Source organism: Vicia villosa, unplaced genomic scaffold (assembly GCF_029867415.1).
Source record: "Vicia villosa cultivar HV-30 ecotype Madison, WI unplaced genomic scaffold, Vvil1.0 ctg.002443F_1_1, whole genome shotgun sequence".
NCBI lineage: Eukaryota > Viridiplantae > Streptophyta > Magnoliopsida > Fabales > Fabaceae > Vicia > Vicia villosa.
In genome coordinates, this window is record NW_026705928.1 from 2,166 (window position 1) to 74,254 (window position 72,089).

Genomic DNA, 72,089 nt, shown 5'->3' on the forward strand with positions numbered 1-72,089 from the left:
ACAGTAGAAATGTAACTTTGATTTTGAAAAGAGTGAAAAGGGATTACCCTAAGAGGTGCAAATGTGATTGTGATTGGATTCAGATATTTATCTTTGAAGTTAGTGATCTAACGGTTCAATTTTATCTTTGACATACACGCAGTTTATATGTGTGCTGGAATTTAAAATGCGGAAATGTAAAGTGCGGAAAGTAAATCTACGCTATTACATCGATTGTGCGGGAAATGTAAACTAGCCTATTTACATGAATTTGACATCCTATACATTTATCTAGGAATTTTAAATTGCAAGAAATAAAAGGCATATTTTTGGATTTTTTTATGATTTATTTTAAATATAATTAATGCATGATTAATTAATTTAAAATGAAGAAAAAGATGAAAATATAATTAAACTTAGAAAATAAGTTTTAGAATATGTACAAAATGTTTGTTAATTGATTTTAGAACAAAACTAATTTTTTTGGAATTTTTGAAATTGTTTTTGGATTTTTTAAGTTAATTAAAACATAATTATATAAATAATTACACAAATAATTAAAACTTAAAGATAAAATTATCCTAAATATGTACAAAATTAGTTTATAATATATAAACAATATTTAACAAAAAGAACAATTTTTTTTTATGATTTTTTGACTAATTAAAATAATTAATAAGCAAATATATAAATACATACTAATTAATTATGTAAAATATTGAAATTTTGAAGAAAAATAAAATATTTTTATTTCAGAAAATAATATATTATTTTAGAAGTCTAAAATATTTTTTTGTGGATTTTTTGGTATTTAAAAACTATTTTTAATTATTTTTGCTAATAAAAATAAAATAAAATAGAAAATTAAAAAGGATACTAATCTGGTGTAGAGGCTAGATGAAGGTGCATGGTGTGGTTGCGTGTGTGAGGCGTTGGATTGAAGATTGACTTGATCCAAGGGTTCAGATCTGAGGTCACATGAGGCACATGGGTAAAGGTGAGCATTGAATCAGTGGGGGACCAAAGTCAGACTGGTCCCACCTTCGCTTGCGTGGACGAATGGAATCTGAGGGAGAGAGAGTTGAAGAGCTGACTGACGAACCACGCTCGGACGTGTGGTCATCTTCAACCTCCGTCCCATGCACTTTTTTCAGTCAGATAGCGGGGGTTTTTAACCCCCTCTATTTTACGATAAAAAAACGTTATTTTTGATAGCTTCCCAAACCTGCAAGAACACACGTTAGCAACATATGAAAACAACCCAGATCCACTAAACATGATGCCCTGAATCCAAATATGTCATTAGTTTCGTGGTTTGATGCTCATAGCTATAGGTTCGAAGATGTTAAAGTATGAACACTCATAAGCTTATGTTAATGGCATATGGCTATTCTCACGTGGGAGTTGGCATGTTAAGGCCCAGATCATTTGCATAGGACCTTATGAGCATGATAGGATGGTTGGTTAGCATTGAAATTAGTTGCATATACAAAAACGAAAATAAAATTCATATGTACATGAAGAGCTTTAAGTGCTTTATACGACTCTCATAGGCCTATATTTAGAGTTCAATCTTACTCTATAATGTTTGAGAAGATGATTAGAAAGCTTGGTTTGTATTAATATTGATTGGAGAATTGAATTTGAATTTTACAAAGTTATGGAAATTTGAGAGAATTTTTGATGTTTCTTGGCTATGCTCTTGCTATCTTTTCGTGTCCTCCTTTTTGCTGAAGTATGATGCTTCTTTTATAGCCCAAAGTTGCTTGGAACTCAAGCTAAGAAGCTTTGTTGTCTTTGTTGAAAGTTTGATTTTTAAAATATTAAAAATCTTTGAATTGTTGACCAAGCTTGACTCCATTCAATGCTCTTGTCTTGCTCTTCAATTCTTGCAGAAAAAATGAAGATTCCTTGAAGTGAGTCATACTTGGAGGCCAAGCAACCATTATCCATGCATTTTCCTTTTAATTTTAATCTTAAAGTAAGATAAAATTATGCAAAAAAATGGCCAATAAAGATGTGGGCTTTGTCTTGGTCGTGGGAGGCCCATAGTAACATGGCAAAGATGTTTGGACCATAAAAACTTGGACTCATTTGGAAAAAAAACATTTTTGAGCAATGTTGATTTCATGCATTTTCCCAAAATTTAGCCAACTTCAACAAGGTGTAAATCCTTCAATTTTTGTCATATGAAGGAGATCTTGCACTTTTTGGAAACCTCAAAGAGTCCTCTAACCAATGTCTTTGGTCTCATATCAAAATGATTTTTGGTTCTCCTTGTGTGTCCATTTGAAAAAAGTGTCTTTTTGTTGACTTTGAAAATGACCTGTAATGTCTTTGGCCATATTTTTCAAATGGTGAATGCTATGACCATGGGATCAATTGCATTTGAAAGATAATTGAATTTCCTTCAAAATGAGCTTTGGTTGACATTTTTTGGATGAAGGATGAGAGAGTTATGATCAGTCAAAGTTGAGTTGACTTTTCAGGCAAAAACCCTAATTTTGAATCTTAGGGTTTTGTTGGTTTTTGATCTTTCCTTGATGAATTGTGATCATCCAATGATCAAATGTTGAATCCTTTGACAAAATATGGACTTTGACAAAAAATTTCATTTTTGACTGTCAGTTGACTTTTTTGGTCAAACGGGTCGTCTGTTGACTGTTTGAGCTGCTGACGGTGCGTCTGAGTGAATTGAAGTTTGAAAATTTGTATGATGGTACTTTGAGATGTATGGATGTATATGAAATCCATTTGAGCTCTCAAAACTTGTTGCTCCTGTTAAAACAAGAAAAACCCTGATTAGGGACTGTCTGTATAGGAGGCAGTTAAGCGTACCTGATTTTTGTGCAGTGTTGAGTTTCTGCTAATCATGTGATATTCAGAAGACTTCTAACACAAAAATCTTGGAAATTTGAATTGTGAATGATTGATTTGATTGATTGTACAAATCACTGTGAATTGTACTGTCCGCAGTTTGTCTGTCAACCGACTGTTCGTGTACTGAAGCAGCAGTTAAAGTGAAAAATCAACCGTCAAAGTTAATTTTCTTTTTTTTTTTTTGTTGTTATTTTTGTTTTTGTTTGGTGTGAAGCATGAAAATTTATTTACATGACTTGTTAGAAAACAGAAACATAATAAATAACTGATATTTACGGTATGCGGGCAAAATTACCGATAATAACCTGAAAATTGTTAAATGCACAGAAATAGAAATATTTGACTGGCAGAAACACACAAAATATTATCTTAGTAATTAAGCAATATTATGACAAATAGTACAACATTTAATACTGACAGTATAAATATTACATACTATTGAACAGTACGATGAATAGACGGTACGTTTAAGAAAATAAGAAACACGGCAAACTTTAAAAATGACGGTTGATGAACCATGCTATGATCAATAACATGTAGAGGATTGGGAATGCAACCATTGCAGGTCCACACTTCTCAGGACTGTGTAGGCAGAAGAAAGTCATGATCACCGTAGCAATGGTGATGACTGTAAGAAACAGTGTCTCTATCCATTTTGCCATTCTTGCTAGGAAAGAAGAAAGAAAATGGATGATGAAGTAGAAATTTGAAAGATGATTTAGAATTTGATGTGAGATTTGTGGGAAGAATGAGAGGTATTTATAGAATGGAAAGATGATAGAGACGTTGGGGAATGATGTGATTCCGTACAAAAGGAAATTTGAGTGGTAGTGAGATTTGAAAGAAAGTGTAAGGTATTGTTGGGAAAAGAGAGATGGATAGAATAAAGTTGAGATTTGAATTTGAAAGGATAGATTTGAAAAGATTTTGAAAATAATGGAATATAGCACAAAAGTTAGTGGGAAAACAAAAACAATTGTTACCAGTACAGTGTGAGTTTCCTGCTTTTGCGCCTGCAAAAAGATTTAACCCTGCATGAACTGTGTTAGTACTATTTATCTGTAAAATAAATAAATAGTATTTGTGAAGTAAAGAACAGTATTTGGCGTTTGCGTAAGAATAAATTCCACTGTAAGCCAAGTTACTGTGTAAGAAAAATTCTGAAAACCAAGTTCTTCATATGTCAGGATATTTTGAAAAAATCCATGTTTATATGAGACTCTTAATTTTCATATTGAAACTTTCCTGAAAAAAGAAGTGGGCAAATTTTGGGGTATAACAATGTGATTCTTGGGAAGAAAGATGATCCTATCAGAACCAGATCATTTCTTAAGAATGACAATCAGAAGGAGTGATTAGAATCAAAAGGCGTAAAGTCTATTCATATTTTACAGCTGTCATCCATTATCTGATGGTGAACACGTGTCTACGCGGTTAGTACAAAGCGTGCAGTTGAAAAGACGCCGACCTAGGTAACTGTGTTAAATCATTTCACTTACCACGTTCTCTCACCTAATGTCACTTATCAATAAATGGAAATTGATTTCTCTTGATTCTGTAACTGTTTATTTTTTTTTAAAATCCGTCTCTATATATTCTTTTCAAATCATCTCATATATCTTTTTCGCTCCGAGTCTCTCTTTCTTCTTGCATACTTTCTTTTGAAATCTTCTTAGTCGCTTCTAAAACCCTAACCGAAAACCCAGAATTTGTTCTTTCTTGCTGTTCATTCTGTTTCAATGGCTGCTCCTTCATCTCAAAATGTTGGTTCATCTACTCTTCTCCATATTCAAGACGAAGTTAATCAGGAACTCACTCCAGTTGTTGCGTGCTCCATTCCTAAGGATAAACTAGAAGTTCTATGTGAACTTATGGTTGATTTTGATAACATTGAAGAACACGATTTTCATCTCAAAGAAGATATAATTTTTCAAGGATGGACTTCTTTGTTTGCTGAGTTCTGTGGACCAGTCTACCCAGATCTTGTCAAGGAATTCTGGGTACATGCAGTTGTTGCTCCAAAATCCATATTGTCTTTTGTCCATGGAAAGTTTGTGGTAGTAACTGAGAACATCTTAAGGGTGATGTTTGATCTGAAAAACCCTGAAGGAGGTTTTGAAATCGATAAAAGGGCAAACTGGGAAGATGTTTTATCTACTCTCTACCCAGACATAAATGAAACAAAGAATGTCAAGGACTTGAGAGATCTCTACAAAATCTGGACCAAGATTCTTCTTGGGTGTTTCTATCACAGGAAAGGGACACATGCCTCTGATTTCATCAACAATGAGCAGAGATACATTCTGTATTGCATTGCCACCAAGAAGAAGGTTGATGCCATTTACATTATCTTCAACCACATGTGGAAGACTGTGAAGGAGTCCAGAAATGCCTTCAGAGAGAAAAATTGTACCACCATTCCGTTTGGCAGAATTATCACCAATCTTCAGGTTCATTTCAAGATTGTTGAGCAACTGGAAACTGAAGGCACTATCAAGAACCTTGCTGTCACAACTGGGGCCTGTCTGAATGCCTTCACCTTAAAGAAGATGAAAGTGATTAAGGCTATCAGTAAGACTCCCCAACCTCTTGCGGGAACAAGAATCAGAAGAGCACCAGTTCTAGCTGAATTTGAAACCTTCTTCAACAGTGAGGTACCTGAAGTCAGAACTAGGTATCTGAAGTCTCAAGAAGAAAATAAAAGTCTCAAAGATCAAGAGAAGGGTGCTCCAATCATAGTAAATCGCAAGAAGGAGGAAAGGACTAAAAGAAAGTTTGATCATCCTTCTGAAGAGGTCATTGCAAAGGTTGCTAAGGCTGTGTCTGTTGATTTTGAGAAGAAAAGGAAGGAAGCTGAGAAAAAGAAGAAGAAGTCAATCAACAACGCTGAGATTGTTGAAACTGTTGAGAAGAAGAAAACCAGAAAAAGGAAGATGATTCTTCAAGAGTCTGATGAAGAAAATGCTGCTCAAGAGGCTGTGAATCAACAAGAAAGTCTGGCAAATGTCAGAAGGAAAGAGATATCTAAAGGCAAAGCAAAGATTGTTGAAGAGCCTAAGAATAAGAAACAAAAGAGGACTGAGGCTGTGGTCGAAGCTTTTCAGAAAGCATCCAAAGGAATATGCATTTCTGAACCTGATTCTGCTCCTGCTGATTTTTCAGAAGTTACACCAATAGCGGTTGCCCCTACCCCTGAACCAGAAAAAGCCACATCAGAATCACCTGTATCTGTCCGTGTTCTTACACCTCCATCTTCTCCCACAACCAAACCAAATTCTCCTCCTCTTTCACCAATTCCAGATGCCTCCATCCCTTCTCCTTCACCCTCAACTAACTTTGTTTCTGACCAATCTGCTGTTGATCATATTCTAGATATACCACCAATTCAAACTCTCTTTCCACCACACACAAATATCTCCATCTCTCAACCTCCTCCCCATGCCACCCTTGAACCTATTCCTTCTACCTCTCTAAATAACCATAGTGACTCTATTTCTCCAACCTCTGCATCACATGAACAGCTGCTCCGTGATTGCAACTACACTCCCAAGCCTCGTCCTGAAGCTGAAGTAGTAGTGTTAGATTCTGATACTGAAGCAGAATCCTCTTATAGGTTGAATAGAGAACCTCAACCGTACTTCATCCCCAATCCTGCCTTTTCAAAAACCCAATTAAAATCCCACCCCATCTACCCTATTGGTGAATCTTTTGAAAAAGTAAAGAGGAATCTCAGAAGTATCTTTGATACTCTCAGAATTGCTGAAAGTTCTGGCTTGAATGATGTTGCTATGCGGAACTTCTGGAGGATCCTACGCAGAGAATCAGATGCTCTGTTTTTAGAATTCCACGGCCTCGTGGAATTCTGAGAAGCTATGAAGACTTCTGGTTTGTTCGTCTCAGAGGAAGACATCTTTTGGAAGAGAAGCCCTTTCTGGATGAACTGGAACAAGCAAGGCTGGCTGCTGCATTAGAAGCGAATCCATGCAGGGATATTGTTATCTGGATTCCTGATTATCCTGTTCTTCTTGGGGATTTCAAGACCCTCTTTGACTTTCTGAGGGAAAACCCTTCTGAGAAAGACCCAAGCTTGGTCATTCCAGAAGTTGTTGACCCACCAGAAGTTGAAGGACCTTCTGCCCCCAGGAATCTAGCTGCCATTCTTCAGGCACTTGAGAATGGAGATTCGGAAATTCCTGCTGCAGAATATGGAGATGCTTCTATGCAAGAAGCAGATGTAGAAGATCATGTTGCTGAATCAGTTCCTGTTGAGGAAATCCCTGCAAATGATCTATCTATGGAAGCTACAGATCACAATGCTATTCCTGTGGTTAGAAGCGGTGAAGCTTCTTCTGATGAATCTTCTCGTCTCGCAACGACTCTGGAAGATATTCAGAAGAAACAGGATGAGTTTAGAGCTTTCATAGAGAAGCAAAATGAGCACAACAATGGGGTTCAAGAGATGCTGGCCAAGATCTTGTCAAGGCTAGGGTCGTCTTAGATTGAGTCTGTGTTGTTTTGTTTTTGCTTTTGCTGCATCTGTTTTTGTGCATCTTGTCTTCCTTCTCTTTGTGTACTTCTGAAAGTGTCTGTTTGAATTTCAATGAAATCATCCTTTTTCCTCCGTGTATTTCTTTTTGTTTGTATCTGAATCTTTTCTGTTTTTTTTTATGGTATGACAAAAAGGGGGAGAAAATATGTGATAAATGATTTGATTTAATCAGTTGCTTTGCTAACAGAAGCTGCAAGCTTCATATGTTTCTAAGTTGTGTTGTTGCAGGAATCGAAGATTCAAGATCAATATAAGGAAGCAACGAGATAAGCAACGAGATGATGAAGCAACTCTTTAGAGAATCAAGCTCTTGGATTCTTGAAGCAAGCTGAGTGCTATGAAGCTTCAGAATCAGAAGCAAGAAGAAAGAATGATCAGAAATAGCTCTTGGATTCTTGAAGCAAGCTGAGTGCTAGGAAGCTTCAGAATCAGAAGCAAGAAGCAAGAATGATCAGAAATTGTGATAATAGAATATGATCCAAATCATTGGCTATTTGCTCTGATACATTGTCTATTGGATCTGATATATTCTATATGGCTTATATGGCTCTGATACATATTTTGTGTTCTGATACACATTTTCTATTCTAACTCATTCATGCTGACTTTTGTCGTTTAGTTTTAATCTGTAACATTTCAGGATGTAGAGATGCTCTGATGATGCTCTGGTACATTCAACAATGTTCTGATACAATCTAGCATGAAGTGATGTAAAAAGAAATTCAAAGCTCTGAAGCTATCCGAGGGAAGCAGAAATCAGAAGCTGTGAATGTTCTAAAGATCCAGAAAACTCAAGTTCTGAAGCTGTCCTAAATGGAAGCATGAATCAGAAGCTGTGAATGTTCTGAAGATCAAAGAAATTCAAGTTCTGAAGCTGTCCTAAATGGAATTGAAGCAGGAATCAGAAGCTGTGAATGTTCTGAAGATCAAAGAAATTCAAGTTCTGAAGCTGTCCTAAATGGAAGCAGGAATCAGAAGCTGTGAGTGTTCTAGGGATCTAAAGAAATTCAAGTTCTGAAGCTGTCCAATGGAAGCAGAAGTCAGAAGCTATGAATTATCAGAAGCAGGAAGCTTATGTGATCGTCTCTACCGAAATAATCAGGGAAGTCTTTTATTATTAAAATTCTTCGAGTATTTATTTCAGGGGGAGATTATTCATCTCAGGGGGAGATTGTTAATCTCAGGGGGAGACATATTCACATGCTTATGCTATAGTTGTGTAATTTGTCTTTAGCCGTCTGCTCTTTCTGATCGCAAATTCATATCATTTATATATGTTTTTGTCATCATCAAAAAGGGGGAGATTGTTAGAACAAGATTTGTTCTGATCCATATTCTTAGTTTTGATGATAACAAGGATATGAATTTTGTGTGAGATAATGTGGTAATCTAATACATTGCAATTTCCATTTCAGGAAATATATAAAGAGTATGCACAAATCAGCGCTCAGAAGCTTTGTCTCAGAAGGTTCAGCATGCAACATCAGAACATGGTCTGGCAAGACATCAGAAGATGGTCAAGGCAGAATCAGAACATGGGTCTATGGAAGCATCAGAAGAACTTGAGATCAGAAGCAGAAGCACTGAAGTTCTCATGGTATCATGCTCAGAAGCACTTCAAGGTCAGAAGACAAGAAGATGCTATGCACCAAGCTGTTTGACTCTGATGATATTCAAATATTATATTCACAAACATCAGATCAGAAGAAAGTACAGGTGGCAGGCTACGCTGACTGACAAAAGGAACGTTGGAAGCTATTAAAGGCAACGTCAGTAGACACAGCGTGAACAAGGCTCGAGGTAGTTGACAAAAGCGTGAAACATTAAATGCAAAGCTGTACGGAACACGCAAAGCATTAAATGCGCTCAACGGTCATCTTCTCAAACGCCTATAAATATGAAGTTCTGATGAGAAGCAAGGTTAACCAATTCTGAACGAAATTATTCTGAAAGACTTGCTGAAACGCTGTTCAATTCAAAGCTCAGAAACTTCATTTTCATCAAAGCTCACTACATTGCTGTTGTAATATATTAGTTAGATTAAGCTTAAACGTTAAGAGAAATATCACTGTTGTGATTATAGCTTTTAAGAAGCATTGTAAAACTCTTATTTGATTACATTAATTTGTAATTAACTAGAGTGATCAAGTGTTGATCAGGATACTCTAGGAAGTCTTAGATTGTGTCTAAGCAGTTGTAATTAGAGTGATCACGTGGTGGTCAGGATACTCTAAGAAAGTCTTAGCTTGTGTCTAAGCAGTTGTTCTTGGAGTGATCAGGTTGTGATCAGGATACACTAGAAGACTTAGTCGCGGACTAAGTGGAAAACCATTGTAATCTGTTGCGATTAGTGGATTAAATCCTCAGGTGAGGTAAATCACTCCGTGGGGGTGGACTGGAGTAGTTTAGTTAACAACGAACCAGGATAAAAATACCTGTGCATATTGTTTTTATCGTTCAAGTTTTTAGACTACACTTATTCAAACCCCCCCTTTCTAAGTGTTTTTCTATCCTTCAAAAATATCTCACACAATTGTAAAATTATGGAAAGTCTTAGGTCTGCAGTTTTGAGAGTCTCTCGTGTGTGCGCAAGTCCCCCATGTATCTTTTGATACTTGTGGTAGACGTTATGTTCTCACTAAGAAGCCTTTAGGTATTGAGTTGAGTGTTTTCCTCGCTCTTTAAGCTTTTAAGCATAGAGTCGAGTGTTGCTCTTAATCAAAGATTTTTAGCAAGATCAAGTTTTGTTCTTAATTAAAACTGTGAAGCAAGACTAAGTATATTTTACTGGAAGTGTAGTCTTCCTTTGTCACTAGTTTGTGACAAGTTTTATCACTAAGGTTGTGACTTGTTCAGATCCTTGTTACTGTTATTGTAACAAGTTGTTTATAGAGTTGTTGAATTGTAACTTTCTTTTATCACTTTGGTGATTGGAAGTGGGATATCAACTTCCCAGGTCTAGATCTCGACTTCTAGGAAAAAGTAGCAATGTATAGTGATTAGGCGAGAAGTTGTAAACTGGGACTGTTTAAGCTTTGAACTAATATTGTTGATAGTAGATTTCCTTCCTAGCTTGGTAGCCCCTAGATTAGGTGTTGTTGAACTAAACTGGGTTAATAACTCTTTTGTGTTATCTATCATTCTGCAATAGTTTTCTGCATATCTTTCAATATGATAAATATGAGTTTTGTCAGCAGATGATGTTAAGATATTTGTCCTGACATTGTTGTTTGAGTTGAGTCATTAATCCCAACCTTTGATTTTTGATGGCTTCCATTCTGTGATTTATCTGTGTGCAAAACTTTCAAGTGGATGCTATTATTCTGTATCAAGATCACATGTCATACCATCTGTCTTGATGTCATATTCTGATGTTGGAACATCAGTATTAACATGTTTTGCTTGTACCAGAAATTTCAACTTCAAATCATTTCTATACCCTGTTTGATTTTAACAACCATAACTCTACCTTTAGCTCCCATTTTAAATTTCTAAAGATGTGGGCTTTACAGCCTGACTGCATCACTATTTCCAAATGCTAGAAACTTTAAATTGTTGGTTGCCACACTCTTGTGCTATCCAAAAAGATTCACACCTAAAAGAGCAACTCAAGATGTGGAATAAAACTAGCTTTGACAACATAAAGTTATTGGCATAAAAAATCTAGAACTAAATTGCATAGAGAGGGAGATAGAAACCTAAATTTCTTTCATAAATAAGGTTAGGTATGCCGCTAAAAAAATAAACTGTATCAGACATGGTGATCACATCATGATTGATCAAGAGGAATTTCATGAATTCCTGGTTAATCATTTCAAGAATAGTTTCAACAATAGCATTTGTTTCCAAGACAATGGTTAAATTGATGAAGTTATTCCTTCTTTGATTAGTGATCAAGTTAGTAGCTTGCTTACTATAATGCCTAACTTTGAGGAAGTCAAAAGTACAATCTTCAACATGAACAAAGAAAGTGCTCCAGGTCCATATGGATTTGGTTCATTATTTTTCTTAACATACTGGGACATTGTGGCTCAAGATGTGATAGATGATATTATACAATTTTTTAGATCAGGTTGGATTATACCTAACTTCAATTCTAACAGTATTGTTCTTATTCCAAAATCCAAAAATGCAGATCCTGTGGATCATTTTAGACCTATTGCATTGGCCAATTATAAATTCAATATTATCACAAAGATTATTGGTCAAATATTAGCTCAGATGATGTTATTTATTATATCTCCTAACCAAAGGGATTTCATTAGAGGGAGGAAAATGAAGGACTGCCTTTGTATAAAATTTGAATCCATTAATGTTTGGAATAATAAGGCATCTGGAGATAACTTGGCTTTGAAGATAGATATCAAGAAGACCTTTGATACCATTCAATGGAGTTTATTAATACAAGTTCTTAGGAAATTCGGTTTCAATGATATGTTTTGTGGTTGGATGGAAGTCATTCTAAAGTCTGTCAAGCTATCTATTTCCATAAATAGAAATCAGAGGGTTTCTTTGACTGTCAAAGAGGAGTTAGGAACAAAGATCCACTCTCTTACATTCTCTTTTGTTTAACAAAAGAAGTACTTAGCGGGTTAACTGACAAAGCTTGTGGCAATTGGTAATTTGGATCTAATCAAAGGACCTAAAGGCACATTTGTTCCTTATCACATCCTTTTCGTTGATGATGTGATGATTTTTTTAAAAGCAAGATATCCAACATTCACTCCATATTGAATCTCTCAATAGATATGCAGTTACACCAGGTCAAGTGGTAAACCTTTTAAAATCAACCATCTATGTATGTGATTTGTTCCAACAAAGGCTAGCTTCTATAGCCTTTATGCTTGGTTTCTCAATTGGATCCTTTTATTTCATATACTTAGGCATCCATATATTAAAAGGAAAACCTAAAGGTGCTTTTCTCCATCCAATAGTTAACAAAATCAAGTACAAACTCTAAGCTTGGAAGGAATCTCTTCTCTCCATGATTGATAGAGTCCAGATGGTTAGAAGTGTTATTTAATATATGATTATTTTTAGTTTTATAATTTATTCTTGGCCAATTGCTATTCTTAAGAATATTGATGTTTGGCTAAAAACTTCATATGGAGTGGAGATATTCAAACCAATGAAGATTATCACAGTGGCTTAGCACAAAGATTGTAAACCCTATGATGGAAGAGGACATGGAATTAGATCAATTAGATCAATTAATGAAGCTACAACACTTAAAGTCACATACAAACTGTTCCATTCTAACCTACAATGGGCTTCTTTTTTCAGAAATTTAGTAGTTAGAAGTAAAGGGACAATAAATTATCATATTTTCTTTAGCCTTTGGAGAGGTTTGAAGACTTATGTAGCTTAGTCAATTCCAATAGCATCTGGAAGTTAGGTAATGGGAAAGTGATATATTTTTGGAAGGATAATTTGATTGGCACATCAATTGAAGAGATTTTACAAATTCCTTCCCATATCACTGATAACTTGTAAACCAAGGTATCATATTTAATTAGTAACAATTTTTGGTCATTTCAAACAGAGCTTCTTGTTTTGTTCCTATCTATACTAGACATTCTCAAAGATATATCTATTCCATTAGACCATGGGCCTGATATACTCAAATGGAGCCACACATATACTAGTGATTTGATTATGAAAGAGGCCTACCATTTCTTTTTTCCTGCGGTTAACCTGTCCTATGGAACTTGGCTATTCCGCCTTTAAAGTCCATATTTTTTTGGAAGCTTTTGGTCAACAAAGTAGCTACAGATGAGATTATAGTAAGGAGAGGTATCACCATTACATCTATGTGTATTTTGTGCAACACCCATTTTGAATTTGTGGTGCATATTTCTTGTAATTATCCTTATGCTTAGCAAGTTTAGAGTTGGCTCAACAACACCTTAAACTTTCATATTTACTCCTCTAATTTCTCCAATCTTTTGAACATTATCCACAGGCCCTGGTCATCTCACATTAATATAATCATTCTAGCTGGAATCATATTTGCTTTCAACAATATCTAGCAAATCAGAGAGCAGGCCATATCATTGGAGGATTGCAGTCAACATCATTATATCCCTAGTGTCAATTTCTGTAAATTTTTCTAAGTGCACATCTACTGCTTCTATAGAAGATTTTAGAATCCTAAAACCTTTTAAAGTTCTTATTCATTCTTAAAAGGCTCCCAAGATAATTAAATTATTTTGTTCTCCTCCCACAAATCATTGGATTAAATGTAATTCTGATAGAGTTGCTCTAGGCTCCCCTAGGTATGCTACAAGTGTTGATTTTTTCAGAAATCACAACTCTTATTTTTTGGCTACTTTGCTAGTAACATTGGTACTTCTTTTGCTTTTCATGTCGAGCTTAATGGAGCTACGAAAGACATTGAAATCTCTTCTCAAAAGGGATGGTCTTTTCTCTGGTTTGAAACAGATTCCGAATTAGTTTGTCAAGCTTTTTTGAATCCCTTAATCTTTACTTGAAACCTAAGAAATAGGTGGTTGAACTATATTCAAATTTTTTTCCAATATGATGTTCACAATTTCCCATATTCAGAGAGAGAAACCATCGTGCGAATAAGATGACCAACTCAGGTCTGCCCATTCAGGGCAATTAATGGTGAAACTCTAATCTGGACTCTGCCAAGCCAGACTTTGCCTATAATCGTTCAGGGTTCTCTTCCTATAGTGCTTTTTTTTTAATATAAGAGGGTTTCAGTTCTTTATCCCCCTCTCTCTATTTATTCTTTTTTAATTTTGGTTGTCTTTGTATGCTTTTATAATTCATTTTTAAAGTTTTTCCATGTAAATATTTGGCAGTCTGAGGTGCATAGGAAAGAAATCATATAGGAGTATATTGTTAACACCATATATTTTTTATTCAATGGAATTGGTGATTTTCATTATTAATTCTAAGTCTTTCCCTTAAATGCACACTCAACATATCGAAAATTTAATATTGGTTTTAGATGTGTTAACAAATTATTTTGTTATATGACTTGCAGAAGAATGATGTCACTAGACAAAGTATTATTTTAGTTGTACGGATTACATATATTGTGTATTTGTTTAAGCTTTAAGAGAAGGTCATTCCCAAATATTTGTACATAATTCTACATTACCATAAATATTCCTCTAAAGCACTTTAAGCACTTTTTTTTCTGCAACAACACATTTTATGTTTGATGTCTACCCATGATTAGGGAACTATGTAGTTGCAGTTGTTTCTGAGAATTTAGACCTTGTTTACTTTATGGTTTCATTCTCTTCTTTCTTTCCTTAAAGTAAGTTGAAATTATATCTGCTTACAAGACTATACGAGACTCTTAAAGTTAAGAGTTATGTGCATTTCTTAGAACTATTTTATTTATTAATAATAATAATGAATATACATATATATTATTACAAATTAAATAATAACAGTATCAAAAGAAATACACTCAATAGATTAGAGAAAATTGAAGGAGTGATGACATTGTTTTTGGGGGCTTTTCATATGTACTTTGATCTAACAACACCTTGTCGTTCACCTTTTCTTTTTGCTTTCCTTTTTTTCACTTCTGCAAAATGAAAAAAAAATAAGAAGCTTGATGTTGATGGTTAATGAGTGATATTGGAGCACAAATAAACGAGATTAACAAAGCAAGAATCAGAAGATTAAGAAATCGAGAGTGTTTCTTAGAAAGAGATTGATACCTCAACTGAACAATCGAGATGGTTCTTATGATAGAGAGAGCGTTTGAAGAGTTTGAGTGTTCTCGAATAAGATTTTTTGGGTATAAGTTTTTGAGACTTTTTTTTTATAAAAAAATTATCATATTTTTTTTTATAAAAAAAGTCTAAAAAACTTATACTAAAAAAATCTCACTCGAAAACACTCAAACTCTTCGAACGCTCTCTCTATAAGAAGAACCATCTCGATTGTTCAACTGAGGTATCAATCTCTTTCTAAGAAGAGACAACAACTACATTCATTTTCACTCTAATTCCCAATATAATTTAAATGTGGTTTAACTCTCTTGTTAATGTTAATTTTAAATTTTGTTCGAGTTAAAATTCATAAATTGTTTATACATAATGCTTTTTTTTCTTTAGGTTCATGACTTTTATCTTTAAAATTTCTTAGTAATAAATTCACAATTAGGTAAAATGACTTAATTTATGGTTAAAATTAAAGCATTCAGTTATAGGTATTAAGATAACATGAGTTGATGTTACTTCTTATCTATGTGACTTAAATAATATAAGAAGTAAAATCTAAGGACATATGAATCAAAATCAAAAGGATATAATCAATTGTTAGTTGGTCTAGTGGTGATTGGCGCTGGACTTAATTGGGAGAATCACAGTTCGATTCTCCGCAACTGCGATTGGGAGGGGGCTGAAACCACTTGATGCCAGAATTGACCCCCGAACCGGTCTAAACCGGTGGTGATAAATAAAAAAAAAAATCAAAAGGATATAGGTGAAAATAATATTTAATTAGGTAAATTTTCTATCTTATTATAAATCAAACATGGTGTAAAACAAAGTCAAAACTTTTCATGGATATGATCCCTAGCCCATCGATTACACCATCACGTTTTTGATCTAATTCAATTCCTTAGTCTTTTACAACTTTACTTTGTTCATCTTCGTCTTGTGCACCTCCTTCACCATCCTTTTCTATTGAGCCTATTCCACCATAGGGAACTTCACCTTTCTTTACTCCATTATCATACTTAGATGTTTTTGGATAACTACGCATAAAGGTCCAAGGTTTTTTATAATGATACAAAATTTCACTTTGGAATTCTTTTGCTACGTCAACTGCAAATTAACACAACATACTTATTAAATATCATAATAGTAAACAAAAAATTTGGCTCATAAATATTTATATCCTCAATTTAGTTGGTCAATAACTGCAAACATAAAAAAAAAAAAAACTAGGATGTGTTTTCATTTTTTATATATTGATGAACTATAGTGAAAATTGTCTTAGACATTAAGGGATTCAAATAATTGTTTTCACTATATTAAATTAAGACGTGTATTGAAATTGAAATAAATTTATACATACATTGTTTCTCATCTTTGAATGACTCAATTGCCACAATAAATATAATAAACATCGCACAAGAAAAAAATACGAAGATTAAAGACTTGATTTTCATTTTTTTTACGAGTAAGAGTATATTATAGTGTTAACAATCTACTGATATTTATAGTTATTATCACACAAGATATATAAAAGATGAATATAAAAGCAACATATTAACATTTGTTTGATTGTGACAATATTAGATCTTCATTACCTATTGTATCATTAAAGGGTTCAATTAGAAAATGTTTATCAAATAAGTAAGAGGCTTTTCATACCATGAAAACTAAATAGTGATTAGAATATTTGATAATTTCTTTAAATTAAATTCTAGTTCTAGCTATTTTTCTAAACATAATGGTTATTTTAGAGAGTCACAATTTTCAAACTCTAAATTAACATCTACATTCTTACGAATTTATAATTTTGAGGAGTGATTGTTTAAATTCCACATTTATAGAATTTATTACATTATTTAAATTTACTAGTAAAAATTGGAGTTTTTAAATTTATAATATGATCATGACTCTCATTATTATATTTTTTTAAAAATTTTGATACACAAGAAACAATGTCCAGTTTCTAAATGGTAAAATTGATTTTAATAGATATATTTTTCATGTTAAACAATAGATTTATATATATGGAATCTATTTCTTTTAAGAGGCGTATGAATTCTTTATTTCATGAATTTATAATGATTAAATATTTTGATTTCAAATGTCGACTTTGTCCCACAGTTAGAACCATATGTGTTAATTATTGTTTTCTTAGTCATGATTGAATTAAGTGCAATACGAATGGAGCTTGAAGAGTGAAATATTAAATTGTGGTGACATATTTCAAGATAATTTAGGAACATGCTTGGGAGTTTTTTAAATTAATATTTCATGATTAATTAAATGGAATTCTATTTTCTATTGAATATGCTAACATATGGAGCTGAAGAAATCTTTTACTTGAAACTAAATCAATGTTGGACAATCGTACATTTTCTAATACGAATATTATCATTTTAAATCAATAATATATATATATATATATATATATATATATATATATATATATATATATATATATATATATATATATATATATATATATATATTAAATCAGAACTCCAACATATTTGCCACATAAATCCATTTTCACCACGTCATCAGTAATCAAAACCATTTTCGCCACGTCATTAATATTCATAAGTGGCACTTCTCAAAACACATCTCAAAATACTTCATCTCTATCTACTTTTAATATAATAAAGTAGAATACATAGTAAATTCTTTTATTAACCCTCTAATCACCAATTTGAGAGTGATTAACGGGGACATAATGGTAATTGCATCCCCCTAAATATTTTAATTATTAAATAGTCTTTCAATTCTACCCTATTTTTACTCCCATCATTTCTAACGTGCAAAATCTCCTTGAAACTGTGAAAAGTTCCTTGGAATTGTGCAAAACGATCTCCATTCTTCTCCTCTTAGATTTTGGAGAAACCCTTCAAATTACTCTCATTAATCTATATACTATGGCTTCTGATTTCGTCCAAAATCCAGATTTGAGCGAACAAACCCTAAACTACGGTACTGTTGTTGTTCCTCTTCCTTGACATCCCTCGATTTTACTTTCTTCTTTACCCATTTGAAATCCTAAATAATGAACAACAACCTTATCTATTTAACCTTCTTCAACCTTTTATCAAGCAGGGGCTTAATCAAAGGAGAACTTTCAGAAAGAGACATTGAAGGCAATGATGAGCTCCAAAAGCTCCTAAACACAGCTACAAAGGGAGTCTGAAAAATAGTGAGTTTTGATTTTCAATTTTAGATTTATTCTAACTTTTTATTTTAGGGTTTGTCATTTTCTATTGAGTTGTAAAATTAGTCTATAGAATTGGGAAGATTTGATTCATTCACTGTTTGTTAATATAACATTTGATATAGGTTTTTTTTACCTGCAAGGAGTAAGAAGGATAATTACAAGACCTTCAAATCTCCATTATCATCTTCAAGGTTTGTGCATTCCTTTTTTTAATTCATTTAATAATTTGTCAACATAGTTATGAGATTCTAAACCATTTATTCTTTTTTACATAGTTATTGCAGAGTTTGAGATAAGGGAGGTTAGGTTTCTTAGTCTTGCTAAACAGAGGTTCCCTACACTATGTGAAAGTTTCCTATTTGCAACTCAGCAGGGTTAGTCTCCATTTATACAACTCTATTAACTATTATAATTTCAAATTTTCAATATTCCATTCCAAAGGTTTAGGGTTTCATTTTTAATTATGCACATGCACTTTTTTGTCCATTTGATTTCTATACGATGATCAACAAAATATCACTTTGATTTCTGTCATTGTTTTTAGATTCTTAACTCAGAAAGTATAGGGTTCCTTTTCAATGTTTCAAAAATTAAATATCCAGTTGCAAAGACCAATATGTATTATTATGATTTTTTTCAATTCTCCATATAAACTCTTTATTTTAAATTTGTTTTCTTTTATAGGAAACTGACTATAAAATTTGATTGTCTGAAAATATCAATGGTTTTGTTCATGAATTTTCTATTATTTTCAATAAATTTTGTTAGTAAAATAGTTCTTTTTATGATATTGATTCTTCGAATACTATTTTTCCTCATCATCATTTTCAGTTAGTGTTCTGTTTCCGCAAATTTTTTATTATCTTCCAATTTATGTTTTTTAATTTCCCCTAATTTCTATTCTGATTTGCAACACATAAGTATTAATGCTTAGTTGTGCAACTCCTATTTAATTTTTAATTCTTCAAGTTTGCTTTTAACTGACCTTTTAGTTTTCAGTCCTTCATATCCATAGTTAGTGTTTCTTTTTAATTTACAATTTCTACTGTTTATCTTCAATTTGTTTGTTATGGTAGGAAAATATCAAGTGGTTCTATCTCCCTCCCGATCGCAGTTGCGGGGATTGCGGGGATTTGTTTGCTATGGTAGGAAAATATCAAGTGGTTCTATCTCCCTCCCGATCGCAGTTGCGGGGATTGCGGGGATCGAGGGCGAGTTCTTGCGGGGATTTGTTTGCTATGGTAGGAAAATATCAAGTGGTTCTATCTCCCTCCCGATCGCAGTTGCGGGGATTACGGGGATCGAGGGCGAGTTCTAGTATCAAGTGGTTCTATCTCCCTCCCGATCGCAGTTGTGGGGATCGAACCGTGGTTCTCCCTACCAAATCTGGCACCAATCACCACTGGACCAACTAACGATTGGTGTTGGCTAATCTAATTTTAATATATGGAGTTTTTCAATTTTTAGATAAAGAAATTAAAGATTAATTTAGAAAGTTTTCAATATTCCCAATTGTTCTCAATATTGCAAGGGTGATTAGTTTAAAAAATTTTCAATAATTATAATTGTCTTTCAAACTTTCTAAAATTGTTGTTGTATTTTATTTATGATTTCAATTTAATATGTTATGGATTTATATAATTAATTGTTCATATTTTTCATAACAATATATAATTGATTTAGCTCTTATTTTACTACGAACTTTATGTTAATCTACATCTATTATAAATATAAGAGATGCTATATAGTACGAAACGAAATACACGAAGGCTAAAAAAATTAGTTACCAAAAAACATAACTTTCACTTTATACTGGAACATGAGCGGGATTGTTTTAATTCTTGCATTTTTTTATTTGGACTTCGTAACAAATAGAATTTTCCTAAATATAATAAAGTAATATACTACCAAATCTACTTTTAATATAATAAAGTAGGTTACATAGTAAATTCTTTAATTAACCCTCTAATCACCAATTTGAGAATGATAATCGGGACATAAAGGTAAATGCATCCCCCTAATTATTTTAATATTTAATAACCTTGCATTTCTACCTTATTTTTACTACCATCATTACTACCGTTTGAAAAATATCAATTTGCAGCATGCTTTATCACAAACTTTATTGTAACTGTACAAAAACGATTTCCATTCATCTCCCTCTTAGAATTCTACAAAATCTTTCAAATAATATTCGCATTAATCTATATATTATGGCATCTAATTTCGTCCCACTTCCAGATTTTTTTTTCAATCATTCCTTCATTACGGTAATGTTGTTGTTCGTCTTCACTGTTTTCCCTTGATTTTTTTTCATGTTTTCCTTTCTATCTGCAATTCATACCAATCGATCTTCGTCTTCTTAAATTCGCAGCATGGTTGCATAACAAAATTCCCCTTTAATCACCATCCATCAAGTATGCATACAATTGAACCATTTATGTTTTAGAGGATTCGTGTTTATTAACCCAATGTAAACTGTTTCTTAACTTTTAGGTATTTTTTCATATGCTTTAATTGGATGGTGATGGCTGATTCGTTGTCCTTTTTTCCCGATCTATACAGAGGAAGCGTTGGTCTGGATGTTGTCAAAATTGTGGCTGCAATACCGTTCTAAAGATTGAAACTGGTGTTTGTTTTGTTTCGGTTGGGTTCATAACGTCATTATAAGTGGTGATGTAAGAGCAAAAACTAATTAGGTTTTTCTCCAGCTTATTAATTCACCAAAGTTTTATAAGAGATTTATGATTTGGTCTCTATTTGGTCACTTCCTAAATTTTAAATTTAATGTTGATTTATTTTAATCTTTGATAAAATATTGATTGCATCTGTTGCATAAAAAGCAAGAGGCTAATCTCTTAGAATACAATAGTCTGGATATATGACTTTATTTTTCTACCTGCTAATGTCTTAGAATACATATACAATCAATATCATGAGGTAAAATTGATGGTCACCTCTAAAATTTTCTCTATAAATTACAGTAGGAATTGCTCCAATTTAGTTTCATGCATATGAAAGATAAAAAAATTGTAATACTACGTACTTACTATACATTTGTTAGGGATTTTTACAACAAATTTTCATTAAAAATAATTTAATTTAAATTTATACCTCACTCAATCTTATTGAATAGGTCCATATTAAAACGGTTTTTAGTTTATAATGAGTTTTAGTTTATAACTCAAAGATCACTTAATATTTATGATATATTTTAATTAATATTAATAATATGTAAATTGAAATTACACATACTTCTTTAATTCCAAAGTTCTTATATTGCAACAAGCCATAAGACATGTCAATTGAGTACACCAATAAAATACAATCACATATCAAAGTTCTATAACACAAAGATAAAATGGTATACTATTGCACTTGATATAGTTTTATCTATAAATATCATTTATTTTTTATGTTTTTTTAAAAATATATTAATTATAATTAAAGATACTATTAAAGTATAATAAAGGATATTGAAAATTCCAATTATAAAAAAATGTTAGTAATTTTATATGATAAAATGTTAACATTTCTACTAAAAAATTACTACTAATATTTGTTTTTTTGAAAAAAATCACGATACAAATATGATTGATAAATACATAATTTTTTTATAAAAAACATATATTTTTCGACGGGGCGAAACGACTTATAAAATTACATTTAACATGAGACAATTATGATCGATGAATACATAATTTCTTATAAAAACAAAAATTTGTATATTAACTTACTATTTATAACACATTGTACAAACCGTGCAAATAAGTTAAAAAGATTTCAAATGCTTATATAAGATAGGGGTATAAGTGACGATGAACAAAATTTGGACAAAAAGTTTGGTACATCTTACCAAATTAAAAATAAATATAATCACATATATTATATTTATTTATTATTTATAACATTGTGCAATTCGTGCGAACACACGGGTAGATGACTACTCATAGTAGATTTATGACGATATTGTATGATGAATGTGAACGTAGGATAAATGACTACTTAATTATTTCATTTATTTTTTCTACTAAAGTATATATTTTTAACTAAATTAAATTAATATTTAAATGACAATTATAATTTCAAATGTTTTTTTCTTTTTAATTTACATATCTTTTATATATATTTATTAACCATCGTTATATATTTATTTATTAATTATGATTTTATTTTTTCTTTAATATCCTTTTATTACAAAAAGTAATATTTACATAATAATATTTTTGTATCATTACTTTCATTCTTTATTTCAAAATTCTACATCGGAAATTTTTATTTCTTATGTATATCATTAAAATATATAATTCTATTTTATTATCATCAATCAAATCATGTTACTACTTTTTTTTATACAAAATTAGTAAATTTATTTTTATCATATGCAACAATTTTTTTTACAAAAAAACATATCATTTATTTTTTTAATTCATAATATAATTGCAATTTTATTTTTTATTAAAATTAATACATACTTATCTAATTTTAAAAAAACTTAATTTCCACTCTAAATAATATTTTAAAAATTTACATTTCAATATTGTAATTATAAAGTTTTAGTTGTTGCATTCATTATTTAATTTTATACTATAAAATATGTTTTTGTTACAAGAAATAATATTTACATAATAAATTTATTGTCTCATTACTTTCATTCTTTATTTCAAAATTCTACCAAAAATAATTTTATATCGGAAATTTTATTATTATGTATATCATTAAAATATATAATATTATTTTGTTCTCATTAATAAAATCATGTTGTTATTGTTTTTTGTATTACAAATTAATAATTTATTTACATCATATGCAACAACTTTTTTTTTACAAAAAAATAATATATCATTTATATTCTTAATTCATAATATAATTGCAATTTTTTTTTTATTAAAATCTAATACATACTTATATAACTTTTTTTTAAATTAATCGCGACTCTAAATAACATTTTAAAATTTTACATTATATTATTTTAATTATAAAATTTTAGTTGTTGCATTCATTATTTAATTTTATACTATAAATTTACATTAATAATTTTATTTTGATTACCATAAATTTTTATATTATTTACAAATACTACTTCACTTTTAATTGTATTTCACGTCGGGTTTGTTCTTGACTCCATGTATGTCCAGTTTTCTTCCTTCTTCGATCCTTGCTTAATTGTTTATTGAGACATAGAATAAGGGAGAGGTACGACATTCAAGATTCAAAATTACTGTGTCATGCCTAGAATCATCAATTTGTAACACTGAAAAAAATCAGACCTAGCTGGGTTGTTACAAATAACAAATCTTATAATTCGGGATGAGGCTCCTATGACTAGCAAATTCTGTTTCGAAGCTCTTGACAAGTCTTTGAAAGATATAATGAAACGTGCAAAGTTTCTTCAAATACAATTTTTGGAGGAAAGGTTGCGGTGTCTGGTGGTGATTTAAGACAAATTCGACTCATCGTGCCTAGAGAAACCAGGTCTGACATGGTGCATTAAAAAATAAATGCCTCATATATTTGGGATCATTGCATAGTATTTTCTCTTAACACAACAGACAATCTTGTAAAGTTTTTGCATTCTAAATATAAAGATTCTTCTATGTCTCTTTGCAAAGTATTTTCCACATGGATTTTCTTAAAAACATCTACCCCAATATCACAGATCATATTTTCTAGAATACCATTCATAAATCCATCATCTTCAACTCTATGTGACACATATCTTTTTATTGTCACTTCACCATGTCATACACATTTTCTATAATTTTGAATGATTTCATCACAACCAAAATATATATTTATGTTATATGGTGTCACAACTAGTCTTTCGGTTTATAAATATCAAATTTAAAATACTTTTAATATTTTTAAAATTGTTTTGAAGAAAAAAACTTAAATAATATATATATATATATATATATATATATATATATATATATATATATATATATATATATATATATATATATATATATATATATATATATATATATATATAACATTTCTTTGATTGTAACAATATTAGATCTTCAATACCTATTGAATCAATGAAGGGTTAAATTGAAAATTGAAGGGTTTAATTGGGAAATGTTTATCAAACTAGTAAGAAGCTTTTCATACAATGAAAACTAAATAGTGATTAGAATATTTGATAATGTATTTTAAATGAAATTTTAGTTCTAACTATTTTTTTTAATTATAGAGACATTTTTCATGTTAAATAAAATGTTTTTATGACACCTATTTCTTTTAAGGGGCGCATGTATTCTTCAATTTATGAGTTTAAAAAAAAAATTAAACAATTTGATTTTAAATGTCAACCTCATCCCGCATATATAAGTTAATTATTAATTTTTTAATCATAATTAAATTAAGTGCAACACAAATAGGGTTTTAAGAGAAAAATCTGAAAGATAAAATTGTGGTAGCATATTTAGAGATAATTTAAGAATATTTTTGGGAGTTTTTTTAGTTAAGATTAGAGTTTGCGCCTCCTTTCAAAATCAGTTGTATAGAATTATGTTTTCTATCGAATATGCTAATATGAGGAGTTAGAGAAATCTTTGAATTGAAACATACATTTTCTAATGTGAATATTGTCATTTGAAATTCTTTAATTAAATGAAGAATAATTTACACACTATTTATTCCTTTACGTTTAATATATCTTACATTTTAAAGAGAAAAATGCATGTGAATATATAGATCAGCTAATGAAGTTTCTTTTATGAGATTTACTTTATATTTATGCTTTCAATTTTTTTAAGGATAAGTTAGGTACGCTCAACTATGAATTATTACTAACAATTTGATGTCTTAGGTTTTATAACCTTCATCCTTTTTACTTTTTTACTCAATAATTTATCTTTATTAAAACTTTTAACTTTATGTAATAACTCACATATTATCTTTTTTGATGAACTTTCATTGAGTCAAATAAACTCTACTAAAATATGTAATTATATTATAGTATTGAGCTAGGATCTATTGTTATATATTTGCGTGGCCTTATAACAAAGTATTTTGATCAACATAATTTTTAATGTCGGTACTATTATATTTTTCTTAAAATATAGCTTAGAAAGTGTATAATTTTATTTTTAAGGTTATTTTTAAAAGGTTAGGATCTATTGTTATATATTTGCGTGGCCTTATAACAGAGTATTTTGGTCAACATAATTTTTAATGTTGGTACTATTATATTTTTCTTAAAATATAGTTTAGAAAGTGTATAATTTTATTTTTAAGGTTATTTTTAAAAGGTCAAAATAAGAAATATATTAACGATTACAACAAGTCATTCCAACTTAAAATATACTAAAAATTGCAAGAAATAATCTAAAATTATAACAAAAAACTCTGGAAAAAAAATAAGACAAAACGGTCTACAAACAGCAGGATAAATAATTTAGTCTCCAAATCTGGTAATGAAAATCAAAATTAACATATTTCAACTCTAACCATAAAAATTACTAAAAGCTTTACCCTTTCTCATGACACCTACAAATTCTCCTCTTTATTATGAAAATAAAAATGTTTCTTTTTTTCAAATTAACCCAAATCACAATGAACCAAATATGATTAATAAGAACAACCGAACATTCTTCGAAAAACCACCTATCCCACCAAATTGTAAGAGACGACCCAACAACTTTCCTTAAAATTTTATTGCTAGACTTAGCCAATTAGAAATAGTAAACCACAGTCTACCAAAAAAGTCACATTTTACAAACAAATAATCTCTGCTTTCATCCACACCACAATTCGCCACACTTCTATGTTTATTCATAGCAAGAATCTGCCGCCTAGGCAAATTTTCCTTCATCAGGATACGTTTAAAAAACAACTGCCAAACAAAAATAGAAACCTTAAGCCGCACAGTCTTCAACCACAAAATTTGGGAATTAACCGGATTGTTGTTGTCGTCAACTTCAGACAAACATTTATAGGAACTACTTGCCGTGTAGCAAGAAAAAAGGATATAAATTCCTAACCCATCGATCTTCTACGTGCACCTGCAAAACAATTGAAACCGCTCAAAAATATCTCTCACTAACTCCTCCTCCCATGCAAGCAACCTCTTATGCCGCTTCTAGGCCTCAACATTATCCCCCCACTCCAACTCATTCATCTTTACGACTTACGCCATCTTATTCTCCGTAAAATAAAATAAAAACCTACTAAATCTTATCTTCAAAGGAATACCATCAAGCCAATGGATTTTCCAAAACAAAGTAGAAACTCCATCTCCTTTCTTTTGATCAATGTTATCGAACAATCATCCTCCATCAGCCAAACTAACACCCTCCCTTATTTTTTTTCTTTCAATTTCCTCCATTAAACTGATCCACCACCTCCCCCAAAACATGAATGTCCCTTCCTCACCATACCGAGCACTCAATATCGTATACCAAAGACTTCCCATATCATTTAGAATCTTCCAACACTATTTACTAAGTAAGTTTAAGTTTATCTCCTTCAACCTTCTAACCCCCAAACCTCCATTTTCTATTTTCAATCCTATTTAATCCAGGAAACTTTCTCATTTCCTCACTCCCCCCACCCCAAAATGCATTAACAATATATTCAAGAGAAAATATGATACCTTAAAGAGGCTTGAAAAAGGAAAGAAAGTAAACCACAATGGATGACATAACAGACTTAATGAGAATCATACGAACCCCCGTAGAGAGAAAGCAACTCTTCCACCCTAACAACCTTATTTTGATTCGATAAATTAGAGGATACCACAAACTGAGATTGCTAGAATCACCACCAATGGGTAGCCTCAAATACAAAAATGTAGGTGATTGTGCTTATAGTTCATAACATGCTTTTCCTCATGCAATCAAGATTCAGAGACGTTGACCCCAAAAAACATGCTTTTATGAAAGTTAACTTTTAAATAATACAAGTTACCCATTACTCACAAATGATGCAGGTTCTGATTATACACTTGGAGAATTTGTCAAGTTATGAGGTTAAAACTTGTTTACATAAAATTTAATAAAATAATGTTGGAAATTGAATAAAAATACCTCCATTTATATTCAAAATGTAAACTCAATCTGATGAAATTTTGAAATAATATAAATGTATAATATCGATTAGTCATATATTCTTAGTAACATCTAATTGTATTAATAATGGGTACTAGATATAACAACGTAAGTATTTGGATATGGATGAGATTACAATTTTCTAATGATACACCAACGATTAGAGCAGTAATAATACCTTAATTTTTAATATTAACATGTGGTAATAGAGTCGTATTATTGTTTTTCTATCATTTTTTCAACTTGTATTACATAACCTTTTTTACTCATTTTCAAAACAGATACATTGTACCTTTTGCCCATTTTACAATTAACAATTTCTTAAACATAAATATTCTACTATTCATTGTTTACATTAATTGCAAAGACAAAATGACATACACCTTATAATGTTACAACAAAATTATACAAATGATTAACCAACAAAAGCAATAAGAAAAATGCAAATTTCTGTAGGCCATCCAAAAGTTCTCTTATGTGATTCATAACTTGTCGTTATGCACATATAATTTGAACAAAATTTGAAACCAATCAGGATAATCAGCAACAACAATATTAAATTTGTAAACCTTTGATCTCCAGAACAACAACATTCAAAATTCAATCTTCAACAATTAATTCAAACTTCAATATCAACAATATGTATCATATAAAACTTACTTTAGAATTTTTAATTTTTTAACTTTTACTTCTAAAACCAAGCAACCTAGGGTATTCTTCGACATCTCTACATCTTAGAAAAAAATAAATATTAGTAAAAAAATTAAAAATTAAAATAAATAAATATATATTACTAAGTGATATAAAAAATTTACTTATTAGTTTTCCCAAATCCCCTCTGGATGATCATGGTGATTAGCATGCGCATCATCTAAATCATTTTCTTTAGATGAGTGACGTATATGTGTTTCAAAATAATGAGTCTCAAAATTTTAAACTTGATTTTCATCACTATCTCGAATATGTTTTCCTTGTAGAACAATTGACCATCTAGTGCTAGAAGGATCAGTGACCTAAAAACTTGGTTTGCTTGGATTGCCATAACGAATGGTTCTTTCATATAAGTTGACTTTCAAAGAACAATCTGTGGGAATCCTAATTCACCGGTTTCTACACAAGTGTTAATGTCAATAAAAACAAATGTGAATCCTAATTCATGAAATTTATATTATGCTATGTCAACATCAATTTTTCACTCATACGAGGGCATTTTTTGTTGATAAGACTTTTGTGAACAGACAAGTTAGATTGAACTGTATCAATGTTATTCAATATATACAAATGTGCTTGAAGAACTACATCTTAGTCCAATGTATTAACATTCAAACCTTGAGCACTTATATCTCCATATCTTCCATCATGACGAGACTCGGGAATTCCTATAGAGTTTTCTTTCGATAAATAGTTTGTACGAAACTCAATAGCTTCTTCTATGATGTACTGTAAAACAATCGAAGCATCCGAATGGTGATGATTCTTTGCATACCTTTTAAATATCTCCATGCACCGCTCTATCGGATGACCATAAAATATAATCTCTCTAACTATAGAAGTCTCATGTTCCAACTCATCTAAATTTGTAGGATCCATGACATTAATACATACAGAATTGAAGACTAAGCACAATTTAGTTATAGTTACCCTTAGATTTTTTTGGTAAAATGCAAGGGATAGCCACTAGTAGAATTTTTTTATCAAGACATGACAATCATGAGATTATAAGCCAACTAATTTAAGATCTTTCATTGACACAGGATTCTTCACATTTGATAAGTAATTTTAAGGATCTTTGATACCCTATAAATAATCAAAAATATATATCTTTTTTAGATAGAGTGTGACATGTTGGGGGGAAATATGTTATATTTCATGTGTATTTTAGGGTTAACTCTTGTCGTATATCCATCACCGCCATATCTAGACGGAATTTATTACTATCTTTTATCTTTCCATTTATTCCGAGAAGTGTTCCAATGAAACTATCACATACATTTTTCTCCATATATATGCATCACATCAAGATAATGTCTTATATCGAGACTATATCAAAATGAGAGTTCAAAGAACACAGTTGTCTTTTTCCAAATATTTTTCCACTTGCCCAATTGTTTCTTTCCTAGGACAATAGTAATATGTTGTTCTTTAATAAATTATTTCCCAGTTAAGGGCTTTGAAGCGATACCAAACTCCTGTTCTCCATTAAAAGTCTTTTGCAATCTATTGTATGGATGATTAGGTCTTAGAAATTTTCGATGCCCAAGGTAAACAATCTTTTTTCCTTTTTTTAATTGGTGGGAGCATGTAGAATCTTTACATGTAGGACAAACTTTATGTCCCTTGATGGTGTACCCAGACAAATTATCGTATGCATGAAATTCATTGATTGTGAAAAATAAGATGACACACATCTTAAAGTTATCACATGTATACACATCATCAAAATCAACGGCTTCCTCCCACAAAACTCTTAAATATTCAATCAATGGCATTTCATAAAGATCAATGTCGTTCCCTGGTTGTTTTAGACCTTATGTCATCATTGATAACATCATATATTTGCGCTTCATGCACAATCATAGATACAAATTTTAAATTATGAGAAGAACAAGTCATGAAGTATGGTTATTACTCAAATTACCAAAAATGTCTATTATGTCGGTGGCAAGTCCAAGTGTAAGGTTTCTTAGTTCAAGGGAAAAATATGGAATCCACGAATTGATTTTCTTCAATTACAATTAATTAACTACATGATGAATCATTTCCATTACACACTCTTCCAACTACATTCCATCTAGTATTCTTTGCGTCATTTATATTAAAAAAATAACATATTGAACATTTGAATTATCAGTAGGTACCACATCACCTTGGAAGGAATACCCTTTCTAGTTACACCATCATCATCTTCAACACCATTGTCCTTTTGCTTATAGCATGACAACCCACACCTCGGTCACTCCTTCAAGTTTTCATACTCTTTCCTATATAATATGCAATCATTATGACATGCATGTAATTTGTCATAGTCCAAACTCACTAGACACAATATCTTCTTGGCCTCATAACTACGATTCGGGCAACATGATACCTTCTAGAAGCATTCCTTGCAACAATTCAAACAATTCAGTAGAACTTATATTCGTCCACACACCTCTTGTCTTAAAATCAAATAGTCTTAGCATAGTTGACATTCTTGTAAAAATTTTGTAGCCCGAATATAACGACTTTTCCACGTCTCTTTGAAAAGTATCTTTCACATGGGTTTTCTTAAAAGCATCTACTCCAATATCACAAATCATATCTTCTAGAGTACCATTCGTAAAATTATCATCTTCAACTCTATGTAACACATGTATTTTTATTGTCACTTCCCCATGCCATACAGATTTCGAGTAATTTTGATGAACTTCATCACAACCAAAATATATTTTATGTTATATGATATTAAAATTAATTTATCAATTTATAAAAAAAATTGAAAAAAACTTTAATGTTTTAAAAATATTTGGATTTTTTTTTAAAAAAAGTATAAAGAAAAAAATCTATTTTTTAAAGATAAATCTATTATAGAAAACTAAAGTTACTCCTAGACAAAAGAATTTAAATGTAAAAAATCATTTAAATGATCATTCCTTTTAAGAACAATCTAATCATAAGAGACATCAAAAGCTTTCCTTTTCATCCTAATTCACAATGTAGTTCAAACTTGGTTTAACTCTCTTGTTAATGTTAATTTCAACTTTTATGCGAGTTAAAATTCATAAATTGTCTATACATAGTGCTTTCTTTTCTTTGGGTTCTTGATGTTTGTCAATAAAATTTCTCAGTAATAAATTCACAATTGGGTCAAATGACTTAATTGATGGTTAAAATTAAAGCATTAAGTTCAACAAATTAATATAACATGAATTGATATTACTTATTATCAACGTGACTTAAATAATATATGTAGTAAAATCTAAGGACAAATGAATCAAAAGGTTGTAAGTGAAAATAATATTTAATCAGGAAAAAGTTCCATCTTATTATAAATCAAACATGGTGTAAAATAAAGTCAACATTTTTATGGATATGACCCCTATCCTGTCGATTTCAACATCATGTTCTTGATTCCATTCCTTAGTCTTTTACAACTTTACTTTGTTCATCTTCGCCTTGTACACCTCCTTCACCACCCTTTTCTATTGAACTTGTTCCATCAGAGCGAACTTCACCATTTTTTACTCCGTTACCAACCTTAGATGTTTTTGGATAGCTACGCGTAAAGGTCCAGGGTTTGTTATAATTGTACAGAATTTCACTTTGGAATTCTTTTGCTGCCTCGACTGCAAATTAATAAAACATACTTATTAAATATCATAAAGATAAACAAAAATTTTGACTCCTAAATATTTACATACTTAATTTAGTTGGTCAATAAGTGCAAAAAAATAACTAGGAAGTGTTTTTTGTTTTTTATATATTGATGAACTATAGTGAAAATTGTCTTAAACATTTTAAGATTCAAATAATTATTTTCACTATGTTAAATGAAGACATGAATTAAAATTTATATATACCTTGTTTCTCATCTTTGAATGACTCAATTGGTACAATAAATATAATAAACATCGCACAAGAAAAAAACACGAAGATTAAAGACTTGATTTTCATTTTTTGATAACAAGGAGTATGTTATAATTAACAATCAATATATATATATATATATATATATATATATATATATATATATATATATATATATATATATATATATATATATATATATATATATATATATATATATATATATATATATATATAAACATTTGTTTGATTGTGACAATATTAGATCCTCAACACCTCTTGAACCATTGAAGGGTTCAATTGGGAAATGTTTAACAAATCAGTAAGAAGCTTTTTTTTTTATACAATAAAAACTAACAAGTGAATAGAATATTCGATAATTTCTTTAAATTAAATTTTACTTGTAGCTATTTTTCTAAACATAATATACACTATAGAGAGACACAATTTTCAAACTCTAAATTAACATCTACATTCTACATTGTTACTAATTTATAATTTTGAGGAGTGACTGTTTGAAATCAACATGGATAGAAATAATTACATTATTTAAATTTACTAGTAAAAATTGGAGCTCTTAAATTTATAATATGATGATGATTCTCATTATTATAATTTTTTAGAAATTTTGGGCTGATGATGATTCTCATTATTATAATTTTTTAGAAATTTTGGGCTGCAAGAAATGATGTTCAGTTTCAAAATAGTAAAATTGACTTGAATAGAGATATTCTTCATGTTAAACAATAGGTTTATATGTAATCTATTTCCTTTAAAGAGGCACATAAATTCTTCAATTCATGAGTTTACAATAATCAAATATTTTGATTTCAAATGTCGACCTTGTCCCATATCTAGAACCACACAACTTAATTATTGTTTTCTTAGCCATGATTGAATTAAGTGCAACATGAATGGAGCTTTAAGAGAGAAATATGAAATATTAAATTGTGGTGATATATTTAGAAATAATTTAGGAACATTCCTGGGAGCTTTTTCAATTAATATTTCAAGAAGAATTAAATGGAATCATGTTTTCTATTGAATATGCTAACATGAGGAATTGAAGAAATCTTTGGCTTGAAATTGAATAAATGTTGAACAATCGTACATCTTCTAATGTAAATATTGTCATTTTAAATTTTTCAATGAAATAAAAGAGTAGTTTACACACTTTTTGTTTCTTTAAATTTAATACATTTTACTTTTCAAAGAAGAAAATGCATCTGAACATAGATTAGCTAATGAAGTTATTTTTACTATGACATTTTATGAGATCACTTCTTATTTATGCTTTCAAAAGAATTTTGAAAGATAGACTGGGTATATCCAACTATCATTTTCTACTTAGAGTTAGACGAGTTAGGTTTTATGCTCTCCATCCATTTTTATTCCAATAATATATCTTTATTAAAAATTATAACTTTAAGTTTATAAATGAAATAACTCACATATTATCTTTTTAATGAACTTTCTAAACTCAAATAAACTCAGCTAAAAAATGTAATTATATTATACTATTGAGCTAGGAGCTACGTTATATATTTGTCTGGCATTAAAATAAAGTATTTTGGTCAACATAATATTTAATGTTGGTACTATTATGTTTTTCCTGAAATATATGATAAAAAAACATATAAGTTTAATTTTAAAGTTATTTTTAAAAAGGTTTAAATAATAAACATATTAACGATCAAAATAAGTCATTCCAACACAAGAAGTGTTGAAGATGATAAGAAAGAATATGAAATTATAACATAAAACTCTGAAAAAAGAAACAAGACAAAACGGTATACAAATAGTTGATAAGTAATATAAAGGATTTAGCATCCAAACCTAGTAATCAAAATCAAAAGTAGAATATTTCAACTCTAACCATCAAAATACTGAAACTTTACCCTTTCTCATAATGGCTGCAAATGCTCCTATTTTTTCTGAAAAAATACGAATGTTTTTCTTTTCCCAAATAACCCAAATCATAATGAACCAAATAATATTAATAAAAACAGTCGTTGTAAGTGATTTCCCAATAACTTTCCTTGGAACATCGTCGAGAAACCTAGCCAATTAGAAATAGTAAGCCACAGCCTACCAAAAAATCACATTTTACAAACAAATAATCTTTGTCTTCATCCTCACCATAATTTTTCACACATCTTTGTTTATTCATGGCAACAATCTACTTCCTAGCCAAATTGTCATTCGTCAGAATACGATTCAAAATAACCTCCAAACAAAAATTGAAACCTTAAGCGGCATAATCTTCAATCATAAAATTTGGGAATTAATCGGATTGTTTTATCGTCAACTTCAGACAAATAGTTATAAGCACTACTAGCCGTGTAGCAAGAAGAGGGATGTAAATTCCAAACCCATCCATCTTTTATGTCCACCTACAAAACAACTAAGTTAACCGCTTAATATGCTATCCCACTAACTCCTCCCACACAAGTAACCTCTTATGCCACTTCCAGGCCTCAACATTATCCCCCACCTCAACTCATTCATCTTTGCGGCTGACGCCATCTTATTCTTTGCTAAATCAAACAACCTACTAAATATTATCTTCAAAGGAATACCATCAAGCCAAGGGTCTTTCTAAAACAAAGGAGAAGCCACGGGTCTTTTTCAAAATATTAATGTTCTCTCATGCAACCAAGATTCAGAGACGTTGACCCCAAACAACATGTTTTTTATGAATGTTAAATTTTAAACTTGATATAACTTCATAAAGAATCAAGACCGCCTTTAAAACTCGGACATTAATCCAAATTTTAACCCCCACCAATAGAGTATCGTCAGTAAATTGTAAATGACAAACATAAGCAACAATCTGCGCCCCCACCCCATAACTTGCATACAATATTTTTTCCACTACAACATTCATCAAAACAGGTAACCCTTCAGCTGCGAAAATGAATATAAAAGAGAAAAAATTATCACCTTATTGAAGACCTCTTTCCAACTTAAACTCGTCAGTTGAACTACCATTTACATGAACAAAAGCAGTTACCGTAGAAATACATTCTAAAATCCATTTTCACCATAAAGTCAGAAAATTCATTTTACACATAACATCCTCAAAATACCACCAATCCACCGATCATAGAATTTTTCAAAATCAACCTTAAATAATAATAATTCTTTTTTCAAACTACACACATCGTCCATCACTTCATTAGCTAAAGAATGTCATCCCAAATTTGCTGACCTTTTACAAAAGATAACCGAGACTTAAAAATATCACTGTCAATCATGTGCCTCAAACAATTGGCAAGAACCTTAGATAGGATTTTGTACAAAAAAATTAACCAAATAAATAGGTTGAAAATGCGATGAGCGCTGAGGACTCTCAATTTTAGGAATCAAAGCAATAATAGTACTATTTAAAGTTGATGTCAGGGATTTATTTTGCATTCATATTTATAAAAATTCCTACCACTTTTCTTGATCTTATACAATTAATTATTTTAAAAAATATAATTTCAGTAATTCTTTATTTAGGTAATTCATAACTTTATTTTAAAATAAAAATATAATCATTTTATAAAATAAATTTTAAAAAATATAATTTCAGTAATTCTTTATTTAGGTAATTTCATTATGTAGCACCCCATACATAACTGACTAGTATATTATGCGTGAAACGTTAAAAATTGATACTGAGTACATACAAAAGCTATAGATATAGAAAGATCCATATTGAGTACAACATGAAATTCTACTAGGAATAGCAAAACATGTGTCTTCAATGGATCTGCACAGCGGAAAATGAGATCTGACGAGGTCTCCGAGCCATCACCACTTCCAAGTCTTCAGTCCAAACCTGCTACTGACCAAACGCTACTAAACTGCACCTGAAAAAAATATAAGTTGATTGGGGTGATATTACTAAATCTCAGTGAGTCCTCCTATCCTATGGGTCCACTCGGATCTACAGGGTACATGCATCAAAACTGAATCCACCATTGATTCGGGGTTTATCCTCACATCCGGTACAAGTACGGAGCAAACACATGAATCGTCCACCATAGGAGTCATCATATCACAAGTATACAAACATGTATGCCAAAACCCATATCCGTGTACGAGGAATCCAGAAGCGGTAACAACCAACTACCAAGGCTGCACACACACCCTCGGTGAGTAACCAAGTACCTGTCGTCAAGAAGACTCGCACAAGACCCATCGCTAGATGAAACAGATAGATCCTATGTGGCATTCCATCCGTGACGAGTTATAGCGGTGACGTTGCCTACACGGCGTCGCGGCCTCATCATCATCCATACGCAATATGGTATCCACAAGTGCGAATACGCCTATTTGACTGTACAAGCCCATCCGGTTAGGAGCCTAGTGGTGTAGCCTACGTGGCACCATTATAGGTGAGTTATCCAAGTGATATCGCCTAATTGGCATCACAACTCCACCATACCAAGCACGCCGATGTATCACGCCTTTGGGAAACGCCCTGAAAGACCCCGCAGGTACATCGCAATGATAGCTCAGGTGTGTAAATGATACCAAGAACGCCAATGTATCACGCCTTTGGGAAACGCCCTGAAAGACCCCGCAGGTACATCGCAATGGTATCTTTGGAAACTAGTCCATACACAATGGTGCCTTACCACCTGGTATTGGCCCACTTCGATTCTAGCATACCACACGCATAACAAGCATCAATCACACAATACAATCAATGCCGATCGTTTAACCAAAACGACGGTGTCAACAGGATTTCATGCACATCACATAGTTGCATATCATCTCAAACATGGATATAATATTCGTAATAGAAATAAACATTCTACTTAATGCATGATATAATAATTAATACCAATTGGAAAGACATAAATTCTCATGATAAGTTAATATTCTGGTTTGGGGACCAATTTAATTAGAAAGTACACGTCGCTAGCTTTCCAACGATATAAAGTTTGCGCGAAACGGACTTACGACGCAAAAGTTACGAATTTCCGAAGTTTGCTGATTTTTTTCCCTCTGCGCCCAAGGTAACCGATTACCCAAACTCAGTAACCGATTACTGGCACTAAAAGCAGCCCAAAATTGCATTTTAACAGCGTAATCGGTTACCCAAAGACTCGTAACCGAATACCCTGTAGCATAATCGATTTTTCTGCATTTTTAAGGGTTCTAAAAGCATCCTATCTCATTTTTAGGTTCCTCAATCACCCAATTACGAATCCTATCATATTTCAACAGTGTATAACATACAATAGCACCACTAGAACATATATTTGATCAATTAAATCACATACTGTAGACAATGAGCACCAAAACATGTTGAGCATCATGATTCTATGAATATCTCTCAAATCCCAAATTCCCAAATTCCCAAATACAAACCCTTACATGCAAATCCCCAAAGTTACTATCTAAGGACTCACCTTGGATTTAGAGAGGTTAGGATGGTGTTAATGTAGCCTTTTAACTCTCCTCTTGCCCAAAAGTTCACCCTCTTCATCATCAATTTCGTAGCTGCATTTACACACAAACTCAGCATGAAACACTCCACTTCAAACCTACTTATCTCACTCAAAATAGAACCCATGAATGCGAATTAGTATATCAAATCAAAGGGAATTTCTCTAGCTATCCAAAACTTCAAGAATTACCTCAATCGGAGCTGTGAGCAGAGAGTTATGGCACTTTTAGTGGAGGCTGTCCATGGGTTGCGAAAATGGAGAAGATGGACATGACTTCTACTTTCTCCCACTTGCTTCTAAGTTCTTCTTTCTCAAGAATTCTGACTTATAACAACTAACCCCCCCAAACATGCCCTTATGATCATGCAATAGAGATCAAGGTCCATTATGTCCTCTAACTAGTTCATATTTACAATAATGCCATGTAGTCACATTCTAACTATGCCATTAGATTCTAACCATTCCACATGAAACTTTCTCTTAATAATCCTTCTTAGATTAATGTATAATAATTCTATTTATGCATTCCAATTAACAATTAAATGATTATTAGCGGTGTCAAAGGATCGGGGTGTTACATTCTCCCCCCCTTAAATTGAATTCGTCCACGAATTCTTTCCGATCACCACGGAAACAACTGTCCAAGTCTATACCAACCAGGGAGTGGAGTGTTTCTTACATTCCTCCTTTAACTATCATCATTACTCTGTCTGAGTGTCGTTCCATCCGAAGAAACATAATCTGCCAAAACACTTGTGTCCTACTATACATGATTAGAAACCTTAATCCTCAAGCAAGACGTCTATTCAGATTCTTCGGCTGGACATACCTAGGAAAAGGTCCTTCCAAGGTCCTGGACCTTCACTGTTCTATACTGGTCTTTCATGACTTCAGAAGCCCTAGTAATCCATTCAAGTCATATATCATACGTTCAAACTATGATGTGTCACTCTTGTCCAACACGCCTTACCGATTCACTCTGCTCCTTGAATTACTTTCCATTCGAGAATCCCTGTCACAATACTCCTTTCTGCGACGAAAATTCAAATTACTCTCCACACAAGTCCATACAGTGGCAATCAGATAATCGTCTAATTCCTTGGTCTCAACTTCTAATTCCATGATGTTCACGCCGACTCATTCCAAGTTAGCTTTACTCGTGCAACTGAGTTTTCTTACTCCAATCTCCGCTTTAGTCCCATCCGAAAACGATTATTCAGCAATACGGCTGTCACGATACTTTGTCTAACCCTTGATGCTTACAAGCTCAACTGATGACCTACGAACATCGGACCGCATGCCATCCACAAAACGTATTCCCAAGCCGGCCCATTGACAACACCTCTCGAGTTTATGGTGATCCTTGGGAGACCGGAATGAACGAAACGCTTCTTCGACAATTTCCCTTAGGAAGATACTTTCATCTCAAAATAAAATCCTATAAATAGTCCGTTCGTTCCTACCTCGGACTTATCTGATTCTTCCTTGATCCGTTGCGCTACTCTGATTCCAACAAGTCATACACCTCGAAATCCTCTGAGTCACGTTATATCCATAATTCACTTAGTTCACTTACTACACAACAGTTCCTTATCTGCAGTTGTCTAATTACAACACGTGCCAGAACTCCATATACATCCATCGTCGACCACTACTCCTCGAAGTTGAGTACTCTCCAAAATCAAGTTTCTACTTACTCTGCCATTCCATATAGTTCTTCTACCACAACTTAGGCACACGTTTCGATCTCAGGACATTGAAACCCAAATACTCACTGACTTAGAGGTTTCCACAGTGTACAACTGCTATGTTTTTCCCTTCCAAAAAGTCTGATTGCTTAGACGGCATGATAAACCCTTCAAAAACGTACTGCAGCTCATGATAACTCTAGCAGTTTTACACAACTTCTACCCAACCATACACCTTCATTCTCTTAGCGTAGTATCACCTCTGATAACTCGTGCGACTTACTGATATAACAATCCTCCCATAGCCCCACTCCATTCACACAGTCATCTTATGTATGTTCCACCTCTGAATCAGACACTAAACTGACTTCCTCAGCGGCTGAATCCTTCATTGCAGTGCTTCTAACAATCAGAGTGTAGCCACAATGCGAGAAACTGCACTTTGCACTTCGAACATCTCTCTTATAGACTCCTCAGCAGTTCTCAAACCAAAATGTTTATGCTTTGCCAAGACTGACACTCCTTCACCCGGAGCGTCTACAGACACTCTACCAGATACGTCACACATCAAACTAGTCCAAGATACAATTCGCATATTCCATCACCGGTCGCCAAGGGTACATGATAGCCACTCACCATACTGACCAGGATATCATGACCGCACATGAGTCCTACTCTAGACACTCATGCAAAATTTGCCAACTTAACACTTCATGAAACGAGAACGTCTGCAAGGTATAATTTGACTCTAATTTGCGCGAGCACGATCATTCAGAGTCTCTATAAGCATAGTATCAGATCTTGATCCGTCCCACCATCGCCTGTCTAGTTATTCCTCTACTATCGAGCGCGACATATGGATCCTTATCCCACATACCTTATGAGAGTCTGGATATGTGTCTCACGAGTGCCAAATCAGAATTCTACCTTGAGCTTCAGATCACCTTTGTCCCACACATGTCGGAAAAAAAAGGATGACTCACGCATCTTGTGCACGATAGCGATACTGTGGCATTATACCCGTCCGGTAGTACCAACATGGTGGTCCAACTCCGAGGCTATGTATCCAGGTAATCTACCTCCGTGGCGTATAATGATCCCCACGCGTATCCTATAGTTGCTACCGACAAGTGTCTGAACAGGCCTCCAACAGGTTCATCGTTCCTCAAGTCCTTCGAATCACACTCCTCAGGATGCTAAAACCTGAGAGTGATACACATCAAGGTTTACTTACTCGGAAAGTCAAAACGCCAAACACGAAGATTTGAAGTTCAACTTCGGATCACCATGCAGTGCGCGTACCCACTCGTCCCACACATGCATGAGATTCCAAGGATAATTTGGTTCAGATAGGAATACTATGGTTCCTAACAACTAACGCAAATGCGATCATCCTACTGATGTTCCAGATAGATTTTAGTTCTTACTTGCCTGAACGCCCAACGCCAAGCGTAATTCTATGGCTTCACTCGGGGTCAGACGAACAACAACTAACAAGAACTTAGGTTACTGCATTTCACGCTTCTACATCATTTCATATTCCATCTAGCTTAGTTCTAGAACTTAAATATAAAATGATAAGAACGGAAATACATATCCTCTTCTATCGACCGGGTATTCAAACCTCGCCCAATCGTAAGTTACCACACTCGTACATTCCACCAACATTTACTAGGTAACTACTCTTTGCTTAGGGTACTTCGAGTTAAATCAAGATCTAATACTTCACCCATCCAATTACTGTCCGTACCAGCGCAATCAGAAAGGTCTGACTTCTGTGTCCGCACTTCCAAAGGTTATTCTGTCCTATCAGCTCATCAGTCACACTCAACACCGACAGCATCATCGGTATTGAATCCTACTAATTCCCAACTCAACACCTTCGTAGAATCTCATTCACAAGGCTCCTACTCAATCCTATTTGGATTTCCCTTGCTATTACCAAGACTTAGAGAAAGTTTCACTTCGTCCAGTCAAAATCCTGGGGGTTCTAGTTGTCTCGATCCACACCTTGATAGTTCGGGTATTACTTTTTTGCGTCAAATGCTCCTCTTAAGGCTAAGAACTCCAACATTCCTTCTACTTACGTTTTCCAATAAATCCAGCTTCCATATACAATTCACCACCCAACTAATCCTTGCTACTTAGGTTCACGACACTTACAGGATTACGAGTCCTCGTGGCAGCTCTGCCGTAATTCTACTGTCTCACACTCAGTCGATGAGTTGATCAAGTTCAACAACTGAATGAGATTTCAGTAAAATCAGGCTAGCAACACGCACATGTGAGGAAGAATGGATTTGCTAATGATGTCTCATGGCTCGGCCGAGAATCGACCTGCTCTGATACCAACTGTAACACCCCATGCATAACTGACTAGTATATTATGCATGAAACGTTAAAAATTGATACTAAGTACATACAAAAGCTATAGATATAGAAAGATCCATATTGAGTACAACATGAAATTCTACTAGGAATAGAAAAACATGTGTCTTCAATGGATCTGCACAGCGGAAAATGAGATCTGACGAGGTCTCCGAGCCATCACCACTTCCAAGTCTTCAGTCCAAACCTGCTACTGACCAAACGCTACTAAACTGCACCTGAAAAAAATATAAGTTGATTGGGGTGAGATTACTAAATCTCAGTGAGTCCTCTATCCTATGGGTCCACTCGGATCTACAGGGTACATGCATCAAAACCGAATCCACCATTGATTCGGGGTTTATCCTCACATCCGGTACAAGTACGGAGCAAACACATGAATCGTCCACCATATGAGTCATCATATCACAAGTATACAAACATGTATGCCAAAACCCATACCCGTGTACGGGGAATCCAGAAGCGGTAACAACCAACTACCAAGGCTGCACACACACCCTCGGTGAGTAACCAAGTACCTGTCGTCAAGAAGACTTGCACAAGACCCATCGCTAGATGAAACAGATAGATCCTATGTGGCATTCCATCTGTGACGAGTTATAGCGGTGACGTTGCCTACACGGTGTCACGGCCTCATCATCATCCATACGCAATATGGTATCCACAAGTGTGAATACGCCTATTTGACTGTACAAGCCCATCCGGTTAGGAGCCTAGTGGTGTAGCCTACGTGGCACCACTATAGGTGAGTTATCCAAGTGATATCGCCTAATTGGCATCACAACTCCACCATACCAAGCACGCCGATGTATCACGCCTTTGGGAAACGCCCTGAAAGACCTCGCAGGTACATCGCAATGATAGCTCAGGTGTGTAAATCATACCAAGAACGCCAATGTATCACGCCTTCGGGAAACGCCTTGAAAGACCCCGCAGGTACATCGCAATGGTATCTTTGGAAACTAGTCCATACACAATGGTGCCTTACCACCTGGTATTGGCCCACTTCGATTCTAGCATACCAAACGCATAACAAGCATCAATCACACAATACAATCAATGCCGATCGTTTAACCAAAACGACGGTGTCAACAAGATTTCATGCACATCACATAGTTGCATATCATCTCAAACATGGATATAATATTCGTAATAGAAATAAACATTCTACTTAATGTATGATATAATAATTAATACCAATCGGAAAGACATAAATTCTCATGATAAGTTAATATTCTGGTTTGGGGACCAATTTAATTAGAAAGTACACGTCGCTAGCATTCCAACGATATAAAGTTTGCGCGAAACGGACTTACGACGCAAAAGTTACGAATTTCCGAAGTTTGCTGATTTTTTTCCCTCTGCGCCTAGGGTAACCGATTACCCAAACTCAGTAACCGATTACTGGCACTAAAAACAACCCAAAATTGCATTTTTAACAGCGTAATCGGTTATCCAAAGACCCTGTAGCAGAATCGATTTTTCTGCATTTTTAAGGGTTCTAAAAGCATCCTATCTCATTTTTAGGTTTCTCAATCACCCAATTACGAATCCTATCATATTTCAACAGCGTATAACATACAATAGCACCACTAGAACATATATTTGATCAATTAAATCACATACTATAGACAATGAGCACCAAAACATGTTGAGCATCATGATTCTATGGATATCTCTCAAATCCCAAAACCCCAAATACAAACCCTTACATGCAAATCCCCAAAGTTACTATCTAAGGACTCACCTTGGATTTAGAGAGGTTAGGATGGTGTTAATGCAGCCTTTGAACTCTCCTCTTGCCCAAAGGTTCACCCTCTTCATCATCAATTTCGTAGCTGCATTTACACACAAACTCAGCATGAAACACTCCACTTCAAACCTACTTATCTCACTCAAAACAGAACCCATGAATGCGAATTAGTATATCAAATCGAAGGGAATTTCGCTAGCTATCCAAAACTTCAAGAATTACCTCAATCGGAGCTGTGAGCAGAGAGTTATGGCACTTTTAGTGGAGGCTGTCAATGGGTTGCGAAAATGGAGAAGATGGACATGACTTCTACTTTCTCCCACTTGCTTCTAAGTTCTTCTTTCTAAAAAATTCTGACTTATAACAACTAACCCCCCCAAACATGCCCTTATGATCATGCAATAGAGATCAAGGTCCATTATATCCTCTAACTAGTTCATATTTACAATAATGCCATGTAGTCACATTCTAACTATGCCATTAGATTCTAACCATTCCACATGAAACTTTCTCTTAATAATCCTTCTTAGATTAATGTATAATAATTCTATTTATGCATTCCAATTACCAATTAAATGATTATTAGCGGTGTCAAAGGATCGGGGTGATACACATTATGTCTGTGTGTGCGCGCACGCGCCTCCATTTAAATAAAAATGCAATAAGATGAAATTTTAAAATAATACATGTTACCAATTACTTACAAATGATGCAGATTCCGATTATACATTTGGAGAACTTGTAAAATTATGAGGTTAAAATTTTTTACATATCAATTCAATAAAATAATGTTGGAAATTGAATAAAAATACCTCCATTTATGTTTGAAACGTAAACTCAATCTGATGAAATTTTGACATAATATAAATGTATAATATTGATTCATAATAATAATAACAACTAATGGTATTAATGATTAAAAAAAACTAATGGTATAAATAATTGGTATTCGATATACCAACATAAGTATTTGGATATGGAAGAGATTAAATTTATCTAATGATACAATCTAAATAACTAATACACCAACAATTAGAGAAGTGTTATTATCTCTATTTTTAATTTTAACCTGAGGCAAGATAACAGTATTAATTTTTTTCTATAATTTCATTTTAACCTGTATTACAATATTTTTTGCCAATTTTTAAAACATAAACATTATGCCTATTTCCCATTTCACAAACATAAATTCTCAAATTGAAAAATTGTACTATTTATTGCTTACACCAATTGCAAAGTAAAAAAGGCATACACCTTATAATGTTGCAACAAAACTATAACAAATGATTAACCAACAAAAGCAATTACAAAAATGTAAATTCTTGTAGGCCATCTAAAAGTTCTTTTATGTGATATGTAATCGGTCATTATGCACCTATAAATTCTTGTAGGCCATCCAAAAGTTCTTTTATGTGATATGTAACCGGTCATTATGCACCTATAATTTGAACAACATTTGAAAACAATTAGGATACTCAACAACAACCTAAAATCTTTAAACCTTCGATCTCAACAATAACAACATTCAAAATTCAATCTACAACAACATGCATCATATAATAATTACTTTAGGGTTTTTAATTTTCTAACTTTTACTTCTAAAATTATGCAACATAAGGTATCCTTCGACATCTTAACATCTTGGAAAAAAATAATATTAGTAAAATGAATAAATATATATTATTAATTAAGTAAAATAAAATATTACTTATGAGTTTTCTCATATCCCATCTTGATGATCTTGATGATTAGCATGCACATCGTCTAGATCATTTTTTTCAGATGAGAGACGTACATGTGTTTTGAATGAAGGGGTCTCAAAATTTAAATCTTAATTTTCATCACTATCGGAAATTTGTTTTCCTTGTAGAATAATTTGAAGGAGTGAAAAACACTTAGAAAGGGGGGGACTGAATAAGTGTAACTCAAAATCTTGGAAGATAAAAACAATGAACACAATTATTTTTATCCTGGTTCGTTGTTAACCAAACTACTCCAGTCCACCCCTAACAAGGTGATTTACCTCAACTGAGGATTTAATCCACTAATCCAACTGATTACAATGGTTTTCCACTTAGATACCCTCTAAGTCTTCTAGAGTCTACAGATCACAACTTGATCACTCTAGGAAATCTTTTACAATCAATGTAAAATAAATGTTTACAAGAGTTTGATTTGCTTTTAATAAAGCTGTAATCACAACAGTGATATTTCTCTTAAGTTCTAATACTTAACACTCACTAAGATATTACAAAGTTTGTGAGGTTGAAGATGAAGTTCTTTAGCTTTTGATTTTGAAAGCATTTCTGTAAGTTTTGCGCAAGTGTTGTATTTTGCTTCTGACCAGAACTTCTATATATAGGCGCTTGAGAGGAAATGACCATTGGGAGCATTTAATGCTTTGCGTGAATAGTACAACTCTGCATTTAATGTTTCACACTTTTGTCAACTACCTCGATCCATGTTTTTGATGCTTTTACTGACTTTGCCTTTTGTAGCTTCTAACGTTCCTTTTGTCAGTCAGAGATTTGACGTTACATCCTTTCATCTTGTACTTTCTTCTGGACTCAGATTTTGTAGATAACAACGTTTGAATATCAGAGTCATCAGCTTTGGTGCAGAGCATCTTCTGTCTTCTGACTTTGAAGAGCTTTGAGCGTGATACCATCAGAGCTTCAGAGCTTGTCCTTCTGAATGCCATCTTCTGATGCTTTCCAATTCATGTTCTGATTCTGCAGGACCATCTTCTGATGTCTTGCCAGACCATGTTCTGATGAAGCCATCCAGAACTTTCAGAGTCAGTGCTTCTGAACCCTGATTTGTGCATACCCTTTTATACTTTTCCTGAAATGGAAAACGTAAAGGATTAGAGTACCACATTGTCTTATACAAAATACATACTTAATGTTATCATCAAAACTAAGAATATTGATCACAACATTTCTTGTTCCAACATAATTGACCATCTAGTGTTAGAATGATCAGTGACTTAAAAACTTATTTTTCTTGGGTTTCCATGATGAATGGTTTTTTCATATAAGCTAGCTTTTGAAGATCAACTCGTGTGAATCCTACTTCATCAATTTATAGGCCAATATTACTATCACTCCACTTGCACTTTAATAAAGGCACTTTAATGGTAATATAATCAATCTCCAAAATCTCGTCAATGACCCCAAGGTATGCTCTAGATGCTAGTAGAGGATTTCTATATTTGGAACTAGAGAAGTACATGGATTTAGCATCAACCATAACCCCACTATTTTGCATGGTACTAGGATCATCCTTTGATCTTGCATAGAATGAAAATTTTGTAATGTCGTATGGACTCTTAGTTATTACATTAAAATTAGGCATATATGACATACATTTAATTGTCTCTCATACACTACTCTCTTTTGAAACCCTTTCATTAAACTAAGTCATGAAAGTTTTTTTATTCTATGTCAACATCAATTATTTAATATATATTCAATTGTGTTTGAAGAACTGCATCTTGGTCCATTGTTTAACATTTAAACCTTGAGCACCTGTAACTCCATATATTCCATCATGACGACACTCAAGAATTCCTATAGGCTTTGATTCTGAAAAATAGTTTGTACAAAACTAAATAGCTTCTTTGGTGATGTACCGTTCAACAATCGAAGCATCCTCACCGTGATGATTCTTTGTAGACCTTTTAAAGATCTTCATGTATTGCTCTACCGAATACATTCACCTTAAATAAACTGGACCACAAAATCTAATCTTGCTAACTCGATAAACAACTGAGTGAACCATAATGTCATAAAATGATAGAGGGAAAAACATTTCTAATTGACACAAGATAATAGCAGCCTCATGTTCCAACGCATCTAAATTTACACGATCAATGACTTTACTACATATAGCATTAAAGAATAAGCACAACCTGGTTATAGTTACCCTTATATTTTTTGGTAAAATGCCACAGATAGCTACTTGTAGAAGTTTTTGCATCAAGACATGACAACAATGAGATTTTAAGCCAGATAGTTTGAGATCTTTCATTGACAAAATTTTCTTCTCATTTGATAAGTATCATTGGGACCTCTGATACCCTACAAACAATCGAAAAAAAACTTTTTTTTTTTAAGATGGGGTGTGACATGCTGGGGGGAAATATGTTCTATTTCACATGTCTTTTGAGGCTAACTCTTATTGTATACACATCACCATCATATCTAGACGATATTTCTTATTATCTTTTGTCTTGCCATTTAAGTTGAGAAGTGTTACAATCAAACTATCACATACATATTTTTCCACATACATCACATCAAGACAATGTCTTACATCGAGACTAGACCAATATGGGAGATCAAAGAACATTCACCTCTTTTCAAAATATTTTTCTCCATGTGCCTTTTTTGTTTCTTTCCAAAGACAACATTAATGTGTTATTTTCTTTTATAAAATCCTTACGGCTAAGGGCTTTGGAACGATACCAAACTCCTGCGCTCCAATAAAAGCCTTTCGTAATCTACAGTATCGATGATTAGGTCTTAGAAATATTTTGTACCAAAGGTAAACAATCTTTTTTCCATTTTTGTAATCTGTGGGAGTATGTATAATCTTCACATATAGGACACATTTTATGTCCCTTGACGATGCACCCAGAAAAATTACCATATGCATGAAATTCATTGACGGTACAAAACCATATGGCACGCATCTTAAAGTTATCACCCGTATATGTATCATCAACATCAATAACTTCCTTCCATAAAAATCTTAAATACGCAATAAATGGTGTTACATAAACATCTATATCGTTCCCTAGTTATTTTGGATCTGATATTATCATTGATAATAACATATGTTTGTGTTTCATGCACAACCACAAAAATAGATTGTAAATTATGAGAAGAAAAATCCATAAACTATGATTATTACTCAAATTACCAAAAGAATTCATTCTGTTGGTAGAAAGTCCAAATGTAAGGTTCCTTGGGTCAGTGGAAAAATCAGGAAACAACGAATCAATTTTTCATTGCAATGAATCAGCTACATGGAAATTTTTTCCATTACATACTCTTCCATCTATTATCATTTCCGTCATTTATATTAGCAAAAAGTCTCTTGAACCTTTAAGTTATCAATAGGTACCACAACACCAAGGAAGGAACACCCTTTCTAGTTACACCATCATCATCTTTAGCACCTTATCCTTCTGCTTGTAGCGTGACTCCCCACACCTCGCGTACTCCATCCGGTTTTCATAATATTTCTGATAATATGCCATCATTATGACATGCATGTATTTTGACATAGTCCGAACCCATTAAACACAATATCTTCTTGGCCATATAACTACGGTTGGCCAACGTGGTAACTTCCATAATCATTTCTTACAACAATTCAAGCAATTTAGTGAAACTTCTATTCGTCCACCCACCTCCTTTCTTAATATTAAATAGTCTTAACACAATTGACAATCTTATAATTTTTTGCATTATGAATATAATGATTCTTCCATGTATCTTTGCAAAGTATCTTTCACATGGATTTTCTTAAGAACATCTACTCCAATATCATAAATCATACCTACTATAGTACCATTCATAAATCCATCATCTTCAACTCTACGTGACAAATGTCTTTTTATTGTCACTTCCCCATGTCATACACATTTTGTATAATTTTAAATAATTCGATCATAACAAAAATATATATTTATGTTATATGATGTCAGAACTAGTCTTTTAATTTATTTAAAAAAACCAAATTTAAAATAAACTTTTAATATTTTTAAAAATGTTTTGATAAAAAACATTTAAATATAAAAATATTATTTTTTTAAAGATAAAACAAACGGGCCCATAAATAAAATTCCAATATTAAATAATCTTCATGAAAATGAACAAATTGTTTATATGGCTACAAAATAGAGCAAGTGGTTCCAAAAATATTAAAATCCAAAAAGTTTTAAAAATTGTTATAGAAAACTAAAGTTTCTCTTAGACAAAAGAACTAAAATGTCAAAAATCATTTAAAAGATTAATCCTTTTAAGAACAATCTATTTCGAAGAGACATCAACTACATTCTTTTTCACCCTAATTGCCAATGTAATTCAAACTTGGTTTAACTCTCTTGTTAATGTTAATTTCAACTCTTGTCCGAGTTAAAAATCATAAATTGTTTATACATAGGGTCTGTTTGGTAAAAATAGCGGTTGACAGATAAGCTAGCTGATAGCTTATAGCTTATGACTGATGGCTGATAACTGATGGCTTATAGCTTATAGCGGATGGTTGAGACTGATAGCTTATAAGCTAATTGAAGTGTTTGGTAAAATTAGCGGTTCAATTAACTTATAAATGTAAAATGACATAAAAGATATTTAATATATAATTATTTTATTTTAAATTAAAATAAATTATAAAGGTTAAAAATGGATATTAATTAAAATAATAAGGATAAAAAAGGAAGAAAAAATAATAAGTAATAAGACATAAGCTAAAACGCTATTTGAAATAGCGTCTGGAAAATAAGCTATAAGTTAGTAAAATAAGCTATAAGCTCGTGATGAAAAGACCGTTATCAAACGAGTCTAAATTATAATATAAGCTTATAAGACATAAGACATAAGCTATAAGCTCGAAAACATGTCTTACCAAACAGAGTCATAGTTTTTTCTCTTTATTTGGGTTCTTCACTTTTGTCATTAAAATTTCTTGATGATTAAAATTAAAGCATCAAGTTTAACTAATTAATATAACATGAATTGATGGTACTTATTATCTATATGTGTAACACCCCACACATATATGTCTAGAATAATATGCATAAAGTTAAAATATGGTTCATAAGACAACAATTACATAATGTTTGCAGCGGAAATAGAAGTATGCAAATACATAAGCCGAATGTATCATAGCCAAAATATAAGTACATCATAGGAGTACATGTCCAAAACATAGAACTAGTAAGCACGATAAAGAACTAAGAGAAACATCCAAGCATCGCCAAACGATCTAATCCATCTTTCCCTTACCGCGATCTTGTCTCGAACCACCTGAAAAAAATATAATTGGAATGGGATGAGATTACTAAATCTCAGTGAGTCCGCCTATCCTATTAGTCCACTCGGATCTAAAGGGAACATACAAAAATGAACGAATCCACCATTGATTCGGGGTTATTCTTACTTCCGGTACAAATACGGAGCAAATAATCAATTCATCCGCCATTGGATGAATAATGCAAATATACAATTATATAAGCAACCAAGTATGCAAAACCCGCATCCATGTACGGGGAATCCAGAAACGCGTTAATGCCTCGACTAGGTTATAAAAACACACCCTCGATGAATCACGCCCATGCCTATTGTCAAGAGACTTGTACAAGCATACCGCAAGATGATTAGACGGGTTTGCACAAGCCTAAACGGCCGCGAGATGACCTTAGCCTAATTGGCGTCATTGTCCCATTAACCATCTTCACGCACATGTGTTAACGCCGAGTACAATATGCCATCTTGACACATGGGTCCATCGGGCGAAAGCCTAGTGATGTAGCCTACATGGCACCACTAGAGATGGTTTACCTGTCATGCGTAGGCCTACTTGGCCGCATAACGCCACCATACCGAGCACGGAAGTGTGTTAACGCCAAGTGGGAAGTGCCTCAAGACCCTCACAAGCACACTGCAACGGTAGCTCAGGTGTGAGCCCAAGATCACATGATCGGGGCTGTCCCATTGGTCACAAATCCCGGGATGTAACGCAACCTAGCCCCGACCCGTTTCGATTCAAGCATACACACATATCAAGCGCCAAAACACGCAAGCACGCAATCCCATTTTTTAAACCGAAACAACGGGCATTGATAGAACATTCATATATCATCATAAATATGGTATTCACATTTCAGCATAACATAGCAGTTAGGAACAATGAAGTTAATTCAGTCTAACTATATATAATTCACATGTTATCAGTGTCGCACTTAACTAAAGGTGCGTCAAATATATCGAAAAATATTATTCAGACATCAAGGCTAATTTTCCTTGATAGTACGCTTTATTATCTTTCTGACGGTATATGGTACGCGTCAAACGGGTACACGAAAAGGGAGTTACGAATTTTCAAAGATTGCCGATTTTTCCTATTTCACTCAGTGTAATCGGTTATACAAGGATCCGTAACCGGTCACCGACACGCAAAATGCCCAGATTTCCCATTTTCAACAGCGTAACCGGTTACACCAAAACCCGTAACCGGTTACACCACGCCAGAATCATTTTTCTGCATTTTAAAGATTCTATAACAGTCCCAAATGCTCTATAATGGATACCTACATCCTCAATACAGTCCCAACGAATTTTGCATCAACTAAACACATTTAGGAACATTAACATGCAAGGATTAAAGCAATCAAACATAGTTAGCATCAATGATTCATAATTGCTCACAATCCCTAAACCCCAAATAGAAACCCCAACATGCAAACCCCATAGTTTCTATCTAAGGACTCACCTTAGAAGGAGATGAAGATGATGATGATGAAGCTGAGTGCAGATGAAGATGGTAGAGACAGAGCTTGGACACATTCTGTTGCATGCAAGAATGGAGCTTTTTCTCTCTTCCTTCCCCTTCCACGTTTTCTCCTTCTTCTTCTATTCTTGCCAAATTCTGGTTTTTGGTTCTAAGGTTAGAGATATGAGAAAGCCAAACAAGTCTTAATTCTCATTTAAGTGGGGAAATGTCCATTTTGCCCTCATTCTTACTAATTAGCATGATTCTATATGATGAACCTATTAGCAAGAGTGTGTATCATAATTGTCCATTACTCACATCGATTTAATTTAGAATTTGGTAATTGGACAATTATAATACCGGGCATTACATTCCCCCCCCCTTAAATAGAATTCGTCCTCGAATTCAAAAACTTACCAAAACAAGTGAGGATAGGATTCCCGCATCTCTGACTCAAGCTCCCACGTAGCTTCCTCAGGACGCGACTCATCCCACATCACCTTCACGATAGGTATCTCCTTACTCTGTAGAGACTTGCTAGCACGCTCCAAGATACGGTAAGGTTGAGTATCATAGGAAAGATCTGGTTCTACTTCAACAGAATCCGGAAGAATAGGATGAAAAGTATCAGGCACAAACTTCAGGAGCTGAGATACATGGAACACGTCATGCAGCCCGGATAGTGAAGGTGGTAATGCCAACTGATAAGCCACTTCGCCTACCCGGCTCATAATATGATATGGTCCCACATACCTCGGATTGAGCTTACGCGTTTTGAACGGTCCTCCCAACCTCAATCCTGGAGTGACCTTCAAATACACATGATCACCAACCTCAAATTCTAAAGGTCTCCTTCGTTTGTCCGCATAATTCTTTTGTCGGTCTTAGGATTTCTTGAGATTATTCTGGATCATCTTTACTTTCTCGGTAGTTTCTTGTATAATCTCCGGTCCAAGAATACTCTTCTCCCCCACTTCAGCCCAACATAGTGGTGATCGACATTTTCTCCCGTATAGAGCCTCATAGGGAGCCATACCCAAACTAGCATGGTAACTGTTATTATATGCGAACTCTACCAACAGCAAATGATCCTTCCAACTCCCACCTTCTTCTAGAATGCAAGCTCTCAACATATCTTCTATCGTCTGGATTGTCCTCTCCGTCTGCCCATCGGATTGAGGATGGTTAGACGTACTCATATCTAGTCTAGTCCCCAATTCCTTATGAAACATCTTCCAAAATCTCGAAGTGAACTATGGATCACGATCGGACACTATACTAGATGGCACACCATGCAACCGTACAATCTCCGCTATGAAAAGCTTTGCGAGATGAATCACCTTGTGAGTTGTCTTTACAAGTAAAAAGTGAGCAGACTTAGTCAACCTGTCCACTATTACCCATATAGAATCATACCCGCCTCGAGTATGAGGTAATCCCACAATGAAATCCATGGAGATAGAATCCCATTCCCACACCGGTATCTCCAGTGGTTGTAACATCCCTCCTGGCCTCTGATGTTCAATCTTAACTTGTTGGCAAACGGAACATCGTGCTACATACTCTGCAATCTCCTTTTTCATCCCCGACCACCAAAAGTCTTTCTTCAAGTCTTGATACATTTAGTCGATCTAGGATGAATAGAAAATCTACTCTTGTGTGCTTCATCCAGAATCAAACGCTTCAACTCAGAATTATTAGGTATGCACATTCTCTGCTTAAACAAGATTACTCCATCAGGTGCTCTTACGAAATCAAACATGCTTATGCTCGCTTGCAATTGTTCATCATGCTCTTGTAATATCCGAATTCTTTCTCGCAGTTCATTATGGATGCTCAAGTTACTAATCAACACACCATTGGGTGTCCATTCAAACTGGAGGTTAAGATTTCGAAACTTCTCCAATAATCCATACTCTAACATCATCAACTCCGCGACTCGAAATTCCTTCCTGCTTAAGGCATCTGCCACTTTGTTAGCCTTTCCTGGATGATACTTCAATTCAAAGTCATAATCTTTAAGATACTCCATCCATCTCCTTTGTCGCATATTCAACTCCTTCTGGTCGAAGAGATATCTCAAGCTTTTATGATCACTGAACATCTCAAAGTGAACGCCATATAGGTAATGTCGCCACACTTTGAGTGCAAAAACTATTGCAGCAAGCTCAAGATCGTGGGTCGGGTAATTCTCTTCATGAGGTCTCAACTGCCGAGACGCATAAGCTACCACCTGGCCATCTTGCATCAATACTCCGCCTAAACCCTTCTTAGAAGCATCAATACTTGGAATTCCATTCAAAAGCAACCTCCTTCCGTGTAAGCTTTGTCAATGGTAAGGCTAACTTAGCAAACCCCATAATAAATCTCCGGTAATAACCTGCCAAGCCTAGGAAGCTTCTGACTTCAGTCACACTCCTTGGTCGACCCCAATTCACCACCGCTTCTACTTTAAAAGGATCTACTGCCACGCCTCCACCAGAGATGACGTGACCAAGAAAACTTACTTCGGATAGCCAAAATTCACACTTACTGAACTTGGCATACAATTGTTTCTCTCGAAGCGTAGACAACATAATCCGCAAGTGCTCTTCGTGATCTTCGGGAGTACGGGAATACACCAGAATGTCATCAATGAAAATCACCACAAACTGGTCCAGATATGGTTGAAAAATTCGATTCATGTAATCCATGAAAACTGCCGGAGCATTAGTCACACCAAATGGCATAACTAAAAACTCGTAGTGACCATATCGGGTCCTGAATGCAGTCTTAGGTACATCTGAGCTCTTCAATCGGATTTGATGGTACCCTGACCTAAGATCAATCTTCGAGAACACACTGGCTCCTTTCAACTGATCTAGGAGGTCATCAATCCGTGGTAAAGGATATTTGTTCTTTATGGTAACTTTGTTCAGCCGACGGTAGTCGATGCACAGGCGCATACTTCCGTCTTTCTTTACCAAAAGAACAGGAGCTCCCCATGCAGAAACACTGGGCTGAATAAAATGCTTAGAAAGAAGCTCTTCTAATTAGCTCTTTAGTTCTCTGAGTTCAATAGGAGACATCCTATAAGGAGTGATGGAAACTGGGGCTGTTCCAGGAACAAGATCAATTGAGAATTCCGCTTCCCTTTCCGGAGGAAGAGAAGTGATATCCTCAGGAAATACATCAGGAAATTCGCAAACCATAGGAATCTCATGCAATTCTACCCTCATAGAAGTTTCCTTAGAAAGAACTAGAAGAAAGGATCTTTCTTGAGAAAAGAGATAATTAACCGCGCGGATTATACCTTCTATCAACTTGGTAATTGCATCATTAGAAGAAGTCTATTCTGCAGGAATGAATATGGCCTTCTCTTTGCAACCAATATATACCGAATTAAGAGACAACCAATCCATCCCTAGAATAACATCAAGCCTCTTGAGGGGTTAGCAAATTAGATCAATTGGGAAGTCACGACCATTAAAAGACACCGAACAACCCTTACAAATCAGTCTAGCCTCCACGGTATCATCCGTTGCCGAAGAAATAATCATAGGATTGGGTAGTGGAGTAACTTCCAAACCAAGTCGGTAAACACACTCGGTAGAGACAAAAGAATGAGTAGCTCCACAATCGACTAAAACACATAAAGGTTGGTTGTTAACATAACACATACCCGCAATGAGATTGTTGTTTCCCTTGGCCTTTCTTACATCCAGGGTGTACACACGACCTGCAGTCTTCTCAGAAGCTCTCTTCTTGGGGCAGAATCTGGATATGTGACCTGGCTCGCCACACTCGTAACAAGTCACTGAAGAGTTGGTGCACTCCCCGGTGTGCTTCCTATTACACTTGCGACAATAAGGCGGTTGAGCTGATTGGTAACCATAAACCTGCTTCTTCTTTGATGGAGGGTTACGAGGCCTCAAGTGTTGAGTAGATCTTCCTTGCTCCCTAAAATTAGTCCTGTTCTGGTTCCTCTCTTCTTGAACCCTCTTCAAACTGTTTTTAGCAACATAGCATTGCCTTAAACATTCAGCATAAGTAGTGAACTCTCGCTGGGATACACTATGAGCAATGTCGGTCTTTAAACCCATCATGAACTGGTCAATCTTCCATAGCTCATCCGGAGCATAAACAGCTTGTCGAGAATAATCAGCTAAGTCCTCGAACTTCTCCGCATATTCTGAAACAGACATGTTGCCTTGCTTGAAGTTTTGGAATTCTCGCTCCTTCTGAGTCCTCACACTATTAGGGAAATACTTCTCCAAGAATGCTACTTTGAAATGTTGCCAATCCCTAGGAATCTCTTGTGTGGTGAAATAAGTAGATGCAGTGTTCCACCACCTAAGGGCTGGTCCCTTCATCTTCTGAGTAGCAAAGATCACCTTTTCTTCCTCAGTACACTGAATAGCTTGAAACACTCTTTCCATACCAGCTAACCAGTCATGAGCCAAAAGAGAATCAAGTCCGCCAACAAACTCTGGAGGATCCATCCTGAAGAAGGCACGAAAGTCTGGTCCAGCTGCAGCTTGAGGAATGGGAACTTGAGTAGGAGGTTGTTGTCCCTACATGCCTTGCATCATTTGAGCCATCATCTGATTTTGCTGCATCATCTACTGCATCATCTGTTGCCAAGGCACGCCTGTGCCTCCGGATTCTTGTTCGGGCTCCACATTCCTAGTTCTGGGCCTTCTGGGACCTCTGGGTTGCTCAGCCATCTCCCTGTCTGTCCTACGCATGGAATCAAGTTGATCAGGCTCAATACCATAAATAAGACATAAGGAATCATGCTGACTATACACATATGAGGCAGAATTGTACTGCATTATGATGCGTCTTAGCAAAGCCGAAGATCGACCTGCTCTGATACTAACTGTAACACCCCACACATATATGTCTAGAATAATATGCATAAAGTATTAAATATGGTTCATAAGACAACAATTACATAATGTTTGTAGCGGAAATAGAAGTACGCAAATACATAAGCCGAATGTATCATGGCCAAAATATAAGTACATCATAGGAGTACATGTCCAAAACATAAGAACTAGTAAGCACAATAAAAACTAAGAGAAACATCCAAGCATCACAAAACTATCTAATCCATCTTTCCCTTATCGCGATCTTGTCTCGAACCACCTGAAAAAATATAGTTGGAATGGGATGAGATTACTAAATCTCAGTGAGTCCGCCTATCCTATTAGTCCACTCGGATCTAAAGGGAACATACAAAAATGAAGGAATCCACCATTGATTTGGGGTTATTCTTACTTCCGGTACAAATACGGAGCAAATAATCAATTCATCCGCCATTGGATGAATAATGCAAATATACAATTATATAAGCAACCAAGTATGCAAAACCCGCATCCATGTACGGGGAATCCATAAACGCATTAATTCCGCGACTAGGTTATAAAAACACACCCTCGATGAATCACGCCCATGCCTATTATCAAGAGACTTGTACAAGCACACCGCAAGATGATTAGACGAGTTCGCACAAGCCTAAACGGCCGCGAGATGACCTTAGCCTAATTGGCATCATTGTCCCATTAACCATCTACACGCACATGTGTTAACGCCGAGTACAATACGCCATCTTGACACATGGGTCCATCGGGCGAAAGCCTAGTGATGTAGCCTACATGGCACGACTAGAGATGGTTTACTTGTCATGCGTAGGCCTACTTGGCCGCATAACGCCACCATACCGAGCACGGAAGTGTGTTAACGCCAAGTGGGAAGTGCCTCAAGACCCTCACAAGCACACTGCAACGGTAGCTCAGGTGTGAGCCCAAGATAACATGATCGGGGTTGTCCCATTGGTCACAAAGCCCGGGATGTAACGCAACCTAGCCCCCGACCCATTTCGATTCAAGCATACACACATATCAAGCGCCAAAACACGCAAGCACGCAATCCCATTTGTTTAACCGAAACAACGGGCATTGATAGAACATTCATATATCATCATAAATATGGTATTCACATTTCAGCATAACATAGCAGTTAGGAACAATGAAGTTAATTCAGTCTAACTATATATAATTCACATGTTATCAGTGTCGCACTTAACTAAAGGTGCGTCAGATATATCGAAAAATATTATTCAGACATCAAGGCTAATTTTCCTAGATAGTACGCTTTATTATCTTTCTAACGGTATATGGTACGCGTCAAACAGGTACACGAAAAGGGAGTTACGAATTTTCAAAGATTGCTGATTTTTCCTATTTCGCTTAGTGTAATCGGTTACACCAGGATCCGTAACCGGTTACCGACACGCAAAATGCCCAGATCTCCCATTTTCAACAGCGTAACCAGTTACACCAAAACCCGTAACCGGTTACACTGCGCCAGAATCATTTTTCTGCATTTTAAGGATTCTTTAACAGTCCCAAATGCTCTATAATGGATACCTACATCCTTAATACAGTCCCAACGAATTTTGCATCAACTAAACACATTTAGGAAAATTAACATGCAAGGATTAAAGCAATCAAACATAGTTACCATCAATGATTCATAATTGCTCACAATCCCTAAACCCCAAATAGAAACCCCAACATGCAAACCCCATAGTTTCTATCTAAGGACTCACCTTAGAAGGAGATGAAGATGATGATGATGAAGCTGAGTGCAGATGAAGATGGTAGAGACAGAGCTTGGACAGATTCTGTTGCATGCAAGAATGGAGCTTTTTCTCTCTTCCGTCCCCTTCCATGTTTTCTCCTTCTTCTTCTATTCTTGCCAAATTCTGGTTTTTGGTTCTAAGGTTAGAGATATGAGAAAGCCAAACAAGTCTTAATTCTCATTTAAGTGGGGAAATGTTCAATTTGCCCTCATTCTTACTAATTAGCATGATTCTATATGATGAACCTATTAGCAAGAGTGTGTATCATAATTGTCCATTACTCACATCAATTTAATTTAGAATTTGGTAATTGGACAATTATAATATTGGGCATTACAATATGACTTAAAAACTAATTAATATAACATGAATTGATGGTACTTATTATCTATGTGACTTAAATAATATAAGTAGTAAAATCTAAGGATATATGAATATGAAGTATGTAGGTGAAAATAATAGTTAATTTGGGAACATTTTATTCTTATTAGGGTTAATAGTAATTCACCCCCTGTAATGTTAGCGAATTTTGCTTTTTCCCCCTCCCTACATTTTGGCAACGGTTTTTTCAAAAAAACCGTGTCTAAAACCTGCCTTTGGCAACGCTAGGGGGTAAACCGAAACACGCTCATATTACAGGGGAATAAACTACTATTAACCCTTCTTATTATAAATCAAACATGGCCTAAAATACAGTCATCACTTTTCATGGATATGCCCCCTAGCCTGTCGATTTTAGCATCACATTCTCAATCTAATTCATTTCTTTAGTCTTTTACAACTTTATTTTGTTCACCTTTGCCTTGTGCACCTTCTTCCCTACCCTTTTCTATTGAGCATGTTTCACCAAAGCCAACTTCCCTTTTTCTTTTACTCGTTTACCATCTTTAGATATTTTTGGATAGTCACGCTGAAATGTTTAGAGTTTGTTATAAATGAATCAAACTTCACTTTGCAATTTTTTGTTGTACCAACTGCAAATGTACATCACATACTTACTAAATATTATAAATAAAAACAAAATGTTTTTAATCCTAAAATTTTTATTTTGTGAATGTGTTTTTCATTAATTGGTTAATAAGTGCAAAGAAAAAAGACAATATGATGTGTTCTCATTATATATATATATATATATATATATATATGATCGCGACTTTACGTGTCTATTAATCGGGTGACTGCAAGTGCACAATCGTGACGTGTAGTTTAAAAAGATATCGAATCCACAGGGACCAATGTCAACCTACTATATTATATCGTTGCTTTGTAAAGCTAAGGCTAGCGATATTTTAATTTTGTTTTAGGGGGGAAATAATACTAAATCTAGATAAAATATCAATAAACGGATACCAGTATGTAATTCGTCTAACTTAGGAAATCCGAAGTTCCACTGGCCATGTTTTTAATCAAATAAAAAATCCTTTATTAACTATGTCAGTTTAAAAGCCCTCCTTTCAAACTCTCGCTCTATTGATTTAGCCTACGATCCTAACTCATAATGTACGTTGTCGCTGTCCCATCAGATTTAGAAACGCTTTTTGAAAACTGTCGCGTGAAAATCGGGATGAGACACCGGATGCCTTCTTTGGGCTCGGGCTCAAGAAATGATTTTTGTTTTTGTCACGACCAAACTTTTTATTGTTTCCAAAGCAGGAAAAGGAAAAAAGTTGCACAAACCTTAAAAGATATGCAATGCAAATAATACAAAATTAAAAGCAATGCAAAAAAGGGGGAGAGATTTCGGGTAAGAGGGTTGGTTATACGAAGGGAAGGTATTAGCACCCTACGTATCTATGGTACTCTATAGGTTTCTTTGTTATGTTTGTCTGTTTATTTCTTTCTATGTTATTGGGGAGGTTTTTTGTTGTGAGATAGGTGGGACCTAAGGTGTTTGTTTGATTATGCTCGCAAAGATCATCGCAATCTTCTGCATACATATCCCTTAGAGGGAATCAGAGCATCTGTAGCTCGAGGTCTACGGGTGCTAAGGTTTGAGTGGTTTGAGGGAGATAGAAGTTTTGCTCGCCAAGGATACGACCTTGTGCCTACGTATTCTCAAAGGGATGTTGAGAAAGTCAGAGCAATCGTAGTTCCCACTTATGCTAGTGGAAGCAAAGGATAAGAGACAAATGTCATCTTAAAGCTCGATGTATCTAATCTATATCATCACATACATCTGTTTGATTTTTGTTTGAATCTTTTCATTATAAGACCAGGGCTGTGCCACTTATGGTTCTTAGAATGATAAAGATGTTTTGTTTAGCCAGCCTTGTGGCAAAAACAAGTTTGATTAGCCAGCCTTGTGGCAAAAAGTTTTGATAAGCCAGCCTTGTGGCAAAAAGTTTTGATGAGCCAGCCTTGTGGTAAAAAGTTTTGATGAGCCAGCCTTGTGGCAAAAACTTTTGATTAATTAGCCAGCCTTGTGGCAAAAAGAAAGTTTGATTGTGATGATATAGAAGAGATACTCCTATCATAGAGATGATAAATGTCTAATCTCCTAGGGTATTTGATTTGGATATGGGGATGCTTTTAAGAAGCCCGTGGGTCCTTGTACGAAGCCCAAGAGGAGGCTATCCGAGGGTCCTTGCATTGTAAGCCCAAGAGGAGGCTATGGGAGGGACAATCGAGGGTCCTTGTATTGTAAGCCCAAGAGGAGGCTATGGGAGAGACGAGTTGTGAATACAATTCCACACTCACAAAGGAGTTTTTGATCCATGGCAAACTCCACAAGCAAACAAGCAACAAGGCACCAGCAAAAGATCTCAAGGAAAAGCAAGTTTGGCTATTCAAGGCAAATCAGGTCGACCTGCTCTGCATCTAGGTCGACTCAAAACAAGGAAAACAAGGAAGATTCAGAAATGCCACAAATAGGTCGACCTACTCACACTCCAGGTCGACCTAAAATGATGAAATTTACACACCTCACTGTTAGGCCGACTCACATAACAACTAGGTCGACCTAAACTGAAGAAAAGTCTTCAGAACATGTTTCAACAGAATTCTGGTCGACCTAAACCTTCGACAGGTCGACCTAACTGGCAAGAATTTCATTCAAGTTGAATCCAGTTCTGTTAGGTCGACCTAAGCACTACAAGAGGTCAACCTATTTGCTCAAAAAGGCCAAAGTTGCAGATCTACTATGCTCCAACTGACCAGCTCTTGTATATATTATCTAATGTCAATTATTGAAGGATTAACACCAACAACTGAAAGATACACAAAGGCTTCTCATCTTCGATCATCAACACAACTCCAACACAACTACACACAATCATTTTTGCGTTGAGGGTTTGCGTTCAAGATCGATAACGTCCATGGAATGGAATTGAAGATTCCTAGTGGGTGAAGATTTGTGGGGTTTCTGGTGAATAAAATCTGAGGGTTTTGTCCTCCAAGATTGGTGAATTTTGGGGGTTTTTATCAAGAGGCTTCATCAAGGATCCAGCTGAGTGTGAAGATTGAAGAACAAGGGTTCAAGCAATTCAAGACACTGCAGAAAGGGATCAAAGTGAAGCTCTTGGAAGACCATGATCTGGCTCAAGATTAAGGGGGAAGAAGATTCAAAGGATCGACAAAATCGGTTTATTGTTTATCGCTTTGTTATCTTCTTTGTATAAACTGCTTTCAATAATAATGGAAGACTTCCCAATTCCCGTTTGGAATTGGGGGCAGATGTAGTCGTAGCGAGGACGATCGACGAACTGCCTGAACAAATATTGTGTTCTTATCGCTTTTATCTTTTCATTTACGTTCTGTTCATATTTGGTTATAATTGCAAATTGATCAACGATTCAAGTGTTAAAACTGTGTATTAAGAACTTGTGTAAATATCAAAATTCACCACACATTGAATCACAATCAATTTGAATATTATCACCAAGTGTTTGTCTTCTTGCTTCATCCATTATCAAAGCATTGGAAATAAAGTTTATCAAAATAGAAGTTAATCGTTTTTCATTGGTGTAACGAATTGATTCAATAGTATATCCTTTCATTGTTAATCCCAATTATTTTGTGGTTTTATCACATATACAACCTTTTCAATAGCGGTCCAGAATAGACGCGACTCGATTCAGAACCGCTTTCGCTTAAGTTTGAAATAATTCCGAAAAACTCTGAGAGATCTATTCACCCCCCTTCTAGATCCTTAAGCCTAGCGTCTAACAAGTGGCATCAAGAGCTCTGGTTTATTCCGTGCTACGTGAAACACTTATTGCAAAGATGGCTTCCATACCTAAAGGGGCTCACAATAGAGCTCTAGTTTTCAACGGTGAAAACTATGGCTATTGGAAGGATTGTATGTGTGTTCACATCAATGCCATTGATAGGAACATCTGGACAGCAATTGTCAATGGTCCCTTTCAGATCACCATGACAAATGCAGCTGGTGCCGTTGTTCCAAAACCAGAAAATACTTGGGATGCTGAAGATGAAAAGAGATATGGATACGATTGGAAAGCGAGAAACATTCTAATCTCAGCTCTAGGAGTTGATGAATACTATCGCGTTTCCCATTGTAGATCCGCTAAAGCTATGTGGGACACATTGCAAGTTGCCCATGAGGGAACGGATGATGTCAAACTAGCTAGAATCAATACGTTAACTCAAGAGTTCGAACTCTTTCACATGGAAGATGGTGAATCCATCGAAAACATGCAAAAGAGATTCATACATTTGAAAAATCGTTTAAACTCTCTTGATAGACCTGTTTCTAATGCAGTTGCTACTAACAAAATCTTGAGATGTTTGAACAGGGAAGGGCAACCCAAGGTTACGGCAATAAAGGAAGCAAATGATCTAAATACCTTAGACATCACCACTCTCTTTGGTAAACTAGAAGAACATGAACAACATCTTAAATGCCTTGACATGCATGAGAAAAGGGCAAAGAAAGAAAAGAACATGGAGAAAGAGGTAGAGAAGAAGTCAATAGCTCTAAAAGCTTCAAGCTCTAAGACCTCAAGACAAGAGCTAGAGGATAGTGATACATGCGATGATGAAGACTCCGATGAGGAGGAAATGGGACTGTTTGTGCGAAGATACAATAAATATCTAAAGAAAAATGGAGCAAAACATTCCGACAAAGGCTTGATCAACTATAGAAAGCAATCAAACAAGTTCAAACAAGATGAGAATAACAAAGGAAAAATCACAGGTCCTTGCTTCAATTGTGGCAAAGTCGGTCACTACAAACCGGATTGTCCATACCTTAAGAAGGAGAAAGAGAAGAACCAAAGCAAAGGTCACAACAAATCTAGAAGAGCCTACATAGCATGGGAAAGTGATTCATCTAGTGAATGCTCACCAAGCGATGAAGAAGAATCAGCAAACTTATGTCTTATGGCTCATCAACACAAGAAAAAGAAACGTGTAAGTCATCTTAAACCTGAACTTGTAGATAAAGTATCTCATTCTCAATTAAAACTTGCCTTTGAAGAATTACATAGAGATGCAATATAAGCTTTCAAACTTTTGGCCTCAAATAAGAAAATCTTTTCATATCTTGAATCAAAAGTTGAGAAAACCGAAAAGGATATGGAAGCTTTAAAACAATCTATGCTAAATATTCAAAAGGATAAAGTTGAGATAGATCCTACATCATGGTTTGGTTGTGAGACATGTCATATTTGGCAAAAAGAAGTAAGATATCTAAAAGCCAAATTAGACAAGGCTCTACAACCAAAAGTGACGTATGCGGTTGATCCGAATAAGTTCAAAAGATCGTATACTCCTTTACATAGTAAATACACTTTTGTACCAAAAGTATCAACTAGCAAAACAACATATTCTCATCATATTACCTGTCACTATTGTTGCAAGAAGAGTCATACCATTGAAAAATGCAAATTTAGGAGGATTTTGGTTCCTAAAGGAGTATTTCAATGGATGCCCAAGTGCAACAAATTATGTACTCACTACCAAGGACCCAATGAAAATTGGGGACCTCCCTTCCTAAATTAATTTTGCAGGAAAAGTGTCTTGACATTGCCAAAAGGTTGTGGTTCCTTGATAGCGGATGTTCAAGACACATGACGGGAGACATATCTCTTTTCGTTGAGTTTCACGCAAAGAAAAAGGGGTATGTCACCTATGGAGACAACAATCGGGGAGCTATACTTGGTAAAGGAAGTGTAGGTAACCCCTCCACCACAACTATAACTGATGTATTGCTAGTAGAAGGTCTTAAACATAACCTCTTAAGTATAAGTCAATTGTGCGACAAAGACTTTAAAGTAACTTTTACAAATTCTGGTTGCACAATAGAACATACTAAGAAAAGAGACATTATGTTTAATGGCTTAAGAGTAAACAACATCTATATGCTAAACTTGGACGAAGTATCTAAGTCAAGTACCAAGTGTCTAATTGCTCTAGGCGAAGACTCATGGCTTTGGCATAGACGCCTCGCTCACATTAATTTTGACTTACTTAACAAGGTTGTCACAAAAGACTTAGTAATCGGTTTACCAAAAATAAAGTTTTCAAAGGATCATCTATGTGATGCTTGTCAAAAGGGAAAGAAAACAAAAACCTCTTTTAAATCAAAGAACGTGGTTTCAACATCACGCCCTCTTGAACTCCTTCACATGGATCTCTTTGGCCCTTCAAGGACTAAAAGCATAGGTGGAAACATCTCTAGTTTTTTCATTGTTGATGATTACTCTAGATTTTGTTGGACAATCTTTCTACCTAGTAAGGATCAAACTTTTCCAGCTTTCACGCAATTTGCAAGATTATGTCAAAATAAAATGAACACCAAAATAGTTGCAATTCGAAGTGATCACGGTGGAGAATTTGAAAACTATCTTTTTGAAAAATATTGTGATAAACATGGAATTGAGCATAACTTTTCAGCTCCTAGAACACCACAACAAAACGGAGTGGTTGAACGTAAAAATCGTGTTCTAGAGGAGTTGGCAAGAACAATGCTAAATGAGGGTAGTCTACCTAAGTATTTCTGGGCTGACGCGATTAGCACCGCGTGTTATGTTTTGAATAGGATAATAATACGTCCTATACTAAAAAAACGCCATATGAATTATTAAAGGGTAGAAAACCAAATGTGTCACATCTCCACGTATTCGGTTGCAAGTGTTTTGTATTGAACAATGGTAAGGATAATCTTGGAAAATTCGATGCTAAAGCTGACGAAGGTATCTTTCTTGGTTACTCACAATCTAGCAAAGCATATAGGATATGCAACAAAAGATTACTTATAGTAGAAGAGTCAGTACATGTGTCATTTGATGAATCTTATACAAAATCTGTCGAGAAAGGTCTATCTTTTGATAGTGCAGGTCCATCTACTGAAGATATTGTCAAAGATAAGGAAGATGAGAGTGAAATTATTGTGAAGAAAGATGCTGAGAAAGAGAAAGATAAGTCTCATGATGATGATGAAAGAGAAAGCATCTCAAACAATGAAGAACTTCCTAAGGCCTGGACAAATGTGAGAGATCATCCAATTGACAACGTAATAGGGGACATCTCCAAGGGCGTTACAACACGCTCCAAGATAAGTAACTTTTGTCATCATTTTGCTTTCGTTTCACAAGTTGAGCCGAAAAACGCTAAGGACGCATTACTTGATGAGCATTGGCTAATGGCCATGCAAGAAGAATTAAACCAATTTAAACGGAATGATGTTTGGGACCTAGTCCCTCATCCGGGAGATCATCAAGTAATCGGCACTAGATGGGTTTTTCGTAATAAACTTGATGAAAACGGCGTTATTACTAGAAACAATGCTAGATTAGTTGCCTAAGGTTACAATCAAGAGGAAGGTATTGATTATGAAGAGACATACGCTCCCGTAGCATGTCTCGAAGCTATTCGTCTCTTACTTGCCTATGCTTGTTCAAAAGATTTTAAACTATTTCAAATGGATGTTAAAAGTGCCTTTCTAAATGGCTATATAAATGAAGAGGTCTATGTCGCTCAGCCACCCGGCTTTGAGAATTACATGTATCCAACTCATGTCTATAAGCTGAAGCGTGCTTTATACGGTCTCAAACAAGCCCCTAGGGCTTGGTACGAACGTTTGAGCAAATTTCTACTTAGTCAAGGATACTTTAGGGGTAAAGTTGACACTACTCTCTTCATTAAAAGAAAAGATAAAGATATACTCTTGGTTCAAGTTTATGTAGATGATATTATATTTGGGTCGATGTCATACCCCAAAATTTTCCCGATCAGATCTATATCTTTCAATTCATCAAGGGTCAAAATTAAGAGTCATGGGGTTTGACATTCCTATCGTCAAACCCGCCCTCTTATAAAATATCCTGAGAACAGAATAAGGTGCGATTAACAGGTGTTTCAAGGGTTTCATCATTTGTTAATATTATTTTTCTTTTACTAACATTTGCATTTTTTGGATTATTATTAGTAATTTTTATTATTTCTAACTATCAATATTTAATATTATTAATCTTATTATTAGTATTAATATTAATATTAGGTGATATTATTATTAAGATTATTATTAGGATTAATATTATTAGGTTTATTAAGTATTATTGTTATTTGTATATTATTATTATTATTTCAAATACTAATATTATTACTAACCACTATTATGTACATCTATTTAAACATTATTATTATAGGATTTGTATATATTATTAACTATTATTATTACTATTAATTTTAATTATTAGTATTTTTTTATTATTATTATTATATATATTTTAGCTAATTGGGTAATAGGCCCATTAGGTATAAGAAAAACCCTAAACTTGAGCATTATATATAGAGAGTCTTTTTTGGACATGAAAGAGGGGGCTGGAAAAAAAAGAAGAAAAAAACAAGAAAACGAAAAGCTGGAAAGGAAGAAGAAGCTACAGGGGCGCGGGCGGTGGTTTAATTTTCCAATCGGTTAATTTTATATATATTATATTAATGTGCGATTGGTAACAAACAAAAACAGAAGTGGAGTAATGGCAAAGGGGTAACCGCTAAGAGCTTCAACTGGCATAATCGCCGGTTCGATTCCAGCTTCCGCCATTATTTTTCCTTGTTTTTCTTGTAATTCCCTCTTGCAGATCCAGTATATGTGGCGCACCCACGCACAACACGCGTTCTCCATCATCAGCCTTGGAATCTTCTCGGATTTGGATCCGACGCCTGAAGACCTGCAGGTGCACCACGCGCCATCAGTAGGCCACCGCATAGGATTATACCCAGGTTTTGACTCTTCCAATTCACTCTTATTTCTATTTCATATATTTTATACGAATAGGATGATTATCAGAAAAGAGGCGCTGGTTCATTGGCCAAGGGACATAAAGGGTGAGTTTCAAGACCTGGGTTCAAGCTCAGGCTCCCACCACTATTTTCTTTGCCTTTTCATGCCCCCCACTGTACGCCCCCACATCCCAGCCACAAGATCTCCCATAAGCCAAAGCCACAAGATCTCCCATAATCCAAATCTAACGTGCCAAAGACTGCTGCATACTATACTCCCTCCCAAGAGCAGCCACACAAGATTGCATCCCAGGTTTCTTTTACTTTTTTATATTATTTACATATTATTTGTATAATTATTTAATTACATATTAATTGTATAATTATTTAATTATGAATATATTAATGTATATATAATTTATTCTTGTTCTTTCTTAAATTAGGATTAGGCTAATATTAGAATTTAAGATTTATCTCCCGATTATTTCGATTATTTTCGATTTAATTTATTTAATCAGGTTTACACCACTATTAAATCACAAAAACCCTGTAAAGGTTTATAATATTAGGGTTCGCCCCGATCCCATTGGCCACTTGGCCGAAGTCTTTGGATTTAATTTGTTACTCGTTCCGACTAAACCTATTGGTCGCAATGATTAACAATCGATTAATTTAATTAATCAAATCCAATAATAAGAACAATCCATTCTAATTTTCCCTTTAACAGAGAAATGGCGAATGAATACCTATTTCATCCCGCCTTCGAATTAGTCGACTCTCTATGTCGTACTGATCAACTATCTGGATAAAATAATAAAACATTAATTCTTACTAATTCTCTCCTCGACCCGACTAAAGCTATTGGTCGCATTAGACGAGAGATAAAAATATATAATTTAAAATACATTTAATTTGCTGCCCGCGACGATCGAATCTATCGATCTGAGTAACCAGCAATGCCCCATTAATCCGTTAGCTATACTGATCAAATCTATTGATCATCGCATCTAACGGTGCCATATTAAATCAGGGTTGTACGCCCAAAACATTCAAAATACACTAAACCACGACACTACAGAAATTCACCCCTTCAAACACCGCGATGTTCACAACTACGATAAGGTAATTCAAAATACCTTCGAACATTTGCATTCCAAAACTACGACAGGCCATTCAAAAAGCCTTCAAACACTTTCATAATCAATTCTAAGGCGTACAACCCTTCCCCGAATTACGTTGACTCTGATTCTCCATAAGGATATACGTAGGCACTTGGCAACAAGGCGAGTCCCCTCCCTCAAAACTCAAATCATGTCAGCATAATTAGCCCTATTACTTTCTGCCATCTTTCTTTATAAACCTTGCTATAAACCTTCACCTTCATCTTTGCAATGTTAGCCTTTAGGAAAGGGTTAAGGGTGCCTAACACATTCCCTCGACCTGATTATAATAACTTACCCCGATCTCTAAACTGCGTAGGGTTTTCTATTCGCCCTTCAGAATAGGTGGCGACTCTAAAATATTAATTTTTAGGGCAGGTTGCTACAGCTGGCGACTCTGCTGGGGACAACTAGAAATGGTGAATTATTATGCTCCTATAGGTTTTGGTTGGGTTTAGGTTTGTGGAAAACCTTTTAGGTTTTTGGCGAACTTTTTTAGGGTTTGGCTAATTTGCCAAAATTAGGGTTTTGGAGTAGGATTTAGGTTTTACTCTTTTTATATTTAAATATTTAAATTCTTATTTATATATTTATTAACAATTTCCAATATTTATGGTGTTATATTTAAATATTTAAATATTTATTTATTTATTTATTTATTTAGTCATTTGCAATCTCGTTCATTTATATCGATTTAATTAAATATTTCTATTAATTGAATATTTGTGATTTATCGTATTCTGTTGGGATATATGAATTGCAATTAAACCTATGCGTGGGAATTATATTTAAGACCAGAGGTGAAATACATCGCCTACGAGTCTTATTATAATTCCACTCAGAGTGGGTTGAATACCCGGAAAGGTCTGATACGAGGCTTGACCTTGTTGAGGGCTGGACTTGGTATTTGGCTGATCTCTTTGGGAACCTACCCCTAAAACTCGAACCTCATGGATAAAATGAGTTGTTCTAAAATCCAAAGAGACAAAAAGTCTCGGCGGCTACGAACGACCCCATGAGACCTTCTAGAACTTACCAATGGGAAGGGTAGGCACCCTAAGCCGTTACGTCGAACCTATGAACCTAGGACTTATGTGCTTACGTGCTTATTATGTATGCAATTTACATACTGCGAATGTCCTGCGTTTAATTTTTGCAGGTATACCTACGCGTTCCCTGCCCTGCAGGGACCCCATTTCTAAGACCATGTCCTTACCACGAAGGACACCTCCTTTTACGCACGTTGATTGGCTTCTCGATAGTCATAAGACTTAGTGACTGTCATGAACAGTCACCCCGCGCCTGCATCTATGCATTCCCTAGCCTGTAGGGATTTTCTTCTTATACCTTTGTATTCTTACAACTACGTGTCCTTCCCACGAAGGACATCTTCGTTTACGCACGTCGATTAGCCTCTCGATGGCCATGCGATCCAGTGACTACTTTGAACAGTCACCATGTGCTTACATCTACGCGTTCCCTAACCTGTAGGGATTATATTTCTAAAAAACACATCCTTCATACGAAGGACATCCTTGTTAGCATATGTCAATTGGCCTCTCGATGGCCATGCGATTCAGTGACTATCTTGAACGGTCACCCCATGCTTACTCCTACGTACTCCCTAGCCTATAGGGATTCTCTTTTTTCGTCCATTTGTCTTTACAAACGACACGTCCTTCCCCTGAAGGACGTCCTCATTAACGCACATCGATTGGCCTCTCGATGGCCATGAGAGCTGGTGACTGTCTTGAACGGTCAACCCGTGCTTGCTCCCGCACACCCTCTAACTTGTAGGATTCGGATTTCCATCTATACATCCTTCTTTCCCTAGCATGTAGGGATTTATTTTCATTCGATATCGTCCTTAGATAGGTTGCGTTCCGCATAGAGAACCTTCCCACGAGGGACAACTTCATTGGTACACGTCTATCGGCCTCTCGATGGCCATGAGACTTGGCGACTGTCTTGAACGGTCACCAGCCGCTACCTTCTGCATACTCCCTAATCCAAGGGATTTCCATTGGTGTGTCATAACATTTATCCTACAAAGATTCCACGAGGGTCCAATGTCTCCTCTAAGGTTATCCCTAGGACCACATGTCACCCGTCTGCATTGCATGCAAGGAGTTATAAGACAAGGAGTCTTGTGCATACGCATGCATTTGCATTTTCATGCATCCATACATTTACATTGACATTTACATTTGCATTCATATCTTCGCCCGCACCCACACTTACCGTGCTAGCCGATTTCCCGAGACTCGTGGAGAAAAACTAAAGAGGAGAAAGAAGGAGGATAAACAATTAAGAATGATCTTAAGGAAAAGAGGACGCCTTTCACCATGCCAGCCACATGCCCACGCCTTGTCGTAACAGGATTGTGAATGCAACAAAGGTTATTATCGAGCAAGGATTAGTTCAACAACGAAGTTCCCTCATAGATACACTCAAGGGGTATCTAGTCATAAGGGGGTTCATCTACGAACATAGCAAACTTACAAGGACGCTCTATGATAACCTGGGGGCAAAGATTAATCCAACTAGGGCAATACCCTGAACAAAAAATGCGTGACTACGATGGAGGAAATGCGACATATGCTAACTCCATACCAAGGGGCAAAAAGGCCATAGGTTTTTCTATCAATCTACAAACTTTGAAGGCTTCAAATGGTGTGGTGCTATCCTTAGAAAAAAAAAGGCAAAAGAGGTTCAGTCAAAGGAAACTCATGAAGTTCCGATCGACGAAAACCCACCGCTTACAATTATTTTCGACAGGTTTGACGTGCCCAAGGAGAATTCGAGATTACCCTTTTACTTCTACAAATTCATCAACTAAGGAATAAAACAAGGTCAATGGATTTGCAAAGGAGATTGTCCCTAGGACCAATAGGTTTTGTCATGCTCAGAATCTCAACCCCTACGATCGCTAAGTGTTATTCAGGATAAAAGTGGTGCCTTCGGATTAGCAATTCTAATGGGATGACTACACAGGTTTTAAAATCAATTCACTCGCACGCTTCTATTCTATTCTATTTTCAAATTTAAGGTTATTAACAAACTTAAGGGAGAATGACGAATACAAATAACTAAGTCTCGCTAAACATATGCTTTCAAGGTAAGACCGAGCCGAGGATGTACAGGCATTGTTTCAATCCCCAAACAGTGGAGAAATAAGGATGTTAATCCCTCGTTACCCCCCTCGAGCCAGGAGTTGGAGTTTGTTTCTACTTTTTCAATTAAACCTTGATTTTAACCAGTGGCAGGGTAGATTTCGATTAATTCAATGGTGTATTTTGGTTGTCAAGAGAATCAGTCAGTACAAGCAAAGGTTCAAGCACAAGGATCAAGCAAAGCGAAGATTCAAGCACATCTTCTTCCTCGCGTTCA

The 72,089-nt window shown here is 34.5% G+C and overlaps 2 protein-coding genes and 1 long non-coding RNA gene across 3 annotated transcripts; 1 reads left to right on the forward strand and 2 right to left on the reverse strand.

The window, feature by feature from the left end:
• The first annotated feature begins 11,326 nt into the window (after positions 1 to 11,326).
• Positions 11,327 to 11,980, forward strand: LOC131638827 (uncharacterized). Its single transcript, XM_058909375.1, has one exon. It carries the CDS (start codon positions 11,327 to 11,329, stop codon positions 11,978 to 11,980), a length of 654 nt encoding a protein of 217 aa, XP_058765358.1.
• Positions 11,981 to 14,838: 2,858 nt separating this feature from the next.
• LOC131638829 (uncharacterized) lies at positions 14,839 to 16,600 on the reverse strand. Its single transcript, XM_058909378.1, has 3 exons — positions 16,478 to 16,600; positions 16,039 to 16,224; positions 14,839 to 14,975 (listed from the first exon to the last, which is right to left on the reverse strand). The coding sequence occupies exons 1-3, from the start codon at positions 16,569 to 16,571 to the stop codon at positions 14,908 to 14,910; spliced, it is 348 nt and encodes a 115-aa protein (XP_058765361.1). The 5' UTR covers positions 16,572 to 16,600; the 3' UTR covers positions 14,839 to 14,907.
• A 14,751-nt stretch (positions 16,601 to 31,351) lies between these two features.
• LOC131638831 (uncharacterized) lies at positions 31,352 to 32,070 on the reverse strand. Its single transcript, XR_009294786.1, has 2 exons — positions 31,938 to 32,070; positions 31,352 to 31,703 (listed from the first exon to the last, which is right to left on the reverse strand). It is a non-coding gene; the product is annotated as an uncharacterized LOC131638831 (long non-coding RNA).
• Positions 32,071 to 72,089: the final 40,019 nt, after the last annotated feature.

Coding starts and splice junctions, on each gene's coding strand:
- LOC131638829 (XM_058909378.1), bottom strand. CDS start 16,571: ATGAAAATCAAGTCTTTAATCTTCGTATTTTTTTCTTGTGCGATGTTT. Junction 16,225..16,477: donor ATTCAAAGATGAGAAACAAT/GTATGTATAAAT, acceptor GTTAATTTGCAG/TTGACGTAGCAAAAGAATTC. Junction 14,976..16,038: donor ACAAGACGAAGATGAACAAA/GTAAAGTTGTAA, acceptor TTCATTTTGCAG/AAGTGAAAAAAAGGAAAGCA.
- LOC131638827 (XM_058909375.1), top strand. CDS start 11,327: ATGCCTAACTTTGAGGAAGTCAAAAGTACAATCTTCAACATGAACAAA.